General features: G+C 43.8%; 2 protein-coding genes across 2 annotated transcripts in view; both read left to right on the forward strand.

The window, feature by feature from the left end:
• The window catches only part of LOC137545709 (keratin, type II cytoskeletal 5-like), an 18,541-nt gene extending 7,435 nt beyond the window's left edge, over positions 1-11,106 (forward strand). Inside the window, exons 5-9 of the mRNA XM_068267243.1 lie at positions 402-566; positions 2,387-2,512; positions 4,567-4,787; positions 8,959-8,993; positions 9,081-11,106. Coding sequence (XP_068123344.1) covers positions 402-566; positions 2,387-2,512; positions 4,567-4,787; positions 8,959-8,993; positions 9,081-9,502 — 969 coding nt within the window. The 3' untranslated portion in view covers positions 9,503-11,106. The remainder of the gene's footprint in view (positions 1-401; positions 567-2,386; positions 2,513-4,566; positions 4,788-8,958; positions 8,994-9,080) is intronic.
• An 8,363-nt stretch (positions 11,107-19,469) lies between these two features.
• Positions 19,470-50,159, forward strand: LOC137544836 (keratin, type II cytoskeletal 7-like). The gene is made up of 10 exons (XM_068265928.1): positions 19,470-19,474; positions 21,518-22,088; positions 26,474-26,697; positions 32,411-32,471; positions 38,198-38,293; positions 39,069-39,233; positions 39,505-39,630; positions 41,535-41,755; positions 44,950-44,984; positions 48,939-50,159. Exons 1-10 carry the CDS (start codon positions 19,470-19,472, stop codon positions 49,157-49,159), a joined length of 1,725 nt encoding a protein of 574 aa, XP_068122029.1. The 3' UTR covers positions 49,160-50,159.
• Positions 50,160-72,089: the final 21,930 nt, after the last annotated feature.

A 72,089-nucleotide genomic window follows, 5' to 3' on the forward strand; every position in this document is an offset into this window, starting at 1 on the left:
ATGGTGACCTGCATTCCAGTATCCCTCCTAAATGTACTGTACACACGCGTGCCTGTGAGCGTCAATGTGTGCCTGTGAGCGTTGAGTGTGCCAGTAGTGGTACTTAGGAGAAAAAAATGAATAACAAAAAAGAAAATTCAGCAAAAAGTGAGAAAAAAATACTGAAAGTAAGGTGAGAAGAGTAATATTTATTCAAAGAAAACTCAATTCACAGTTCAGCGTATCAGGAGGACCAAGGTAAAGTACCTCAAATAAGATGTTTGACTGCGTCATTCCTCGTTCTTGTTATATATCAACGTTTATACAGTTGCATATTTGTCTCAACTGATGGATTTTTAACATGTAAAATTAATTTGGGTGATTAAACTAACATTTTATATTCTGTTTTGCTTAAATTGTAGGAAATGCGAGACCTTCAAGGCCAGCTGGAGGATACCTCCGTCATTCTGTCCATGGACAACAACCGAAGCCTAGATCTACATGGGCTTATTAATGAAGTTAAGGCTCAATACGATGAAATTGCCCAAAGATCCAAAGCAGAGGCTGAGAGTGCGTATGCCATGAAGGTAAACAGACAAAGAATCAGAGAAGCTGGTTTACTGTAACATGAATGTAAAGCTAGTCACAGATTTATTTACATTGCATGCATGCACAATACACACTGTGTATGAAGGATTGTAGAGGAAAGGCGGTGGTCTCATCACACCACCATAGCAGTAATATTATCTCTGAATTCTGCCCAAAGCTGTAGAGCGGGGACATCGAACTCCAGTCCTCTTTGGCACAGCTCAAAGCCGAGTGCCGAAACTGGGCGCCCCATAGCAGCAAAGCTATACTGCGCGGGGCGCGTATCGGTAATTCGGCTGTCAGACCCTAAATTACATCTCCCTCCGAGTTGTCACACCTCGGAGGGGGAATAGTCTTTAACGCCGCCTTGGAGTTTAGCGGAAGCGGTGAGAGCCGTGATTCGCTCTCACTGCGCCGAACTGAGCGGCGCCGAAATCATATGCACCCCAAATTAATTGATGGAACTGAATCAGGAAATGTGTTGTTCATCAAATAGAACACATTTCTGAATTTTCAGTTCATTCTAAACACTGGCATGGATATGGCCCTCGAAGATGAAGACCTGTGCTGTAGAGCATGCTATGGTACAATTGTCAGCGTTCTTATTTTGAGAACAATTGATGATTGTCTTGTCTTTGACAATCTGTGCTGTTTCACAAGGCCTAACTTATTAAGGTTCTTTGTGGTTGGAAATGCTGAAAAGCTCATGAGATCCCAAAAAACAGTGCTCGACTTATTTAAAAGTGATTGCTAATAAACGGCAAAAGTTTAGAACACTTGTCTAGATCATAGGAGGTAGTGTAATGGTGAAAACTCTCTTTGCAGTGATAGGGTCCTGGTTTGAACTCCCAGCCTGGAAACTATATTTGTGGATTTCATTGGTTTCACCTTAAAGCAGCAGGATCAGCCATACTATGCCAGGAAAACTGAACTGCCCTCAGCCAATCAGTGAGGAGCAGGAATGTGGGAGGGAAGATGACAAGCTTCCTTCTCATCAGCAATGTACCAAATAGAGCCAGTCTGACTGAGATAAGTTTTATTACAGCAGAAACATTTCTATATAGATTGGAGTGCTTGCAATGCAGGATGAGGTTCCAGGCTGCATACTGAACACAGTGCAGTGGGTACATGGAATTTGATTTTGTGGCTGACAATCCCTCTTTAGGAAACTGACCCTAGCCAATGGCAGGCATAGCAGATCATGACTGGGGTATGTGTACACTTATACATACACAGAGTGGCTTACAGAGTTTACTATAAGGCACCACCAACACGTATGCTTTGCTATGCTTGCATTCAGCAAAACACAGCGTGTGCTATATGCAAGGCCACAGAAGTGCGTAGACTGATGTTCTAACTTACGCATTGTTGTGATAGGATACAGGAATCTAACATGGGGTTATTATACATGAATGAGATCTGCACTTGTGCATTGCAAGCAGTGCACAAGTGGGGAAGGGGTCTAAGTGGCTTGGCTCTTCTTAGGTCTCCATGAGTCATTGGAATTGTGGTTAAGTGCCAACTGCTCACCACCAGGTATTACATGCATAAGCTTTTTTAGCTGCACAGTAACCATGCAGTTGTTAACTGCCAGTCAGCAGTTAGCAGTAAACATTTCTATGGATGTCCCTGTTTGATGGCTGTAAACAGCTACTAAGTGGCAGTCAACCCCAATTAGCTGAATGGCTGAACCTCTTGGCATCCACATAGTTGAGTTATCCATGTGAGCTAGCCCTTGGACAATCATTATTGTGTGCGTATTGTTGCTGAGGTGCAGGTGTGGTATATCTAAGCATATATTTGATGTGTTACTGTACAGCTCCAGCAGCTACAAGAAACTGCAGGCCAGCATGGCACAAGTCTGAAGAGCAGTAAGAACGAGATAGCCGAGCTGAACCGAATGATCCAGAGGCTGAGGTCTGAAATTGAGAATGTGAAGAAACAGGTGAGCCTGAATATAAAAATAAATAAATAAAAAATAACCGTGGTGAATGATGAATTTCATGCACATAAAACACAATTTAATCCAGTTCATTCAAATAATATTGTTATTATGAATCTAGTGACATGATCACAGTTCTCATGTTCTTTATTCAAATAATGGCATTTGTGTGTAGCTATTAAAGCGGTATAAAACCCTGACATAATATTCAATAAAAACATGTTTTCCTACTTTTTATATGCCATACGGTTAGCATATTTGCTTTTGTGCATTAGTATTATTATTACTTTAGCAATTACAAGTTCCCAAAGTACACTTTTATTGCTCTGAGAGCTGCCTTTGCATTTTATCCATAACTGCTTTATTCATCTTCTAATTTAAAGGGACTCCGAGCACCTCTCATGGGCATGCCTTTAGGACTCCGCCTAGTACTGCAAAGTACTTAAAGATGCATACCTTTCTGTAGCTTGCGCTCTCCTCTTTCATCTGATACATGAATCACCATTCTACACCAAATCGTTTTCGTTTGATTTTAATTTAAAAATCCCGGCTGCCATCTTGGTTATGTTATAACTTCCGGGTCACCCCTGTCTCTGTTAGAGAAGTGCAACACTGAATGAAGCAGGAAGAGGAAGTGACACGCATGGCCATTGCAAGAGGCTCCTCCAGAGGGGTCATAGCACAACTTTGTTAGAATTCGTCTGACTTAAAGGCATGCCCATGAGAGGTGCTCAGAGTCCCTTTAGGCAGAAATGCTTTCTGAGTGTCTTTCTGTGTTCAGGAGAGTCTGCACAGTCAGAGATTGTGTCACATTCCTCACTTGATACAATTAAGTAAACACAAGATAACATTATCTGCAGTTCGGATGCGTCCAGCTTTCCCGGCAGGGAACTTGTAAGTCCTGTGTTAAAGGGAACCAGAGAGGAACGAGGGGTAAAAAAAGGCAAAGCTTTTATACATACCTGGGGCTTCCTCCAGCCCCATAAGCCTGGATCGCTCCCACGCCGCCGTCCTCAGCTTCCTGGATCTGCCGGTACCGGGCCCGTCACTTCCGGCGGACGCGGCCAATTGTCCACATCACAGGGGCTCCCAGCATACATGTACGCATGCGGCTGCGCAGTAGGCAGCCACATGCGTATCTGTATGGAGAGAGCACCCTGTGATGCGGAGAATTGGCCGCGTCCGCCGGCCGACTGGCCGACTTGCGGCAATGACGGGACCCGGTGGCGGTGGATCCAGGCAGCAGAGGACGGCGGCGTGGGAGCGATCCAGGCGTATGGGGCTGGAGGAAGCCCCAGGTATGTATAGTTCATCCTCTCTGGTTCCCTTTAACCCTTTGAATGCTGTTCTAGTAAAAAAAACAATGGTGGTAGTATATAATATGCTGTAAATAATATTTTAGAGCAAACAAGAAATGCTGGGTTTCATTTCACTTTAACAGCCAGCTTTAGGATGGGCATGGGGCAGAGCTGCATACAACATTGGTTTCTGATGGGAGGTGCTAAGCTCTGGCTCACAAGCAACCATCCACTGCTCTCCAGATACTCAGTAGTAGTACCCATCATATTTTGCAATGTAAGAACAGCTTATCTATTACCACTGTAATTAACTCAGCAGACGTGAATACTGGTGTCATCAGCCGGGAGGAGTAGACCCGTTAATAGCTCGGCTGTGGAAACCAGGATGATTTTTTTTAAACTTTATAAAAAAAAGTCAACTAACAATGCTGACAACAACATATGTGCTTTTTCTATTTTGAGTTTTGTTTAGGCCCAGACTTTAAAGCTTGTAAAGACTACCACTCTTGTACAGTAAGCTTCCTAATTGGAGTAAAGGCCAAATGATGACTTGCCTTTGTGCTGCTGGTTTATCCAATCAGCATGACTAGATTTGTCTATATTTGCTGCAGGGCAGTGGAGAAAAGTAATGTACCTTCTTCCATTTGTCCATTTCCAAGCTATCTAAATCTAAAATATTTTCTTTCTTAGAGTTGTTCCTATGTGTATGTATACTTATGACATGCTGAAGATTTTAATGAAAGCTTTGGTTTAATCTAGTGTGCCAGTCTGCAGACTTCTATCAATGAGGCTGAAGAGAGAGGTGAACTTGCAATAAAAGATGCCCAGAAAAAGCTGGAGGACCTCAATGCCGCACTTAAGAAGGCCAAGGAAGACCTTGCCAAGCAGCTGCGTGAATACCAGGAGCTCATGAATGTCAAACTGGCCTTGGATATTGAGATAGCCACGTACAGAACAATGCTGGAAGGAGAGGAGTGCAGGTAATGGTCACAGACCTCCGTCAGTGTGCCGGAACTATGTATATCACCTCTTAGACTGGTGATGACAGGAGATTTGTTGATTCATGCTAATTAATAAAGCTAATGTTTTATTTTATTTAAGAAGGGAAAAAGATCAGAGGCGGTAAATTACAGACCTGCAAGCCTAACATCAGTTTTTGTGTAAACTGAAGGTATTCTAAGAGACGCTATACAACATTTCATAACACAGAATGGTCTCATTTCAGGTCACCAGCATGGGTTACTAAAGACAGGTCTTGTCTAACCAACATGCTCAGCTTTTATGAAGTGGTGAATGCACATTTAGATCTTGGGAAAGCTATAGATGTAGTGTACGTGAACTTTGCAAATGCTTTTGATGCTATTCCATGCAATAGACTGGTGCAGAAGCTGAGGATACAGGGACTAGGAGGAAATGTGTGTATGTGGATATAGAACTGGTTAAGGGACAGAAGGCAAAGAGTGAAAGAGGAAATGGGTCATATTCACATTGGGAACTTGTTAGCAGTAAGGTCCCACAAGGGTCAGAACTAGGTCCGATCCTTTTCAATCTATTCATTAATGATCTAGCTGATGGACTACAGAGTACTGTTGCCATATCTTCAGATGATAAAAAATTATGCAGAATTATAAACTCTAAGCAGGATAGTGACACTTTACAACAGGATCTCAACTATATGCTATGCTATATGGGCAGACAGATGGCAGATAACATTTAATGTAGATAACTGTAAGGTCATGCACCTTGGACGTGCCAATGGTAGAGCAACATATTATTTTTATTTACATAGCACCAACATCTTCTGTAGTGGTTTACATAGTACAAAACTAATAGTTGGGAGCATGTATACTATACATTTACAATGAAGACATCCAGCAATACAAATACAATTTCAAATATTGTTGATGTGTGGTTTAAGACATCACCAATACTGGTGCATGCTCATATGATAAATTACATCAGAATCAGCAGCACTAGGAGGAGGTCCCTGCCTTTGCAAGCTAACAGCTATCTAGAGAACACATAAGATAAATGGCTTACAGTTGGGAACATCACACTTGGAGACGGACTTGAGAATACTGGTTGATAACAAGCGAAACAACCGTATTCAATGCCAAGCAGCAGCAGCTAAAGCATATAAAATTCTGGGATGCATAAAGCAGGTAATAAAATCACAAAATGCTAGTATATTACTCTCCCTGTATACATCACTTGTAAGGCCACATCTGGAATATGGGATACAGTTTTGGGCACCACACTATAGAAATGACATTAACATACTAAAACAGGAACAAAGACAAAGATGGGTAACTAAATTAATCATTGGGGTGGAAGGTCTCATTTAACAAGAAAGGTTGGACAAACTGAGTTTATTTAGCGTGAAAAAACATGGAAAAGGGGTGAACTGATTAACATGTATAAATACATCAGAGTCTAATACAAAAGTTTGACAGATCAGTTTTTTGTCCCTAGGATTGTATGAAGGGTAAGGGGGCATAATCTGCATATGGAGGAAAACATTTTTGCCATCTGTTTAGAAAGGAGTTTTAAACTGTAGGAGTTGTTAAAATTTGCACTATTTTACCACAGTAGTTTAACAATTAACTTTTGCTGGTTCTTCCTCCATCTCCCTCACTCTAAACCCAACCCGCTGCTATGACATGAGTAGCATAGGGAAGGGACTACTGCTCTCTATATTAAAGCCACAACTTCCTACTGACTGCTAGCTTATGTCTGTTGCCTGTGTGATAGTTTTGGTAGTTTTGGCAGTGAGAGAGTGGTGGAATCTCCAGTATGTAAAGTATGCCTGCAGAAGAATGGCACATAAACCCCTGCATTGGGCTTGTCACCTTGACTAATGTCTCAGGATAAAATAATATGTGTGTGTTCTTTGCTCATGTTTAACTTTGACTTACGATATACAATACCAGTCCACACAAATGTGACAGTTTACCATTTTCCTCTCATGATTAAGTAAACTTAGGTTTGTAAAACAGATGATAACTTCGGTTGAATGAACACAAACTTCAACGCTACATACTGTATTTACACAAATAGTACACATGCTAGAGTGTTCTTGGCCAAGGTGGCCAGTCAGAGCTGTCTCTGCAGAGGACCTAGCATGAGTAAGGCCAGTCCAATGCGTCACTAAAAGCTGGATTGTCTCGGCCAAGCGCATTGTTCCCCTACTTACCAGTTCTGCTGGAAGCTGTTCCATTATATGGTCACTCCCCCCCCCCCCCCCCCTCAATAGCAACAAAGTGTGTCGCTAGGCTCCAGTCACTTGGTCTCACACTGTTGCCCAAGGGATTTAGTTCTAATCTCCGCAGGCAACAAAGTGTGTCGCTAGGCTCCAGTCACTTGGTCTCACACTGTTGCCCAAGGGATTTAGTTCTAATCTCTGCAGGCAACAAAGTGTGTCGCTAGGCTCCAGTCACTTTGTCTCAAACTGTTGCCCAAGGGATTTAGTTCAAATCTCTGCAGGCAACAATCACAGTGCCTGTGTGTACACCTTTACTCCACAAAACTCTTCACAGGCATAACTATGTAGATAAACATTTTACCCTCTTTAGTCTTATCAGTCTATTAAGATAAGATCTATAGGCACATTATAGCTTCTTCAATATGTCCCAGTATTCAAAGCAGGGCCGGATTTCTGGCAAGGCCACATAGGCCATGGCCTAGGGCACCAGAAATTTGGGGGCGGCTCAGTGAGGGGCAGTAAAGCTGTTCTATGCAGCCATCCCTATCTACAAGGACAGCTTTAACCTTTGAACTCTCTGTCCTGTACTTGTGTTGTCCCTGCGAGCCCTGTAAGCTCTATCCTGCAGGTATACTTCAGCCTAACTCTCATGGTGACTCAATGGGTCCATCATTAACGAGATGGCAAACATAAACGTTCTTAAGGAAAACATAACTTATAATCTATACGCGTATTGCTGAAATGGTTATTGTCTGTGACTTCCAATGATGGAAAGTAAGTAGAATTCTCGGGCACATAGAGATAACAACAATATAATAAGTATAGTTGGCCTTGGGCGGTAAAAAGTACAAAACCCGGCCCTGATTCAAAGAGTTTACTTTATAATGACTGGCATTAGCTTGGTAGGTATGGTGGTCTTTACTGAGGCCACAAAAATAAAGAAGAGCTGAACAATGTAATAAAAAAGTGCTTCATTTTTACAATAATTATGTATAAATTATTTAGTCAGTGTTTGCCCATTTTAAAATATTTCCTCTCCCTGACTTACATTCTGACCTTTATCACATGGTGACATTTTTACTGCTGGCAGGTGATGTCACTGAAAGTAGCTGCTGCTTGCTTTTTTGGCAGTTGGAAACAGTTGTAAACAGCTATTTCCCACAATGCAACCAGGTTCACAGACAGGCAACTGCCAGGACCATGGTCCTCACAGTTCCCTGTGGGAGGGATTTCATAACAATATCAGCCATGGACGTGACCGCGGCGGCAGCCCCAGGACCACCTAACACCTATTGGCGACAAGTCCTGGGGCAGTTTGCAGTAAATCGTGCACAGATTGCGCGTGCATCTCCTGCTCGGGGGGGGGGGGAGCTGGGGAGCTCCACCCCGCCTTCAGTCTCTGAGTGGCGATCGCCGCTCGGAAGACCGTTAGACGGCGAAACCGCTGTCTAATTACATGTAAGCGCTGCAATCAGCAGCAGCGCTGTACTGGGGACAGCCATGTGTACTGGGGACAGCCGTGTGACCCGGCTGTCCCCCTGGGACACCCGAAGGTAATCGGCTTTCATAGGTTGAAGCCTATGGCAGCCGATCACGCTGATTGGCTGGCAGGGGGGGGAGGGAGGGGGGAACAAATACATAATAAAAAAATCTATGAAATGTAAAAAAAAAAAGACAAACAAACAAAAATAAATAAATAAACAAACATCCGGGGGAGAAAATGGGGGGGGGGGGATCACTTGTGTGCTGTGTTGTGCGGTCCTGCAGCTTGGCCTTAAAGCTGCAGTGGCCAATTTTGAAAAAAATAGCCTGGTCTTTGGGGGGGGGGGGGGGGGGGTTACCACTGTGGTCCTCAAGTGGTTAAATGAAAAATAAGCATTTCTAATTAGCTGTGTTCTTGTTTTAAGTGCTATAAGTAACACATTTTTTTGTTTACTATCATGTTACAGAATGTCTGGGGAAATCACAAATCCTGTTAACATCTGTAAGTATACAAAACATTTTTTGTAAACATGTTATGAATTTGAAAGCAAGACAATACTGTTTATAATGCATGCAACTTTCTCTGCAGCTGTAGTGAGCGGCTCCACTTCGTACAATATTGGAGGAGGAGGAGGAGCTGGTGGTGGCGGATTTGGAGCAGGAGGAGGATTTGGAGCAGGAGGAGGAGGAGGAGGATTTGGAGCAGGAGGAGGAGGAGGAGGATTTGGAGGAGGAGCATCAGGAGGTGGATATGGATCAGGAGGTGGATATGGATCAGGAGGAGGTGGATATGGACAAGGAGGATACGGAGCTGGAGGTGGCGGATATGGAGGCGGAGCTGACTTTGGAGCTGGAGGAGGTGGTGGTGGATATAGCGGTGGATATTCAGTAGGAGGTGGAGGAGGTGGAGGAGACTTTGGTGCTGGTGGGAGCAGCTTTAGCTCAGGAAGCAGGCAAGGCATGACAATCATCTCCAAAACATCTTCCAGTTCATCCCGAACAGCATATTAAACACAGCTTTAGCCAAACATCTCGAAACATTTTCATTTCTCTGTCTATTAATCCAGCTACTTCACTCCTTTCACGTCTAACCAGCACCTTGAAGCCATAACACTTCGCAAAAATATATGGTAACTGCCACAATTAAACATGGTTTACACTTTTTTGGGAACTCAAAACAAAAATAAAACAGTTTATGTCTTGCTTGGCCTGTCCTGTCACTGAATAAAGTACTTTCATCGTGCTGCTCATTTAGTTAGCGTATTCCTCCTCTAACCACCATTATAGTCTAAACATTGATGAACTTTAACTCCATCGCCAGTCAAGCTGTAGGCAACTATAGTCTGCATGGGTCTATTTAGCCCAAGGGGGATGGAGGTTTAAGAAGTGACAAATATGTCGCCCTACTGCATGGTTTACTAAGAACTGCAGTCACTACTATGTGTCTGCAATACCTCCAGAATGCCCCCCCAGGTAAAAAAAATGGGCTTGTCAGTGTGGCTGATCACCAGCAGAAAATAACAGAGGTCCACACCACCTCCTCATTGAAATAATAGACTAAACTTAGAATGAGCAGACTTTGTGAGACAGAAAAAATAAAGTGATAAATCTACTGTTGTTTGCGATGGTCTGACAGCTTTTTTACTGCCGTGTTTGATACACTTGATGAAGAGTGTCTGAAGCCTGGCGAAGGTGTACCACCAGTTCATGTAAAAAAAACCTGTATTGAGAATTTTTGTAATGAATTCTACAATTATGGAGCAGTTTGTAGAGTGGAAAATAAGCATTACCCCCTCCTTATTTGAACAGTGCACTTCACATCCAAACTGTAACATCATAAGCTGTGTGTTATCCTGAGCAAATCTCTTCTTTAAAGCGGACCTGAACTCAGAGCTTCCTTTCTGCTCTAAAATATAAGCAACAGCATAATAACTTTAAAGAAAAACATTTATTTCTTACAGCTGATTCAAATCCTGAAACAAATCGGCAGTGTGTCGACTTCCTGCTTTAATGGAAGCAGACATAGGGTTAACAGCCCGTGCTTACAAATTAGATGTTCTGCCGAGGCAGCCATCTGACACAGCTGAAAGATCAAATTACACTTGTGATTAATCACATATGAGGGGGGATTAGACGGGCTAAACTCTCTAAATACATACAGGGTGCATTACTCTACGTTTTTCTTCTGTCCTGTGTAAGAGTTCAGGTTCACTTTAATAAATACTTGACTCTTTGCTGGATAGTAAAAGAAAGGAACAAAACGATCAGTATCTTTACACTGGAGATGGTCATTGAGATGCCAATAATCATGATTTGCATTCAGATTCCATGCAGCTTGTCTCAGCCTGGACATGGCCCAATCAGATTCAGCTAGCAGTGAATCTGATTGGCCCAGTTCCAAGCTGCATACAATTTGCATGAAATTTGCATGCAAGTATTAGTATATTATTGGCCTCCTCGGCTTTCCACGTTGTCTTGTGTCACTGATGCTTATATGTCACCGTACTGTTCTTTATAACGGATGCTCAGTTTGGAAAGCACTGTCAGGCTTTCTCAGCATTTTTTTTACTTTTGAACTACCTGTGCTGTTGTCTAATAAACTGCATATAAAACAACTCTGACGCAAGATCTTTTTCTTATTAATTATGTACATGAAAAGTGGGAGAATCAGAGCCGGATTTACCATAAGGCACTGTAGGCTCATGCCCACAGGTGCATGATGATGGAAAGGCGTGTCACTCCCCTCCCCTAGTGCCTTCCTCCCTCCTTCCCTATGCAGAACCCTGAGCTCAGTGTAAATAAGAGGTTACTCACCCAGCTCTCGCCATTCCATTGATGAGATCTTCCTTTAGGCGGGGGTACTTACCATGTTGCCATTAGTCTCCATAGACTTCCTTTGCTGGAAAATCCTGCCTAGCGTCAATTTAGCTACTTCAGCTGCATTGCGTCGCTCCGCAGGCAGTGTGAATAGTCTCATTGAGACTAATGGCCATTGCGATGGGTGAGCGGCATGGGGGCAGACCACAAAGCAGATTGACAGGATAAGTGTGAAAGGGGCCTTAAAGAGAAGCTATCTCAGGTCAGGTTCTATACTTACCTGGGGCTTTCTTAAGCAGTAGTAGCAGCAGTACTGTGCAAGAGCAGAAAGCTCCCAGCCGTGGGAGGTCGAAGGGGGACACGTGCCTGGCCAGTCGGTATTGCCGGTGACAGGAGCCACCCACGGAGGAAGCGAGGGACTGAGCGGCCACAAGGGGGTGTAAGGAAGCCCCAGGTAAGTATGGTACCTAAGATGGCTTTCATCTCAGGTACACTTTAACAATGTAACTCCTCCCCCACTATCCCTTATTTTAAAATAACATAACAAAAAAGTCTTGAAATTGGGCTTTAAAGTTTAGCACCCAGCAACTCTCACTATTTGCAAAGGAGGTCAAATATAGGGAATGCCTTGCCTCTTGCATGTTTATTGTCTCTGGCACTGCATAGGCCTAAACCAAAACAGGTGTGTATGATTTCAAAATTTTACATAAGTAACTGTCCATAAGTAATATGAAGTGACAGCTGGTTAAGTAAGATTAACACGATGATTACTTTTACTATTTAGCTACAATGCAGTATATGCACATTCCACTCACTAAACGACAGAGTATGGGGACATGCAAACACCACACCCCTACGTAGTCAATGAACATAGATATTAACTTGGAGTTGGCCCCCTCTTCACTGCAATAACAGCCTCCCATTTACAGGGAATACTGAGTGCAATGTTTTATTTTGAGTAAAAGGTATATTTTTTGCTTAACCACTTCGCCATCCATGGTTTTTTCCCTTTAAGATTCCTGAGAATTTTGGCATTTCAGCTGTCACAATTAATACAGTAATAACTTTTTTTTTTATTATTGATGCCATCAGTGATACACATGTAGTTTTTTTCAGGACAATCTAGGCTTTCTTTGGGTAATATTTGTTTTATTTAATTTTATAGACATTTTATAGGAAAAAAATAGGCGTAAGTGCAGAAAATACACATTTTTTTTCAAATTTCACCCTTCACAAATTTCACATGACAAGTGCCACAATTATAAAACATCTCAAAATACGTTACTTGTCTTTTCGCAGTTAAAATGATACCCTACATGCCATATTTGATCACTAGTTGGGAAGGTGGCATACCATTATCGCCAGCTTGTGCATTTGTAGTGATTGAATCCAATCGCTATGGCGCACAGTTTGGGAACCCCTGTGCTGTACAGATACATTACTAGACAACAGCACAGCAATGTATCTGTACAGTGTTGGGACCCGGAGTTCTGATTAAAGCGGAACTGTAAATAGATTAAAAACAAACTATTTTACTTACCTGGGGCTTCTGCAAGCCCCAAGCAGCCGTCCTGTCCCGCGCCGGTCATCTATGAACCCCTTGTAAAAACAAAACAGAGGACACCAAGAGCCCAATAGTGCAATATTGTCTGGTAAGCTCAATATATAATGTAAAGTCAAAGGTTCTTATACTCACAAAGGTGGGTTACCATCAGGTAACCACTTGACAGGCAGGTGGGGAGTATTAGTACCTGACCCCACTCAGGTATAAAAGACGCTCTCTGTAGATAGGAAAATGGGGAAAGAACCCCTCCACCAGGGGTGGACTTAATCGTGCTGTAATATGTACGAACAGAGGCGCCAAGTAGAGTAAAACAATGTTCTAAAAATGATAAAAAGAGGGAAGTCGAGGTGGAGTACAGGAGCATATAAAACTGGTTCAGGTCCATAAAGCAGAGGCGCTCACATGCTTTATGGACCTGAACCAGTTTTATATGCTCCTGTACTGCCTGATGAAGCGGGATTGTTGACCGCGAAACGCGTTGCGATTTTATGGAGCTGTGAATGAATTGTATATATTTTTTTACTCTGCATTTGAGTATATGTCCACTACCAGAGGGAGGTAAGTCCACCTCGACTTCCCTCTTTTTATCATTTTTAGAACATTGTTTTACTCTGCTTGGCGCCTCTGTTCGTACATATTACAGCACATCTATGAACCCCTGTTCTCCCATCGCCAGCTACTTTCGGTTTTGCCGCGGGTCCACTGTACCTGCGCGGCTCTGGCCACGAGTATCCTTTCTTCGCATTCCAGTCTGCAATAGCACAATTGTACATGGGAACGTGTAGAAAGGATACGCTTGGCAGGGCTGCGCTGGCCTTGACTTACAAGTCGAGGAATGGAGCGGCGACACCGGGAGCACGGAGGCTCGTGGAGGAGCGGCGCGGGACAGGACAGGACGGCTGCTGGGGGCTTGCAGAAGCCCCAGGTAAGTGAAACAGTTTTGAATCTATTTACAGTTCCACTTTAACTGTTGAGCATGCAAGTACACGAGCATGCACAGCGAGAGCATGCAGGTGCACGTGCATGTGCACTTGACGGCTATTTAACTGCAGGATGCAAATTTCACACCCTGGAATGCACAGGAGGGCCTATTAAGATGTGAAATTCACATCCTGAAATCTTAAGAGGTTAATGGTGCCCCCATTACATGTGTCTCTATTTTAAAGGTCTCTAAATATAATCCCCCTTCCCCCATTTATAGCACACATTGTATAATATTCCATGTATTGTTTCTCTGTATAAAGTGCCCCACCATCTCACTATATACAGTATTCCACTTGTTGTGCCACCATAAATAGTGCCCCATATCCTCCTATGTTGTGGCTACCATATAGAGCTCCTTTAATTGTCTCACATTATATTTCCTCATATATTGCTCCTCCTACACTACACTCCCCCCCCCCCCCCCCCCCCAATGCCTCCAACTGACAGAGTGCCTTCTCCATATTGAACTTCTTATAGGGATCCATTATAGTGTCTGCAATTTAGAATTAAACCTTTATAGTACTGCCCCCATTTATATCACCCTTATTTATTATACCCCATTATATTGTCTTCGAACATTGGTCCTTAACAAGAAGTTTTACACATATGCGAGAGCATTGAAGCTGTTCCTATATGGGATCCGGGCTAACCTCTGCGGATTGTTCATCGGCAAATGGTGCACAATGCCAGTGCCACACACTACTTATTAGAATTTAAGTATGATATGCTTGAATTCGAAGGCGTCAATCACTTTACATAACTGGTTTAGTAAAAGGACTTGCTCTGCAGAGTGTCTCTCTTTAAGGAGAATTTCTCTTAGAGAGAAATAGAGGCATTTCTGAAAGCACCATGTTCAGTAGAACATTGTGCTCTGACTCCACAAGGCCATAGAATTGATATCAAGCTTAATGTACAGACATCCAGGCCTTGTGGGGTAAACACAAGTGTGTTTTCATATTTCCTAAAGGTAAACAATAGCCAGGGAACAGAAAACAATGTTCTTCTAAGAATAAGGGAACAGGTCATTGGAAAATGGAATTTTCCAGTGCATGCGCAGTAAAGACTGTACTTGTCACGCTATCACGTGTTCTTACCAGCCAATAGCAGGCGATGAGTTATTGATCCATCCCTGCTGGGTGATGTCACATTTAACTCTTTAGAGGCTAGTATAAAATAACCAACATGGGCTCCATAGCCCACTTCCAGTTTCCACCTTCTAGCTTCAGACTTCACTTCTACTTTCACTTTACTTCTAGTCATCTACCTGTATGCTTTATATAGGCCTAAGTGCAACGTATCATAGATTTCGTAAGATAAAGCCTGTTTACCATTCACAAGGGATGGACCAGGAGCTGCAATGCTTAAGACAGACCGATTGCTTTGCTGAGGTAACGAAACATGCAACAAAGATAAGATTGCTGCTGTATATCTGTTTTCCGAATAAACACCTTAACCTTTGACGACGTCTAAGCAGTTCTATCTCCTGTGCTGTTGCTGTGATGAGTGTCACGCTATCACACGTTCTGTGATATGGTGTCGAACAAACGTGTAGCGTTGTTGCCCATAGCAACCAGCAAATATTTATTACGCTACTCATCATCTACTGGCTTCTCTACATGACTGTAGCTCCAGTCTCATCATAAGTAGCTGTAAACTCACCTGGTGCCTCTCTAACCCCTATAAAGACCTGAGCACATGATCACTGAGGACCACCTGCTTCTGGCATTGTACTTTTTCACTGATAAACCTGACTCATAATAAATAGCTTTGGGGAAAAATGTGGTAGGGTGACAGTTGAACAGGTGGTTGGTAGTAGCTCTTCGTACTTCCTTGCTAGTGCCTAGTGCCTGCAGAAGAGCATGCTGGTGATGTTGTGCCCTGAGAGACCCACTCCCTAATAGTATTGATATCAAGTGGCTGTATGGCCATAGTTTGTCTGCCAAATACCTGCTAAAGTTGTTGCTGCATTCTACAGACCTCTGACCTCTTTTGTTTTCTGGTGCAACTGCTGCTGGTCTACAGTACTGGACTCATTGGAACTATGACCCCTCCCCGATACGTTAGTTTGAGCAGCACCATGTTTTATGTTGGGTCTTCCTGTAGTTTTATTTTATTTCTTCTTAAAACGGTCACCAAAGTGTCTGGCCAATTTCCTTCCAACCTCATCATGGTGCAAATGCACATGTGGTGGGATGGTGCACGGGATGTTCAGAGAGAGGGTGCATGCATTCCTGCCCCACACAATGTTGAGCGAGGCACCAGCTAGTTACAATATTGTAACTAGCTGGTGCTTGGCGTTAGCAATTCCATTACAGTATATTGTCCGACACAATGCCCTTGTGTGAAAATATCATAAAGGTTGAGGCCCCTTTTACACTTGCAGGTTAAACCTGTGTTGTGTTACCCTATTTTATGTTTATGGAGACTTTCATACTTATTGCAGTCCCTTGCGGTGTGTCGGAAGTATCCGAGCCGATGCAAGGGCCACAACGTGTTACTGCAAACACCACGCTTAATGCACGCTGCTTGGGTTAATGGAAGTTTATGGGCAACACACGTGGTGTAGACGACGGAGCACAGTGTATTGCGGCGGGCATGCACAGACCGATGGGAATCCCGGTGGGGTACTTCTTGCCCAGCCGGGAGTATGTCACTGAACGTGAGCTGGGATGATGCATATGACTCTGGCGGCTCACTCCACCACACAGTCATATGTTTGTAATTTTTTTGCACTTGCGGTGGGATGGGGCAGGGGCACCACATCCCCACCTCAACACAAAAAATAGATATAAAACCGGAGTTAATGAATGTCACTCTGCATTACAGTTTTTTATGGCCAATATACATAAGCCGTGGTGTGCACCAGTAGTGACAACATCCCTGGCACTTCTCCTGGGACAGAAAAAAAAACAAAACATGAAAAAGGAGAGCAGCATTCAAGTCCTTGCACACTCTGGGCCCTGGATACCTGAAGGATTTGTTGCAACTGCATCATACCCCACATAATCTTAGATCAAGACCAAGAATTGAACTTTATCCCAATCAGTAGCTGATACCCCCTTTTACATGAGAAATCTATTCCTTTTCACAAACAGAGCATCAGGGGGCGCTGTATGACTGATATTGTGGTGAAACCCCTCCCACAAGAAACAAGAAAAGTTTGTACTCTTGGCAGTTTCCTGTCTGTGAACCTGGCTGCATTGTGGGACATGGCTGTTTACAGCTGTTTCAAAATGCCAAAAAAAACATGCAGCAGCTACATCACCTGCCAACAGTAAAAATGTTCACTGGAGTTCCTCTTTAAGGACCTAATAACTTGGTCACCCCCAGAGTCCACCTCAAAACCTTTGGTTAGGAGACAGAGCCTTCTGTCATGCTGCCCCTATACTTTGGAACTCCCTGCCACACCCAATCAGGACAGCTCCATCCCTGGAAGCATTGAAGTCTAAAATGAAAAGCCACCTGTTTCTCTGGCATTTACTAACACCTGACTATTTCCTCTGTAACACAGTCAAGCCTGCAACCCTCTATTGATCTGAGACATATTTATGCGCTTTGAGTCCTATGGGAAAAAAGCACTTTACAAGCGCTATTGTATTATTATAGTTTTAGGTTCCAATTCAGGCATAGTTGGGAGCTAAGCACTGGCAGAAGGCAACAGAATTTAGTATGTGAGCATACTGGGGAGCAGAAGACGGGCAGGTCAGACAGCATAGTCTACATATTATTTATTATTACTCTCTGTTTTTCCATAAAATGCAGAAACATCTTGAAGCAAAACATTTTACATAGTTAGCAAAACACTTTGCGTAGCTATCATATCACACCTTTGACTGGATTGTCTGCAATTATTTCAGTAACTTGCCCCAGAGTATAGCCTGTCATATTTTTGTATTAGTTATTACTTTAAAGGCTAAAATTGCTAAAAGGCTTATTCCCTTGTGCTGTGTGTGGGGAGAATAGAGCTCAGCTCAACTATTTAAGCGCTGATCTGGCTTCAGTAATGACCAGTTGCTTAAAGGGTTAGGCACCATGGGGGAGGGTTGAGGGTTAGGCATCACTAGAGAAAGGGTTACGGGTTTAGACATTGATAGAGGGAGGGTTAAGGGTTAGGCATTTATAGAGGGTTGGTTAAGGGTTAGGTATTTAGGGTTAGGTATTTGTGGACAGAGGTTTAAGGATTAGGCATCAGTAGAGGGAGGGTTAAGGGTTTAGACATCGATAGAGTGAGGGTTAAGGATTATGCATTGGTAGAGGGAGGGTTAAGGGTTGGGCATCAATAGTGGGTGGGTTAAAGGTTAGGTATCTGTGGACAGAGGTTTAAGGATTAGGCATCGGTAAAGGAAGGATTAAGGGTTTAGACATTGATAGATGGCGGGATTAGGGTTAGGCATCGATAGAGGGTGGGTTAATGGTTAGGTATCTGTAGACAGAGGTTTAAGGATTAGGCATCCATAGAGGGAGTGTTAAGGGTTAGGCATTGGTAGAGGGAACGTTAAGGGTTAGACATCAAAAAAGGGAGAGTTAAATTAGGTATCGGTAGAGGGAGGGTTAAGGGTTAGACATCGATAGAGGGAGGGTTAAGGCTTAGGCATTGGTCTTAGGGTTAGGCATCAGTAGAGGGAGGGTTATGTGTGAGAGTTGAGTTAGGTTAGATCATAGTAAAATATCGGTAAAGAAAGACAGGATTCTTTGCATAGTACAGTATATGTTGAAAAAGCACTTAGACAAATCATTTTTAGTCATTTATTTTCTAATAAAATAAATGCATAAAAGATGCCACAAAAATGACATGTATGTGGCATTGAACAGATTGATTTAGTAAAATAATAGGAATAAACGTTGAAATAGTAACTAGATAAAGCCTGAGCATCCTATGGAAATACTGTGTACTTTGATTATAAGTCCAAGAATGTTGGAGAAAGTCCTTTGTTAATAGTCCAAGATAAAAGCCCAGGTCCAGTTGGGCTAGCAACTCCATGATGGTATGGATTGGCATTGAAGGACTCTGACAGTCAGTGTGTGGAGAAATGTAACCCTTACTCCACTGGGAGTGGAGAGTGTAATGAGAGATGGGCAGATCTTTGTGAGAGAAGGTGGTAGACGGATGATTCTTGCTTGGACACCTCCAGGTGGTTTTCAGCGATCATCTAGCTAATTTTGATATGACTGGCATTTATAGAAAGGATGGAAATATAGTAGAAATTGATATTATTTATTTCTAGGTTAATTTGGGGTGGTTTTACACCTAGCCAGATCGCACCACAATGCCAAAAACTACATTCATACGATTCTGTGGCAGAGCGTGCCGACAGGGTCATATGCATTGTGCAGCCCCTCTGCATGTCCCCCCCCCCCCCGCGCACCTTTTGCATCCCCTCACCCAGTGACATTCTCCCAGATGCACAGGAAGTATGTCACTGGGATTCCCAGTTTCCCTTCGTATTTGCATCATTTCATGCATGCAAGCCACACTGCCACCACTAACAAATTTAAAATTTCAGCATCGTCATTGACTTCCATGCATTCTGCCACTGCTGCATCGCCGTGGAAGTCCTACAGTAATGCACTGTTGACTTTCCCGATCTGGAACTCCTGGCATGATGCAACGTGATGAGGTAAGTGTGCTAGGCTCCATAGACTTTCATTGCTGTTGTGTTAACCTGCATGCAGAAAGGGTAACACTTCAGGCTGATCCTCCTATTGACAGGACAGGGGGATGCTTGCTTTGACAGTTAATGGTTTATGACAGGGATCTGGTATCTGCTTCCCTGACTTCCTTATCAGTATTTGTGTGAAGTCCATATCAGAGAGGAGTCATTGGGCTTGATTCACAAAGGGGTGCTAACCTAGTTAGCACGCCTAAAGACTTTTGGCATGTATAGTAGGGTGCTAACTAGGTTAGCACCGTTTTTAAAATGAACTCGCGTGCAAAGTCCCGCGCACAAAACTTTGCGTCCGCACAGTGCGGTGCGCATAAAACGTCGCATCGCAGTGCGGCGAAAACAGCGATGTGCGCACAAGTTCATTTTTACACGCCTAAACTCCGTTTAGGCGTGAAGAGGGGCTTTTCACAAGCGTGCTAACAGTTAGCACCGATTTGTGAATCAAGCCCTTTATGTAGGGAAACCAGGCCTGCTAAAGAGAAGTCATGGATTTATGGCTACTTTTCTGGCAAACACTACATTTCCTGTAAAAAGCCCTGAATTGTCATACCTGACAGAAACTTTCCTTTTAATCAAAACTAAAACTTAAAAGGGAATTCCGGAGTATACTTTTGTGCTTGTACTTTCATGTAGAGTCAAAAAGGTCCGATCAATTAAGGGTTAATAAAGGTTAAGTCTAAAAGTGTGGTTAGTATTTAGTTTAGACTAGTACTAGGCAGATTTAGTTGGTTAGGTAAATGTTAATGTATTTATTGTATAGTTTGTATTTGAAGGGACTGGAGATTAGTAATGGGGTTGTACCTTGCTTATATATGCAATCGCCCTAATATCATTTTCTGTACAACTGGGAAGTCCTGCTTTATGCTATGCAAGTAAGGGCCTCACATTTCCAAGTTTTGAGCTAAGCCATGTCATTTACTCCGATAAGACCAGCTCTCCATCACTCAACAGGCTAATGTGAAAGCACCTATTAGCCACAGGAGTTTTGACACTCAGATGTTGATTGTTAAAGCGGGATTCATCTCTGACATAATATTCAATTCCTACACTTTATTGCCCATTTACAAATTACAAGTTCCCAAAGTACAGTTTATTTGCTATGAAAGCTGCCATTGCATTGTATTGCATAGCTGCTATGTTTACATATATATTATGTATCCAGTGATCATCTTTTAGCTTTCTCTGCTTCTACTATGTGTGCTCAGTTTCAGCACTGCCAGAATTGTATACTGATTGTAGCTGTGAAAAGGATGTAAACAAAATATAATGTTCTCACCTCTTTGCATGTGGCAAGAAGTGTTCTACTGAAGAAGAAAGGACTGTTCTGCTAACTTTTTTGTGTAACTATGTGTTACGTTTTATTTTGTATCACTATGTTCTATGCTGAACATAATGAGCAAAGAAAAAATGTTGAATTTCAAACCACTTTAAGACTAGGTTTAGTGCAGAATGGAGATGGTCTTATTGCAGAAAGAGTCATAGCTTAGGGCCAAGTGAGAAATGTGTGGCCTATGTACATAGCCTGCACCATGGGTTACCTGTGTGAATGAAAACTGATTTGGGGACAAGAGAGGCACCACAAAATATCTTCAGTCTGGCTGTCCTTTGAGCGTAGTCATGCTTTGCAGAAATATTTTACTATTTTCTTCAGCATGACCCGGGCACCTGTTTGCATGCCATTTGCGACTAGTGACTGCATAAAATATAGCAAGATCATTTGCCTCTTGAATAATTTTTTTTTTTTTTCAATTTCCATGAAAAAGAAGTTATACCACTATACTAAACCATCAACCTGTAAGCCTTCAAGCAGAACAACATATTTTCCTCTAAGTATTTTTAGCAGGTTGACAACAAGAGATTGCTCCAAGGCAAGATGGGGACAAAAATGTAAACTGATCAGCTTTAAAAAAACGGCCAAACCCATTATTTTGCAAAGATAAAAGCTAACAGGCAGTAAAGAGAATGCACTTGTTCATTTCTTGAACTTGTCTGCAGCTCACCACCACCTCTTACTCTTAAAACACCTGCTGCAACCATGAGAAGGAATGTCCAGACATCCTCCTCTGGAGGAAACTTCAGCTCATCCTCATTAGGAGGAAACCGAAGGGCCACCACCGGCTCAAACCCTCAGTATGGTTTTCGTACTGCGTCAGTTGGTGGATTTGGCACCAAAAGCCTTCTGAATGCAGGAGGAGGTAGCAGAACAATCTCCTCAGTAGGCGGTGCCAGGGTGTCTGGTTTTGGTGGTGGTTCTGCTGGTGGTTTTGGGGGTGGTTCTGCTGGGGGTTTTGGAGGTGGTTCTGCTGGTGGTTTTGGAGGTGGGTTTGGAGGTGGTTCTGGCAGTGGTTTTGGAGGTGGTTTTGGAGGTGGTCGTGGTGGTGGTGGCTTTGCTGGAGGTTTTGGGGGTGGGCCTGCTCCATCTGCAGGTATAGTAAATGTGACCGTTAACCAAAACCTCCTCACCCCCATGTCTGTGGACATTGATCCAAATATTTCTGTCGTCAAGAAAGAAGAAAGGGAACAGATCAAGACACTGAACAACAAGTTTGCCTCATTCATTGACAAGGTACACTGTTTATGTTTTAAATAACCACAATGTAATTTTAGACTTCATGTCTACCATACTTATTCAAAACTTTTTTTTTTAAATGCTTCTTGCCTAGCTGTCTATCTCTCGTGCTGATTCTTTGTTTTTAGAGATTTCTGCATTGATAACAAACTAGCAAAAAGTGCTAAGTAAGTGGTCCAGAGAACAATAAGGTGGAAGGTCAGTGGGACAGTCAGATTTCTAGAAGAACAATTTTGGTCACCCTGGTTTACTACTCTTTGAAATTGTTTCTCTCTCCGCTTGTATGTGATGTGTTTCTAGCTATCATGCTGATCCTATGATAGTCATATTTTATATCGCTGACTGCTAATAAGTGAGCAGATAAAGAGGTCTAGACTTCACTTGCATTTCTAATTTGTCTATTTTCAGACTTTCACCAAGTCAGTGATTAAAATGATTTGTACAGTCAAATGATGAGCATAACAGTAAAGACACACTACTGTTTCTAGATAAAAGTAAACAGTGGTTTCCTATACACATCTCTCATGAGTGGTTTATGCTAATAGACGGAATAAGGAAACGTACAAAATCTATAATGTTAAGCTAGGAGGAGACCGATGATGCCGTAAGCTGTAGTGTATTGCAGTGAAAGGAAAGAATACACTCAGACAGCTTTTTATGGAATGGTGCATTTTAACTTTGCTCTTTGTATTAGTTCATGAGACTGTTGTTTTATATAAAAGCACATGGGGTGTGGTCAGTTTTTGATTGCTGTGTTGTACAGTAGGAGAGTGAAGTACCTGCCTTTCTTATGGAAGACCACACCCCCATTTGGAGCAATGTTCTGAAGTGATTGGATAAAGCATCTGTTTTGTGACCTGCTGGAACTGATGGTGTGAATAGTTTCTGTTTTAAGTGAGCAATTCTGCACTTAGCACCACATTCAGCTGAAGGTTGTCTCTTTTTTGTAATTCTTCTTGGCCCACTTTATCAATGTTTTGTGGCTTTCTATAACCTAACTGCATTCCTCCCCAATTTTCCATATAGAGGTGTAGTTAGGCTTTGCCCCCTCTGGTCAAATTGGGCATGGCCATGCATCAGCATTTGGGTGGAGCCAAATGTACAAATGCTGTTTAGCTAGCCAAATGTGCCTCCCTTTAGATAGCCAGATGTGTCTTCCTTCCCATCATTTAGATAGCCAGATGTACCACCTATAGTTGGCCAGATGAGCCCCCCTTGTTCTGCTGCTGTTAACACTTCTGCACTCCTCTGAAGAGGGAGGGGGAGAATCAGGGGCACTTCAGGCAGCCAAAGCTGCCTCTCACTCATTTGGGGGTGCGGTGGCCATGTTCTTTGCTCCCCACAGTGCTGCACCAGGGATATGTCCCCCCCTGCCCATACCCATAGCTATGCCTCTGTATCCATATCTTCTGCCTCATGGTGTATTCCTCTTCTTACAATGATGATAGCCAAATAGTGTGAAACAGCTGCATGTATGTAAATAGCAGTGTATGATTCTGTTAGTTGAAAGGGTTGATGCATTTATATTAATGTGTGCCTAAAATAACTTAAAATGAGCCTCTGACTAATAATGTCATTTAATTGTATTTGCTTCTGCTGTAAAATTCAAGCTGATCATTGTCACTAAAATCATCAGCAGCCCCAGATCTCCAGTACTTTGGAAAAGCAATTATTATAAGCACAGAAAATCAATTTATAGCTGTAAAAAGAAGGTAATCGCTTCATAAGGGGCTAAAAAGTAATGCAAATATAATGCAGTATTGATCAGGGACCCAATCTAAGCCATTTTAAGCATACTCAAGTATAAGATCTATTTATACAAAAAAGTGGTGATTTGAAAAAAAAGTGTATTATTATTTATATAGTGCTGACATTTTCTACAGTGCCCTTTACACAGTATGTAGTCACGTCAATCTAATTCCTACCATAGTGATATGTCCATCATGGTCTATGGCTAATTTTGTTTTCTACGGGGGAAGCCAATTAACAATTAACTTATCTGTATGTTTCTGGGATGTGAGAAGAAACCGGAGTGCCCGGAGGAAACACGCACAGATGTGCAGATCATGCGCTGGTTGGAATTTGAACCAGGACTCAGCATTGCAAGGCGAGAGTGCTATGCATTACATCAGCATCCAACCTTTTTATTCTTCTCTGCTGAAATTAATAAAAAGTGGGAACACATTTTTCTGTTGTTGTACCCTTGTTATCAGCCTTTCAAAAATGGAGAAATGCAGTGCTGCAGTCACTGATCAGTCATCAGAAGCTCCATTCACTTGCATTAGAAAGTAGCAAACTGTTAGGCCCGGTTCACATTAGCGTTTTTCTGCGGAGCCGGCCATAAGGATCCGGCCATCAGAATCAGGAAAAACTGTCAGTTTTTACAGCCAGTGTGCTGTAAACTGTCAGTTTTCTATTTGTTACTATGTAGCTGCAAAACCTTCCGTGCCTGTTCCGCTGAGCAAAACGGTCCGGAAAATTGGGTCCTGCAACATTTTTTGCGTCCGCTCAGAGGAACGTACCACGGAACCGTACTTCCAGTTCCGTTGGCAAACGCTAATGTGAACTGGGCCTTGGGGCTGGAACTCACTAGAGCGATTTTGTGAGTGTTAAGGGAGTGGTGGCTGGATGGTGTAATGGTTAAGGGCTCTGCCTCTGACACGGGAGACCAGGGTTCGAATCTCGGCTCTGCCTGTTCAGTAAGCCAGCACCTATTCAGTAAGAGACCTTGGGCAAGTCCCCCTAACACTGCTACTGCCTATAGAGCGCGTCCTAGTGGCTGAAGCTCTGGCGCTTTGAGTCTGCCAGGAGAAAAGCGCAATGTAAATGTTCTGTGTTTGTTGTTTTGTTTGTATTCAAACTGCTAGCGATTTCCCTAAACGCTCAGCTAATGTTAATGGATGGGCCAAATTCCACTGGAGCGATTGCGATTACCAAAATCGCAAACGCAGGATTTTTAGTGTTTAGCAATTAACGTTACCATTTCTGCAATGTAAAGTATATAAACGCTGGCATAATCGCTCGTCAAAACCTATACAGAGCGATTTTGCTAGCTTTCTACATTACTGCACACTGTAATAAAATTGAAATTAATTGAAAGGACCGAATTAAAAACGCTAATCGCTAACCACTACACAACCGCTGGCAAATTAATTACACTTTTTAAAATCGCTACCTAAAACGCTCATGAAATTGCTTACAAACCGCTCATACAAAACGCTAGCGATAGCGTTTTGTAGTGGGTTCGCGGGTCTTAGTTCTGTCCTTGTGACTGCTAGGTCTTCCAGTGTGATGTAGTGCATGCTGAGTCAGCACACAGCTGCTAAAATGCTTACAGTGCATTGTTTACAGTCTGATGGAAGCCAAAGATTAAGGGGACCGAGAGTGAAAGATAAAGTCTCCTTTTTCACCTTAAATGCACATTCACTGAAGTGAGGTGTACAAGGCCGGGGCTTCCATAGAGTCAAAGGGAGCAATTGCCCTAGGGCCCCAGAGTCTGTAGGGGCCCCAAGGTGTGTTCCCTTCCAGCTATGGTGTCCCCATACATGCCTGGCCTGCATGGAACAAGGAAGAAAGGTGCTATGAGGAGAAGTCTGGAGTATAGAGTATGGTGCTGCCTCCTGTGTCCTGCCTGTATTGGGCATGACCATAATGTGTGTACGCTCAGGGTTTGTAAGGGAAAGGAAGAGGGGAATAATGGGGACCCCAACAATGCTTTTGGGGACATATGATGGACATTTAATGATTTTGTGTGACTGGGAGTGTGATGGAATAGGTCCTGGAAGTCGGCTCAGAGGCTGTGGGGGACGGGGGGAATTGCTAGGGGGGCCTACAAGTTACGTTTGCCCCCGGGCTGCATTGTAGCTAGAACCAGCCCTGGAAGTGCAGAAAAAAAAGCTAACATTGGGCCTGTTGCATGTAATTGCGGTAATATTGCTATGTACAGACACCGCATATTATCCTTACTATCGGTAGCTTACCTTAGCAACGGACACACTAGATGAGTACCACGGGTTGCTCTTATAGAGTAACTCACAATACACATTGTGGATAGTAAGGGTAATAATAGGTTAATAGGGTTTTATATCTGTGCACGGCAATATAAGCGCAATTACATGCATCAGTCCCATTGACTGGTGTCTTCACAAGAATTGCTTCATCAGTGTTGTTTGGCACTTTTAGCAGGACTGGTGCCAATTGGTGTTGAGTGGTGCTTGCGGCAGGAGCATGGCATCCCCACCGCAACACAAAAAGTAAGAGTAAAACCTGCCTTAAAGCAGGCAATGCTATATTGAACGTACCATCACTCTCTCCAGTTGTTATACCTAAAAAGATTTTTCAACTTTGACCCATATGGTATTTGTCTTTTTATCTGTTGACAGGTTAGGTTCCTTGAGCAGCAAAATAAAGTGCTTGAGACCAAATGGAGCCTGCTGCAGCAGCAAAAAGTTGGAGGAGCTGGTGGCTCAAAAAGTGACATCGAGCCACTTTTCAATGCCTACATTTCCAGCCTAAAGAAACATCTGGACACCCTTTCTAGTGACAGAGGTCGCCTGGAATCTGACCTGAACAATGAACAGAACCGCGTTGAGGAGTTTAAGCGCAGGTAAATACCATCCACCCGCTCAGGTGCTCTTCAGTGATACCCAAGGGGGGAATAAATGATGCACATACACATAAATAACAAGGGAAACATTCAGGTCTGGTTCATCCTGTGCTAGAGTGGCGGCCTACCTGTAGAGCACGGCTACACTGTACCACTTCTTAGGTCCGCTAGAGTGAATGTCTTCCATTATTCCATCTTTCCTCTAAAATAGGACCTCCCCCAAAAATAAGACCTAGCTTATATTTCAAGCATGCTTGAAATATAAGCCATCCCCCGAAAATGAGACCTAGCTGCACACAGAGCAAGGGCCGGTTTGCCGACAAAAGTTGGGGTAATACCTGTGCAACCCCCATTCCCCCCCATGATGCCAAGCCGCCGCCTCTGTGGCCGATTTACCTCCACTGCTCCTGGCCCCTCCTCCAGAAAGTCATATCCCCCTGTGGGCTGGGGCTAATGTTGTGAATGATTCAGCTCTTAGATCAGTAGTGAAGGCAGCTAAACATGAACAGTAACAGAGCCCATATACAGGAAGTGATCTCTGTTTACTTCCTGTATAGAGCGCTGTTACTGTACAACTTTAGCTCCCTTCACCGCTGATCTAGAGCTTAATTATGGACAGCATTAGCCGCATCCTGCAGAGAGATCCGACTTTCTGGAGGAGGGGGTCAAGAGCAGGGGAGGTAAATCAGCAGCAGCAACAGCAGGGTGGAGATGAGGGGGGGGGGGGTAATCTGCCTTCTTACACTGGCTATATACATGGGGATCATATACTTGGTATTAGGGGAATCTGGCTATACACTGGGGGGATATGGCTATGTACTAGGGGGAATATGGCTATATACTGGAGGATCTGGCAATATACTAAAGGCTACCCCAACAAAAATTAATATAAGACAGTGTTTTATTTTAGCGGAAACATGGTATAGGATGAATGGCAATGTGTCTGCTTTACAGAAAAATGGTGCAGTCTGATTTCACCTTAGCAACCTGCGCTTACATTGCAGTGCGATCGGACGATTGCATTGCACCGCAATGCTAAAAACAGGCTTTGTAGATACCTGCAGTAATGAGTTTTATTTTTTACCTGCGGTAATGAGTCTTTCATTCTTGCCAGCACGTCAAATCATAAGTGAGGCTCTCTAGCGTTCAATTCATGTGGCGGAAATACAAACTGCAAGGCAGTGTATTGAAAAAACACACTACGCGCATGCGCACCGCAGCACGAAACCCTGTGGTAAAAACGGTTAACGCAATGGAACGAGAATGCTCCAGTGTGAAAGGTCCCACAGGTCAGGTTTGTGTGTTGGGGACATACAATGGACAAACCTAGACACAATGGAAATGAACATGTATAAATGGGTCCATGCTTTGTTATGTCCATTGGTGCTCTAACATCCACTTTGGGAGATGGGCCAACAACAGACCACAGGGCCCATATGCAATTATTTTTTTCTCCTGAGTTATCTCCTAGTAAAAAATGTTAATTTCCTCTTTATAACAACCTTTCAGCATTTTATGAATGAAAAAGTACCCAAAATTGGTGAAAAAGTACTATCATTTTTTGCTTGCTGATGATTTAAAGGGCATTTTATGAAACAATGCAAAAATATCACCTAGGAGAAAAGTTTTGAAAAATTGGATTGCATATGGGCCCTGGTGTGAATGAGCCCTCATGCTGACACTATTTACTGGTTTACTTAACCTCTTTGCCGGTTATCCCGAGCTCAGGGTAACCTGCGCAGGAGGATTTCTCAGGCCCCGCTGGGCCGATTTGCATAATTTTTTTCCCTACATGCAGCTAGCACTTTGCTAGCTGCGTGTAGTACGCGATCGCCGCCGCTCGCCGCCGATTTGCCGCTACCCGCCACGCCGAAAAAATTTAGCGCATTGATCCATTTTTTTTAAATGCTGGGGTGGTTTTGAACTTTATTTACATGAGGTGTTGTGATTGGTGATTGATCAGTGCTGCGTAATATGTCAGCGCTGCGTAAAATGTTGGCGCTTTATAGATACAATTAGGGCCGGATTTGGACTTCCCAGTGCCCTAGGCCCGGTACCACCAACCGCCCCCCCCCCCCACACACACACACACACACTCAGGGTGCATACACACATCAGACCATAGTCTTTGGAAAATGAAGGATCACAGACCAATTTTACCCCCTTCCATGTAGTATGAGGGCCATACCTACACAGTCTATTCTATTGAGCTGAACTCCCCATCAGATAGAAATCTTTGCAAGATGCTGCACACAAAGATGCTGTACACATGCAACAGTTCAGTATCTGCAAAAGATCTGTTCCTGCAAAAGATCCGTTTCTGCAAAATGCATTCATAGTCTATGGTATCTGCAGATCCTCATACACACCTTGTTTAACAAACATTCATCTACAGATCAGATCCACCAGGATGGATCTTCAGATCTGAAGATGATTGTCTGATCTGCAGATAATTGTCTGTTAAACAAGGTGTGTATGAGGATCTGCAGATATCATAGACTATGAATGCATTTTGCAGGAACGGATCTTTTGCAGGAACAGATCTTTTGCAGATATTGATCTTTTGAACGTGTTCAGCATCTTGCAAAGATTTTTATCTGATGGGGAGTTCAGCTCCATAGAATAGACTGTGTAGGTATGGCTCTCATACTCCATGGAAGGGGGTAAAATTGGTCTGTGATCTTTCATTTTCCAAAGACTGTGGTCTGATGTGTGTATGAGCCTTTAGGAAAATGAAAGATCACAGACCAATTTTACCCCCTTCCATGTAGTATGAGAACCATACCTACACAGTCTATTCTATGGAGCTGAACTCCCCATCAGACAGAAATCTTTGCAAGATGCTGCACACAAAGATGCTGTACACATGCAACAGATCAGTATCTGCAAAAGATCTGTTCCTGCAAAAGATCCGTTTCTGCAAAATGCATTCATAGTCTATGATATCTGCAGATCCTCATACACACCTTGTTTAACAAACATTCATCTACAGATCAGATCCACCAGGATGGATCTTCAGATCTGCAGATGATTGTCTGATCTGCAGATAATTGTCTGTTAACCAGCCGGGCGGTATGGACGAGCTCAGCTCGTCCATCACCGCCGGAGGCTGCCGCTCAGGCCCTGCTGGGCCGATTTTTATCAAATAAAAAGCAGCACACGCAGCCGGCACTTTGCCAGCCGCGTGTGCTGCCTGATCGCCGCCGCTCTGCGGCAATCCGCCACGAGCAGCGGCGAAAGAGGGTCCCCCCAGCCGCCTGAGCCCTGCGCAGCCGGAACAAATAGTTCCGGCCAGCGCTAAGGGCTGGATCGGAGGCGGCTGATGTCAGGACGTCGGCTGACGTCCATGACGTCACTCTGCTCGTCGCCATGGCGATGAAGTAAACAAAACACGGAAGGCCGCTCATTGCGGCCTTCCGTGTCACTTTTGGCCGCCGGAGGCGATCAGAAGAACGCCTCCGGAGCGCCCTCTAGTGGGCTTTCATGCAGCCAACTTTCAGTTGGCTGCATGAAATAGTTTTTTTCTTAATTTAAAAAAAAACCCTCCCGCAGCCACCCTGGCGATCTTAATAGAACGCCAGGGTGGTTAAACAAGGTGTGTATGAGGATCTGCAGATATCATAGACTATGAATGCAATTTGCAGGAACGGATCTGTGGCAGGAACAGATCTTTTGCAGATACTGATCTTTTGTGTCTGTACAGCATCTGTGTGTGCAGAATCTTGCAAAGATTTTTTCTGATGGGGAGTTCAGCTCCATAGAAAAGACTGTGAAGGTATAGCTCTCATACTACATGAAGGGTGGTAAGATTGGACTGTGATCTTTCTTTTTCCAAAGACTATAGTCTGATATGTGTATGAGCCTTAACGATCACTTGTTTGCAGGATACCTATGAATGTTTTCTCTCTGAAAAATGATGAATGATTGTTTTTCCTGTTAGAGCAGTGAGTCCCTAATGCCTGGTACGCACCAGATAGATGGGTTGAATCGATTTTCTGATCACTTATACAAAGTCGATTAGAAAAATGATCAGAAATCAGATTAGACCTGTCAGAAATAATCAATTTGAACCCATCTATCTGATGGCAAATTGCATGGTGTGTACCAGGCATGAAGTAGCAGAGCGGCATTCATCTCCCTCTCTGCTCTTCTGTAATCACAGATCTGTTGCATTTATTTTATAGTATTTATTGTACTGATTCTTTCACAGGTGTTTTTTTACTGTTTGCCAACACGGTACAAATATATATTTTTTTTAATTTTTAGTGTATGTTATTACTTTTGGTATACAAAACAGAATGTAACAATACAAAAGTATACAACAGTACATTTGTAATTATAATTATAGAGAAGTTGTCTATCTCATACTAGACTACTGCTGCCTTTAAAATGAGCCAGCAAGGGGTTAAGATTTAGCTTAGAAGGGGCTGCCATAAATCTCTCTAAGGAAAAAAAACCCTTATCTGTTTAAGATTTACAATCCAGGGGGAGAGAGGAGAAGGAATGGCTCAAGTCATTAACAGAATCTGACCAGCAATACATTGTTTAGCCCAGCTTGAGTTGTAAAGTGGAAATAATTCTGTTAAAATGTTTACTTTTACTGGATCAGAAATTGTCTACATTGTGATCCATGTTTCTCTCACCCCTGGCAATAAACTGAAGCGTGTATGTTCAGTAGATAGCACTGTCTCATCGCACACCACAAAGTAAGGAAAATACACGGAGCTCTGGAATTCTGACTGTGTGTGTGCAGCAAAGCCGGGCGCTTTGGAGCAGGAGAAATGATTTATTTTGACATGCAGCCTCTTATCTCTCTCAGGTCCTGCCGCCCTTTTATCCTTCTGATTTTTTTCCGCCCTAGGCCGTGACCTTTGGGCCTTTGCAGAAATCCGGCCCTGGATACAATCAATAAAGAAATAAATAATAATAAATTGGTGGGTGATGATCAACTGGTTTCTGATTGTGTGTGTGTGTGTGTGTATTGCTTTGCACCGTGAACAAGAGCAATAGCTTGAAACAGAGGGCTGTTGTGTGTGTGTGTGTTGTGTGTGTGTGTGTGTGCATTGCTTTGCACTGTGAACAAGAGCAATAGCTTGAAACATAGGGCTGTGAACCCGCTATACAGCCTATAATGATCTGTACTTTACACTAGTTTTAAAAGCTATATTTACAATAAAGGAGTTTTTGTGGAATCTGTGTTGGGCTTATTGTGGTCCCAGTGTTTAAGTCCTATTGGTACATGAGTGAAGTTACTGGCCCGCTACCTTGACCATGTGCCATTTGAGTGCTGTACATTCTCACGTGGAAGTCTGCTGATAATATAGCCTGTGTATGGGGGCTCTCAATCCACTCTGAACTCGTGGCATCAGCGAGAGATTTGGATGTGGGATCACCTCATCCAAGCCCTGGTCGTCTCCATTGTTTTCTCTCAGTCCCACTCCACCATGTACCGAGCTTCCTCTTTCCACCCCTTCCATAGAAACATGTTGCTAGCCTGCAGGCTGGTGATGCTTCTTTACGACCTCAGCCCTGAACTGCTGCCGAGTAATCGATCCTTGCCGGGCAACATTCATCAAACATGTCTACGAAGCTAACGATCCACCTGTGACTGATTCCTGAGCCACTAATTACAGCTCACTGACGGTTGCCAAGTGGCAAACAGCATTGTATTCCATTCTAGCTCCACTGGACTAAATAAATCATTTCTTTACAGGTATGAGAATGAAATTAACCTGAGAACAGCTGCTGAGAATGACTTTGTGATTCTTAAGAAGGTTAGTATCAACACTGATTCTATAAGTCTGTGTTATATTTATCCAGGGCAACAATTAACCACTTGCCGACCGTCCCCAGCCGATGGGCGGCGGCAAAGACTGGGCCTAAATGACCGCAATACGCCCATCGGCGGAGGCGGCGGCAGGTGTGGTTATGCGGCGATCGCGTCATTCGTGACGCGATTAGTCGCCGGCGACTGGCTCCGCCCCCTCGCGCTGTAACCCGCCGGCCGCTCGGAAGCGCCGGCGGGTTACTAGCACCCGGATCGCCGCTGACACAATGTATAATAGGCTTTGTAATGTATACAAAGCCTATTATACAGGCTGCCTCCTGCCCTGGTGGTCCCAGTGTCCGAGGGACCACCAGGGCAGGCTGCAGACACCCTAGTCTGCACCCAAGCACACTGATTCCCCCCCCCTGCCCCCTGATCACCTACAGCACCCCTCAGACCCCCCTGCCCACCCCCCAGACCACTGTTAGCACCCAATCACCCCCCTAATCACCCATCAATCACTCCCTGTCACTTTCTGTCAACGCTATTTTTTTAACCCTAAACTGCCCCCTGCTCCCTCCTGATCACCCCCCACCCCTCAGATTCTCTCCAGACCCCCCCCCCAGACCCCCCCTGTGTACTGTATGCCTCTATCCCCTGTAATAACCCACTGATCACCTGTCAATCACCAGTCAATCACCTATCAATCACCCCCGGTTACTGCCACTCATCAATCAGCCCCTAACCTGCCCCTTGCGGGCAATCTGATCACCCACCCACACCAATAGATCGCCCGCAGATCTGACGTCAGATCACCTCCCAAGTGCAGTGTTTACATCTGTTCTCTACCCTAAACACCCACTAATTACCCATCAATCACCCCCTATCACCACCTGTCACTGTTACCCATCAGATTAGACCCTAATCTGCCCCTTGCGGGCACCCAATCACCCGCCCACACGCTCAGATTGCCCTCAGACCCCCCCTTATCAATTCGCCAGTGCATTATTTACATCTGTTCTTCCCTGTAATAACCCACTGATCACCTGTTAATCACCTGTCAATCACCTATCAATCACCCATCAATCACCCCCTGTCACTGCCACCCATCAATCACCCCCTGTCACTGCCACCCATCAATCACCCCCTGTCACTGCCACCCATCAATCAGCCCCTAACCTGCCCCTTGCGGGCAATCTGATCACCCACCCACACCAATAGATCACCCGCAGATCCGACATCAGATCACCTCCCAAGTGCAGTGTTTACATTTGTTCTTTCCTCTAAACACCCACCAATTACCCATCAATCACCCCCTATCACCACCTGTCACTGTTACCCATCAGAATAGACCCTAATCTGCCCCTTGCGGGCACCCAATCGCCCACCCCACATGCTCAGATTGCCCTCAGACCCCCCTTATCAATTTACCAGTGCATTATTTACATCTGTTCTTCCCTGTAATAACCCACTGATCACCTGTCAATCACATGTCAATCACCCATCAATCACCCCCTGTCACTGCCACCCATCAATCAGCCCCTAACCTGCCCCTTGCGGGCAATCTGATCACCCACCCACACCATCAGATTGCCCCAGACCTACCCTCAGATCACCTCCAAAGTGCAATATTTACATCTGTTCTTCCCTGTAATAACCCACGGATCACCTGTCAATCACATGTCAATCACCCATCAATCACCCCCTGTCACTGCCACCCTTCAATCAGCCCCTAACCTGCCCCTTGCGGGCAATCTGATCACCCACCCACACCATCAGATTGCCCCAGACCTACCCTCAGATCACCTCCAAAGTGCATTGTTTACATCTGTTCTGCCATCTAATCACCCACTGATCACCCATCAATCAGCCCCTGTCACTGATACCCATCATATTAGACCCCTATCTGCCCCTAGGGCACCCAATCAGAACGGCCATTAGACCCCAGCCCTGATCACCTCGCCAGTCCATTGCTTGCATCTATTTCCCCCCTCTAATCACACCTTGAGACACCCATCAATCACCTCCTGTCACCACCTGTCACCCCCTAGCACACCTACCCATCAGATCAGGCCCTAATTTGCCCCGTGTGGGCTCTTGATCACTCGGCCAAACCCTCAGACCCCCCTCAGACCCCCTTCCGATCACCTCCCCAGTGCATTGATTGCATCTATTTTCCCCTCTAACCACCCCCTGAGACACCCATCAATCACCTCCTGTCACCCGCCTAGCACTCCTATCCATCAGATCAGGCCCAATACAACCTGTCATGTAAGAGGCCACCCTGCTTATGACCAGTTCCACAAAATTTGCCCCCTCATAGACCACCTGTCATCAAAATTTTCAGATGCTTATACCCTTGAACAGTCATTTTGAGAAATTTGGTTTCCAGACTACTCACGGTTTTGGGCCCGTAAAATGCCAGGGCAGTATAGGAACCCCACAAGTGACCCCATTTTAGAAAAAAGACACCCCAAGGTATTCTTTTAGGTGTATGACGAGTTCATAGAAGATTTTATTTTTTGTAAACAGTTAGCGGAAATAGATTTTTATTGTTTTTTTCACAAAGTGTCATTTTTCACTAACTTGTGACAAAAAATAAAATCTTCTATGAACTCTCCATACACCGAACGGAATACCTTGGGGTGTCTTCTTTCTAAAATGGAGTCACTTGTGAGGTTCCTATACTTCCCTGGCATTTTAGGGGCCCTAAACCGTGAGGAGTAGTCTAGAAAACAAATGCCTCAAAATGACCTGTGAATAGGACGTTGGGCCCCTTAGCGCACCTAGGCTGCAAAAAAGTGTCACACATGTGGTATCGCCGTACTCAGGAGAAGTAGTATAATGTGTTTTGTGGTGTATTTTTACACATACCCATGCTGGGTGGGAAAAATATCTCTGTAAATGGACAATTGTGTTTAAAAAAAATCAAAAATGTGTCATTTACAGAGACATTTCTCCCACCCAGCATGGTTATATGTAAAAATACACCCCAAAACACATTATACTACTTCTCCTGAGTACGGCGATACCACATGTGTGACACTTTTTTGCACCCTAACTGCGCTAAGGGGCCCAAAGTCCAATGAGTACCTTTAGGATTTCAAGGGTCATTTTGCGGCATTTGGTTTCCAGACTACTCCTCATGGTTTAAGGCCCCTAAAATGCCAGGGCAGTATAGGAACCCCACAAGTGACCCCATTTTAGAAAGAAGACACCCCAAGGTATTCTGTTAGGTGTATGATGAGTTCATAGAAGATTTTATTTTTTGTCACAAGTTAGCGAAAATTGATTTGTATTGGTTTTTTTTTCACAAAGTGTCATTTTCCGCTAACTTGTGACAAAAAAAAATCTTCTATGAACTCACCATACTCCTAACAGAATACCTTGGGGTGTCTTCTTTCTAAAATGGGGTAACTTGTAGGGTTCCTATACTGCCCTGGCATTTTAGAGGCCCTAAACCGTGAGGAGTAGTCTAGAATCCAAATGCCTCAAAATGACCTGTGAATAGGACGTTAGGCCCCTTAGCGCACCTAGGTTGCAAAAAAGTGTCACACATGTGGTATCGTCATACTCAGAAGAAGTAGTATAATGTGTTTCTCTACCCCCCCCCCCCCCCCCGTCATACTCAGAAGAAGTAGTATAATGTGTTTCTCTACCCCCCCCCATTTTGCTGACAGTAAGAAGAGGGATAATTGGAGAAACGTGGGGGCATTGCTGTGTTAAAGCCGCAACGCAGCATTACAAAACGCAACAAGAAAGTGTTAACGCACATTAATGCTGCATTACCATTGCATACAGTAGATACAGTGGAGCATATAGGCAGTGTTGGGCTTTCGAGTAATTTGCTACTCGAATTTGGAATTCAAATGAAGTCTAATGACTTCACGTGTGACCACAGGCAGCAGGGAGTTAACTTACCCAGAAGTCTTCAGGGTCATCTACGTTCCATTACGCATCATAGGCATAATGAAAGCTGCGTTCCATGACTCACTACCGTGCTTCCTCTTTCAAGCCGGAAGGAGAAGGCACAGTAGTGAGTTATGGAACTATGATGTATAATGGAACGCAGACATCCCCGAAGACTTCTGGGTAAGTTAACTCCCGCTGCCTGTGGTCACACGTGAAGTCATTAGACTTCATTTGAAATCCTGAATTTGAGTAGTAAACTACTCGAAAGCCTAACACTGCACGCAGGCAATAAAAAGTATGTTTCCATGTATTTGTTAACATCTGCGTTTAGAGGTAACGCACTGCGGCAGTGCATTACCATAACACAACATTTACAACGCACCTTTTACGTTGTACCGTGAACATCACATACGATTAACATTGCAGAGCGGTAACCTGCATTTAAACACTTTATTAACGTAGGATAATAACTTCCCACTGTGAACGTAGCCTAAAATGACATTAAGTCAAAATAAAATGGCCCTTAAAAAACAGAGCAGTTTTCACATTTCACGTTACTCCCGTTCATTCACCAATAACTTTATTGCTACTTATCACAGCTAAATAATCTATGCTTTGTTTTATTTTTTTGTGATAAATTAAGCTTTCTTTGGGTGGTACATTTTGCTAAGAATGATTTCATTTTAGGCTACCATAAATAAAACCCACACATTTTATTTGCCCATTTGTCCTAGCTATTACAACATTTAAATTATTTAGAAATAAGGGAGTATTTTTCGGTTTTTGTACCCTTTCAATAATTACAAGCCCTTCTTTGTTGAAATAAAATTATGGGGAGCAGAGAAAAAGTTGTTAATAATTAATAGTGATTTATTTATTTATTTATTTTAATGTATTTACTGTGAATTTTAAATTTTTGGCCACTAGATGCCCCCACACTATGCTGTGTATTGAACAGTTCACAGAAAGTAACCTGTAAGTGTGTACTTACACTTTTGTCATTTTGTAATTGACCACAGGTATCTCATTGACACCAGTGATCATTCAAAATGGGCACTTTGATTGGCTTCGCGAACAAATGTTCTCATTCACCAATCACTGCTCTGCCACAGGGAGGGAGGGGCTTGTTTATCTACTTCCTTGTTTGGTACGTGGAGTCCAAAGGGGCTTAGATACACAATACAGCGGTGGTAAAGTGGTTAAAGTGTCCAGTTCAAAAAAAGGTAATGGAGGCAAATTAAAAACTACAGTGATAACAAGTATACATTTAATTTAAGAAAAATTATTTTCCACAACATAATTTTAGCAAATGGAAAAAAAAAAACATAAAACTTTGAGTATCTTCTGGCTTGATGAAACCTTTAAAGGACAATTGCAGCAAGAGGTATGTGGAGGCTGCCATATTTATTTCCTTTTAAACAATACTAGTTGCCTGTCAGCCCTGCTGGTCTATTTTGCTGCAGTGGTGTTTGAATCACACCATAAACAAGCATGCCGCTAATCTTGTCAGATCTGACAATAATGTCAGAAACACCTGATCTGCCGCATGCTGGTTCAAGGTCTATGGCTAAAAGTATTAGAGGCAGAGGATCAGCAGGACAGCTAGGCACGTGGTATTGCTTAATAGTAAATAAATATGGCAGCCTCCATATCCCTCTTACTTCAGTTGTTCTTTAAAAGTATTTCATTGCTAACGTGTGAAATCTTCTCATGGGAAAAATTCTGGAAAACTGAACTGAATAAATGCCAAAGTCTTTGAGTTGTAAGCTAAGTCTTTATTTCATTATAATCAGTTTATATATTTATTCCATTTTCTTTTAGGATGTTGATGCTGCTTACCTTAATAAGGAGGAGCTTGACACCAAAGTCAATTTACTGAGGGATGAGATTGACTTCCTAAGAAGCCTTTATGAACTGGTAATGGTTAAATAATGAGCCAACTTTAAAATTTCTGTAGGAGAATTTCTTTTAAGTCTGGTTCCTTTCTATTGTCCAAGTATTTCAAACTAGTGTTGTTACTTATACAAATAAACCAGTCGAACAGCTAATCAAATACAGCCTGATGTCCTGAAAAGTAAATAGAAGGCTTGAATAAATACTGCTGAGTTCATTTTAGAGCTGAAAAGTTAATGGAACCATCACTTCTGTTTGTTTTTCAGTAGAATTAATCATATTTTACATCAGACTGTCATGCCTGCTATTTAGAATGCAGTCTTTAAAATACACTATTTAAAATGATAATAAGACATTCTGTTCTATGTTATCATCAGTACTTGTCTAGGTCGCTGTACATACATATGAATATATTGCCTTGTCACTTAACTGTCCCTCAAATGGGCTCACAATGTAATGGCTATGTAGGAATTATTTATTGTACTGTATGTATCCTAGTCTAGGGCCAATTTTAGGGGGAAGGCAAATAACTTATATGTATGTTTTGGGATGTTGGAGGAAACCCATGCAGAATTGGGGAGAACATACAAACTCAGTGCAGACAGTGCCCTGGCTGAGATTTAAATCACTAATGCACCATGCAAACACGGGGAGAACATACAAACTCTGGGCAGATAGTGCTGTTGCTGGGATTTGAACCACTACACCAACACCACCGTGCTTTTTTTTTGTTTTGTTTTGATTGTCTCTTGCTCCTTACAAATTTCCTGAAATCACTGTTTGTGTACTTATATTATAGGAACTTGGTGAACTTAAACAACAAGCATCTGACACCGCAGTCATCCTGTCAATGGACAACAACAGATCCTTGAACTTAGATGACATCATTGCTGAAGTCAAAGCTCAGTATGAGGAACTTGCCAACAGGAGTAGGGCTGAGGCAGAGGACGCTTACAAGAACAAGGTGTGTACAGCATTGTTATCTGGGCACAATCCATCCAGGAATTTACCTAGGGGAGGTGTCACAGATCATTGTGCCTGAAGCATTAAATTGGTTTAGAGTAGCCCTAATTGTAATGATATGCTATTTCCAAAGTAAGATATTATGCCGTTTTAGAAAATATGAAAAAATAGTATAAATTAAAACATGTACCCCTGTCTCCAGCACTTATATAGCAATTCTTACAATTTGTTTTCGCGTTACTTTAATTTGTGGTATTTTGGATTCTTAACAGTACGAAAATCTGCAGAACCTCGCAGGGCAACAAACTGACGAACTTAAAAACCAGAAGGCGGAAATTGCCCAGCTTAACAGAGCCATCCAAAAACTCAGAGCTGAAATTGAGAATGTTAAGAAGCAGGTAAAAAAAATATTATTCCTAAAGCCACTTCTCCGATAAATGAACTGGTTCTTACTAAATTTGTTTTCCTTTTTCTGCATAAGAAGTGGTTATTTACAGAAACACTTGCAAATATGGTGCGAGATCTCCATGGTCCCAGCATGTAACAAGAACACACTGGTGCTGTTTTACAAGTAATAAGAACACACTGATGCTGTTTTACGAGTAATAAGAACACACTGATGCTCTTTTATGAGTAATAAGAACACACTGATGCTCTTTTACGAGTAATAAGAACACACTGATGCTCTTTTAAGAGTAATAAGAACACACTGAGGCTATTTTAGGAGCTGAGCACTTGCTATAGCCATTTGACAGTTTGATGTTCAGGAAAAAAAAAAATTATATATATATATATATAAAAACATCATTATTATCACAAATTAAAGTGGATCCGAGGTGAAATGTGGGGTCATTACTAATGGCTTCCCCATATATATTCAAGTACACCTGCAACAACCTCCCCCCCGCCCCCCCAGTCCCTGATAAGCTCCTCCGACAAGCACTGCACAGGCGCAGCAATATTTAACTTCTGGGCTCCAGCACAGGCACAGTAGCGGCTTTCCGATGGGCTCTTGCGGAAAGAGCCGAACTCACTCGAGTCCGCTCTACTGGGCAAACACAAGTCGTCTGCGCAGTAGAGCGGACCTGATTGGACTCGGGTATTTCCACCTGAGCCCAATGGAAAAGCCGCTACTGTGCCTGTGCCGGAATGCAGAAGGTAAATATTTACCTCCTCGGTGTTTGGGGGCTTCCAGCACTGGATTGTCAGGATGGAGAAGGATGGGAAAGCCTAATTAGGATCCAGAGGCTTCCCCCACCTCAGGTAAGTACTCCACAGGGGCTTTTTTTATTAGAAGTTTCCTTTAAATAGTCAGTTTACCCATCTAACAAAAATAATCCCCTCTAAGGTAATATAGCCTCTCCCCTCATCTCTCCTACCACCGCGGTGCTCCTGGTTCTAACATTGCAAGTGCACCTGTGCACAAAAACCTTTGAAAAATTGTAAATTTTTTTTGCATTTTTACAGTTGAGTTTGCATTATAAGTTTTGAATTTTTTGGTTGCATTTCGCGTTTGCATTTTTAAGATGATGGTAACCCGAGACAGGCAAAAATGGTGCAGGAAATTTGGGAGTGTAATGTGAATTATGACTATAGCGGCCCTCAGACAGTAATTTGGACGCCGTCAATAGACGAAGCCTCAATTACTATAAAAAAAAGTCCAAGTGGTCTGGATGGGGAACAGTAATTAACACCACTAGGAGTTTTGCAGGTGCAGGGTGAGCCTTTTTTTTGCTTTTTCCTGCGCCCAAATTTCCTGGCGCCTTAATGGGACTCCGAGCAGTGCAGAAACTATGGAAAGATGCATACCATTTTGAAGCTCTCTTTCTCCTTTTTCCAACGATATATAAACCGCCACCCTACACCTTTTAGTTTTCACTATTTTCGCGATCAAAATCGCGGCTGCCACGATTTCGATCACGAAAATAGCGAAAACTAAAAGGCATAGGGCGGCGGTTTATATATCGTTGGAAAGAGGAGAAAGAGAGCTTCAAAATGGCATGCATCTTTCCATAGTTTCTGCATTGCTCGGAGTCCCTTTAATTACATGAATGCAAATTTGATACAAGAACCCATTAAACAGAAATTTGAGAACTGTGACGGTAAAACAGATTACTGTAATAGATTTAAACAAATGTGAGTTTATTTGTAAGAATTGAAAAGAATGAAAGCAAAAAAAAGAAAAAAATGAAATCCAATGAAAATGTTCCTGGACATGGGATAGCCAGCAACAACTCTATGTGTGTACTAATATCTGAATGAGTCACAAGGTAATAATTCTCTTTATTTGTCACATTATCAGATTGCTGCTCTTGAGATAGCTGTTACCCAGGCTGAGGAAAAAGGAGAACTTGCTTTATTGGATGCTCGCCAGAAGATGGCAGAATTGGATGCTGCACTGCAGAGGCTGAAGCAGGAAATGGCTCGCCAGCTGAGAGAATACCAGGAACTGATGAATGTCAAACTGTCTCTAGACATTGAGATCGCCACCTACAGGAAACTGCTGGAAGGAGAAGAGGACAGGCAAGTGATATAAGAATCTCTAGTTTGTTAGATTCTCCTAATGTTATATTTTAGTGTACGTAACTGGTCAACAGTCTTTATGGTTAACTAAAAGAAAAAACTGCTAAAAAACATCCTCCTAGCTTCTCAGTAATGGCTTATTAGAATGCCAACTGTTTTAATGAATTTGGAAGAGGTATTAATATTAGGTTACCATAGGGGAAATGTAAAACCTTTTACTTTGAGGAAAATTTTACCCAGTCTTCTATGATGATGTATGTAGAAAGGTACAGAGCGGCACACTTGTCCTTGTAATCCTCTGGGTGCATGACCTAGGGTGCTAAGCAACACCCAAACGTAATCCAAGTAGTAGAGGTAGTCGGTCAGCACACCAGCTTCTCAATAAGCGTAGTTTATTTCCAAATCACATGTCAACACTCTGGTTAACAATTGTTTCGGGGCCACTCAGGGTCCCCTTCTTCAGAACAGTGCACTGTTGCTATGGGGCCTGGCCACTGGGGGGGGGGGTGGGCATACCAGGAGCAGGCAATTTCTCTCTTTTTTTTAAATAAAAGTATTACATTTAATATACTATTACCCCGCTCTGGCAGCTAGCATCCCATTTCCCCCTCCAACCCACTATATGGCTAAATATCTGCAGCAGCAGGTAGGTGAGGGGGGACTATTTTCTCACGAATCTGCTGCTGGTGCATGCATGCCATGGAGGAGGAACTGGTGTACATCTGAAGAGTGGTGCTGCTGTGCTGAGGACGGAGGAATTTGACTGTGATGTCATATGAAGGCGCCCACCCAGTCCAACCTCCACCGCTCATCAGAGAAGAGAAGTGCTGCTCCTTTGGTTGTTTGGCTGTATATTCCGGTCCAATGTCTTCTCATCAGTAAATGTGAAGGGAGGGGGTCTGCTGCTGCTTCTGCACGTCCTTCTTTTAAATCATGCACAACAGCCAAGCATTGTGTTAAACGGCTGCTGCACACCCTCTGTTCCACACTGCAGAGAACTTTTCAACTATCAGCACTAATGTTTGTATTTAAAAAAAATGCTCCCTCTGATTGGCAGTAAAATTGCGGCAAAATTGCAGTGATCGCAATCTTTTTAAATATGAAATCGCAGCAAAAATTCCTTTTTTTAAAAAAGATCGCGATCAATGCAATTTTGCTGCGATTTTAGCGCAATTTTAATGCCAATCAGTGGGAGCATTGTTTTTAAATGCAAACGCAGTACTGATGATCAAAAAGAACTCTGCAGTATAGCACATTTAGGGCCTTTTTCCATTGCTATGCATGATCGCAAGCACAACCACGCAGCATTGCAATTGGGCAAGTAGGAGTGAAGTGTGATTGCAACAAGAATTATGCAAACCGGCCATTGTGTCTGGGTAAAAAATTATGCACGTTCTAGTCATCAGTAAAACTGCTGCAATCCACTTTTTGAAGCGGATCGCAGCTAGTGGAAAAGGGCCCTTCAAAAAGCGGACGGCAGTTGTTTTGCCGATCGCAAAAGCACCGCAATTTGCATGTACATGGCAGTGCTAAGTTTCCACTTGTGTATGTCATTTTCACAAACTGTAATCACCGACTTAAATGATTCTTGCTGCAATCGTGCTCTGTTCTCAATGTCAATGGCGCAAACTTGCCAAGTGGAGACTGATGCTTGCACGATCGCAATGCAGTTGCAAACACTCTTAGTAGAGGAAAAGGGTCCATAATAATTGAACTGCTTGCCTTGCCTAGAGTGTGCATCCTGTATGGCCATCTTATGATTACGGTAAACACACAATAAATGTACCAATGAAATTGTTGCTCTAGATGGTAGAATTCTACACCCAGTGGTTTGTCGCTTCTTTAACTTCCATTTACCCATGACTGTCGCACTGTTACTTAAAAGGAGGAAGGTTGTATTGTACTTTCACCCTTGGAAGTCTCACCATACTATCAGGGAGAAGGCTGTAGAGGTGCAGGGGGACCACCAGGCAGAAAGATAGTGTGTGTGTGTGTGTGGGGGGGGGGGGCTATCGCTACCATTTATTGGTGTGTGTGTGGGGGGTATAATTTTTGGGGGGGGCCCCAACCAAAACTTGATTTCTAGCTATGCCCCTGACAGGATGTTGCATCTTGAAACTGCCAGGCTCTGACACCACACAACAATCCTTTCCCCAGTCTTTCAACTGATATATTTCCTGTGGAATATGGAAGGAGCAGGGCCAGATTTCTGGAAAGGCCACAAAGGCCCAGGTCTTGGGCAGTGGCTGCAGAAGGGGGCGGTTGTGCATGGAAAAGGGCTCCCTGCTTAACGAAGAAGAGTCTGGAAATGGAAAAGGGGGACTGCAAATGAGCCACAAGACAACAAGAAGAGCTGAGGAGGTGCACCACACATGAGCTCAGAGTCCAGCAACTTAACTTCAAAACTGCAGCATGCCATGAAAACCTGTAGTCAGGGAAATACAACTGTAAATTCTGCATGTAACTCCACTTATTAGATTTGGGGTTATGTAGTCACTGAACCATATTTAACTTAGCGTGTACAGGTAGTGCTTTACTGGGATTTGCACAAATTACATGACTTGTTACTAGGGATGTTCAATGTGATGCAAATAGATCTGATTTGATGCAGAATTATGCACATTTCTAATGCAAATGTATGCATCTTGAAAGTGGGAATTTGGTCCATGTTCAAGCTGCGTACATTTGTATTAGAAATTTGCATAAAATCTGCATTAACACAGAACTATTTGCACCTTATTGACCATCTCAACGTGTTACATAGTTTCTGTAATTTGCGTTCGATTTGCAGCAATGATGCTGCCTGTTACACAAGCAATGTAGGTGTTGCATATATAAAGGCAAATTGATCAACATGTTATGTTATTTGCCAAAAGCCCAATAAAGTTATTGTGCACTACCAACACACATAAAGTTTAATAGGATTTAGTGAATAAACCCAATAGAATCATATATGGTATTAGGTAGAATCGTCCTCCTTTTTAATTGCTAAAACATATAGAAGGGGATATAAAGTGATTCCAGTTTGTCTGATCTTTCTTTGAAAATGCAAAAGCAAAACAATATTTTGATACTGGCTGCTTGAAAACAGCCTCCAAATACAAAGTGCAAATGAATCACTTGTGTAATATTTAAATTAGTTCCATAATTAAATATGCTTTATTAAATTCTTTTTTTGTCTTCTTTTCCAACAGGATTTCAGGGGAAATCACTAACCAAGTGAATGTCTGTAAGTACTCCCCAAAAAAACCCTTGTGAAGTATTGTCCAGTAGCTTTGGTCAGGAATAATAATCATAGTAATTAATTTTACCCAATATTTACCCAGTTTCAAAGGAATTATCTCGTCTTGAGATAGTGCACTGCTTTGACCTCAGCCAGCAGAGCTTGTTGTGGTGTAAATCCTTGAAATGCTTTTATGTGCTAGCACAGAATATAGAAACTGAAAGCAGAAGCCCTCTGTTATTGTCTCACACTGCCCCCTAGTGACAAGTGGCCATAAATACACATTACAGCAGTACTAATTAGTAGAAAGGAAATGTAACAAATAATAAATGTAAAAAAATGTGCTAAAATAAATTGGCCTGGAGCACTTGCAAGCCCCTAAATAAATCAACTGCTAAAGGGTTAATGGAACACAAAACACCTTTAAGCCCTGATTCAATTCTCCTTTCTCCCTGAAAATATGTTGTCCAAACTGTATGTAAATGTGACTGTTCTTAATGACTTAATGCATATTGTTTGTGAGTGCAAGGTGTTAATATTGATTATTTAGCCACTCCCCCAAACCTCCATTTGCCCATTTAATATCTCTGTGTATGTTAGTGAGAATCCAAATGTTAGCCATTGCAGCCATGCCGTTAGTTGTGGCTCTTCTGTACCTATTCTATTACAGCCCACTTGTAATACATTGGTGTGTCAGTTTATTTGCTCCTTTGTTAAATTAGTAGATGCATGAAAGTTATTTACTCCTTTAAGTAAAGGTTAAAGTGTACGCAAGGCGAAGCAGCTATGAGTAAAAAAGAAGAAGGAACCCTCTGGATTGGTGTGTCTGTTCACTTGCTCCCTTGTTAAATTAGTAGATGCACGAAATGTATTTACTCCTAAGGTGACAGCCCCAGGACCTCCTAAGGCTGAATGGCGTCAAGTCCTGGGGTGGGGTTTTGCAGGGGATCGGGTGCGCCGCTGCGCGCGCATCCCCCCCCTTTGAATGACAGAGTCTTCAGTCTCCCAGCAGCGATCACCACTAGGAGACAGTTAGATGGTGAAACCACCATCTATTTACATTGTACAGCGCTGCAATCTAAGGCAGTGCTGTACTGGGGCTGTCCCCTGGGGAGGCTCGGAGAGCAATCGGCCTATGATGCCTATGAGAGCTGATCGCTGTGATTGGCTGGCGGGGGAGGGAGGGGATTAATAAAAATAAACATAAATATAGCAAAATGTATTTAAAATAAATAAATAAACATAGGAGCTGAGATCAGAGCTCACCAACATATAGCTCTGTTGGTGGGCAGAAGGGGGGGGGGGGGAATTCATTTGTGTGCTCGCCGGTTGTGTGGCTCTGTAGCGAGCCATTAAAGCTGCAGAGCACATATTTGTAAAAAATAGCCTGGTCACTAGGGCGGTGTAAGCATGTGATCCTTAAGTGGTTAAGTAAAGGTTAAAGTGTACCCAAGGTGAAGCTATGAGTAAAAAAGAAGAAGGAAGCCTCTGGATCCTGCAGAGGCTTCCCACGTCCTCCTGGCCCCCACCGTGCTTCTCTTCATGCACAAGTGTGGCTGTACTGCGTTTGCACAAGCACAGTCGTGCACTGCTCATGCGCCGCTCATGAAGGGGGGGGGTCTCAGGCAGCGGCGGTAAGAGCGAGGAGGACAGGGGAAACCTCTGGAGGATTCCTTCTTCTTAGGCAAGTATCTTAGCTTCTCCTTGGGTTCCCTTTAATATCTTCAGGTATGCCCCCAATAATGACGGATGCTCCCAAGATTGATGCCAAAATGTCTGCTTGCATGTTGAGTGGTGTTGGTTAGAACAGGGACCAGATCCAAGGAGAAAACCTTGACGTTTGATGAATCGGCTTGATGCATAATACTGCAGTGCTTTGTTAACTAACGCCCTTCATTCCCAAATCCTTAAGGCCCTTTGCACAGTTGCACACTGTGTTGCACTGCATTGCCCTTCCCCGCCACATCCCCACTGCACGGGCCATGCAAGTCTATGGAGACTTTTACAGTCACATGATGGGTTGTGCCGGACGTATCAAAATTAATACAAACTCTGCAGCACATTAGCACATAATCTGTGGCAACCATGCAGATTATGCAGTAATGCAAGTCAATGGGCGACGCAGTCAGGGCTTGTTCACATCAAAAATGTTTTCACTTTTTTTAAGGGTTAGCGATTTATAAAATCACTTTCTAAGTGTTTCTACAATGTTGCTCTATGTGAGTGTTCTCATATGAGCAATGAGCTTTCTTTCCAATAGCGGCTCCTGCACCATTTCCTGAGCGTTTGCACTTTAATACAAAGTATATGGAAATTGCAAAGTGCTTGAAAAAGCGCTTTGAAAAGCGATTTGCACAGCACTTTTGAAGAATAAATACATTGTATTTACATATTCAGTTCCAGGTCAAAGAGTTCCCTTCCTGAGTGTCAACAGGAAGAAAAAAAAAATCGCTGGACAAAAGCACTTAGAAAAGTGGTTAACAAAGCACAAATTGCTCTGAAAGAGAAGGGAAAATTGCTTTCAAAAGCGCTCTCAAAAGTGCTTAGTGCTTACATTTGCGCTAGCGATTTATAATGTGAACTAGGCCTAAGTGTGCACGACTAGAGTGGGCTGCACTGACGGGAATCCCAATGATGTATTTCCTGCCCAGCAGGAAGTATGTCACTAGAAAGGGGGGCGACGCTATACATATGACCCTGTTGCTGCACCATGGTGCATGGTCATGTTAAAGCTGATTTATGCGGTGTGATGCAGTGCTTGTTTTCATATCTGTGTGTTTGCATATAGTTTGTGTGTGCAAGAGGTCATTATTGATATTTGCTTGATTTAGTGGCATGAACATGGATATCGACTGTCGCTTGGCTGAATTGATCTGCCTGATGTATTGCTGATCGAGCAGCGATCATGGATCAGTGGCTGCTGAACACTTGCTGGATTATCGGCTGAGGCTGTGTGCATGGGGTTTTATACACTAACAGCTCTTACATAGTCCAATACCAACCTACCTATACGCCAGCTGCTGTTCGCTAGGCGGAAGGAAGTGCGGCATGATCATACTCCTTAGTGGGCACTGCGTCATGCTTGACACAGGTTCACATTAAGCCATTCCAACATGGAACATAAGGAGAAGATCTGTTACTGTACGAAACACCTCACATTCTTAATGAATTCAATGAATAGACTAAAAGAAACTTGGAAAAGTTTTATGTTTTGGGGGGTAACATTCATTGAGCTACTAGAACACTTGTTACTCCATATGGAAATGAACAGAGGGATAAAAGGATAAAAAAAAAAAAACAGGGGAGGCAGTGGTGGACTTACCCTCTCCAAACAGACACAAAAAACAGGTTGATATTATATCAAAAAGCAAATTTATTAGGTCCAGAGGCGCTAGGCTGAGACATAGACACTGGTTGCTGTATGCTCCACCCCCTATTGCCTGATGAAGCAGGGCCACCCCTGCGAAACGGGTTGCGATGACCCTTTGGAGTGTATATATGAATACATTTGCTTGTTGATATAATATCAACCTGTTTTTGTGTCTGCTAGGAGGGGGTAAGTCCACCACTGCCTCCCCCATTTTTTTTTAAATTTAGCTATTTTTTTACTTTTGGCGCCTCTGTTCATTTCCATATTGTTGGAGTCCACTCATGGTGGAAGGGTGTTAACCGCTAGTTTCCAGATCTACAGAGAGCGACTTCTTAATCCTGAGTGGGGACAGGTCTAGTCTCCCCACCTGCATTTACAGGGGTTGCCTTAGTGGTAACCTATGTTTGTGAGTATTACTTTACATACTTGCCTCTCATCACCCACATCAATCTAGTACATACTGCACTATATTGGGCTCTCAGTGTTCTCTCTCGTTTTCTCGTTGCTTGTTACTCCATATACTGTACCTAATAGATGAATACTACATTTTTTTATTATTAACTGGTCATGTACTTTATTTTCTCTTTCAGCTGTTGTAAGCGGGGTTAGCTCTTCAGCTGGTGGTGGCGGTGGATACGGCTCTGGTTCCGGCTCTGGTTTTGGTTCCAGCTCTGGTTTTGGTTCCAGCTCTGGTTTTGGCTCCAGCTCTGGTTTTTCCTCTAGTGCTAGCTCTGGAGGAGCAAAAAGACGACCAGCGGTGAAGATCATCTCAACAACTGAAAGCCTTAAAAGTTCCTCAGCCAACTATTAAAACACTAGAGGGAAACGCCTTTTCATCTCAGCATATCTGAGCAAAAGACACACCCCCACTACACCTTCAGCCACACCTAAATGACACACCCAGTCAGGCACAACATGAAGAATATATGAGCAAAAGACGCATTTTCAAACCACACCAGTCCTTTCTCATTAATATTCCAACATTGTAGCACTTGAAGAGATTAGTAAGGCAATAATGCAGCCACTTTTGGATAGCAAAATATACATGTCACATGTATGCGAGGCCATAGATGAGGATATTAAAAGAGGAAAAAGGGACAGAGATTTGTTTTTTAAAAAAGGGGGCTGTCCCTCCATAAGATATGCAACTTATAAGAAGAATATTATTACAGATCCTTCTGTATTTTGTCAGAGCTTCTCCAAATCTTCTGCCCCATCCTAATTTTGTGAGAAGAGGTGTTCTGGGTTTGACAATTACTGTTTTTGTTAAAGCAGACCTGTAACTGTATTCAACTAAGTAAATATCTATCGCAGCTAAAGGCACACGTTTTTACCTCAATTTCAGATTTTCTCCTCATTTTATGGTGAAAAAGCAAAAAACACTGCCTGGTCCTATGACCATGTCATTCAGCCACTGACAGACTCTGCTACACAGATGCATGCTGGGATATGTAGAAAGGATAATTATCCAGTTTCTGCTTTTGTTAAGCAGGGATTGCTTTATTACTTAACACTAATCATTAACAAATGAATTGTTAATTTGATGAATTGTGGCTGAATGGCATAATAGGATCCTTAGTAAGAATGATATATGCACTAAAGCAAAACTGTGAAGGAGACCCTTACGTGTAGTCAGCTAACATGGGTGTACCCACTATGACTGTGCCCTGTTGATTGATAAGTAGTGTGAATTTTAGATATAAATCTGTTTTAAAATGCTCCATACTGAATTGTGCTAAACTGGGATGTTCATGTTCACTGACTTTTCTTTCATAAAACTCTGAAAATAAACCACGTGCAAATTTTCTGAATTTGTTGTGTCATCTGTATAGAACTGCTAATATCGTGGGGTATCCATTAACCACTTCAGCCTTCAGTGTCGTTTCACCTTATGCAACCGAACAACTTTCACCTCCCATTCATTCGCCAATAACTTTATCACTACTTATCACAATGAATTGATCTATATCTTGTTTTTCCCCCACCAATTAGGCTTTCTTTGGGTGGTACATTTTGCTAAGAATTATTTTTTTCTAAATGCATTTTAACGGGAATATTAAGAAAAAAATTGAAAATTCATTATTTCTCAGTTTTCAGCCATTATAGCTTTCAAATAATACATGCTACCATAATTAAAATCCACTTATTTTATTTGCCTATTTGTCCCGGGTTATTACACCATTTAAGTTATGTCCCTATAACAATGTATGGCGTCAATATTTTATTTGGGAAAAAAGGTGCATTTTTTCAATTTGCATCCATCACTATTTACAAGCTTATAATTTTAAAAAAATATAGTAATATACTCTCTTGACATGCATATTTAAAAAGTTCAGACCCTTAGGTAACTATTTATGTTTTCTTTTTTTTAATTGTAATTTTTTTTTTTTAAATTAAACATTTTATTTGGTTTTTTTTGGAGTGGGGAGGTAAACAGATGATTACATTTAATTGATGGTGTATATTTAATTATATTTGTATGTAGATGTAGTTTTACTATTTGGTCACTTTTTTGTTTTTCATCCTGTAAGCGAGCGCTCTTGCTTACAGGAACTGAAGGGATGACGTGAAACTTAGAAAAATTGCGGCTTTTCAGAGAAGCCGTCGGTTTTTCATAGGGAGACAGATCAAAGAATGGGAACTGTGTTCCTATTCATTGATCTCCGGGGCAGCGGAAGGTTGCGGGAGCGCAACTGGCTCAGCTGCAGCAGGGCAAGCTATCTGGACGGATATATCCGTCCAGATAGACCAAAGTGGTTAAAATTTTGTACCACAGAAGATAGAAGTTTCTAGAATAAGGAAAGACCATGTATTGAAATGCACAAGTCGTAGAACACAGTTTTGTCCTGATGAACTCAAAGCACCAGAGCTGCAACCACTACGGCACTCTCTATAGGCAGTAGCAATGTTAGGGAGTCTTACCCAAGGTCTCCTCACTGAACAGGTGCAAGCTTACTGAAGAGAAAGAGCTGAGATTTGAGCACTGGTCTCATATGTCAGAGGTAGAGCCCTTAAGCAGTACACTATCCAGCCACAAGCATTCTCTAAGTTATCTTTATTGTCACCTTGTCACCACTAGCGTATTGGGAGCGTCAAAACCTGAAGCTTCCAAAATGTGCCTGGTATTTCTCTCACATTAGCCTAGGCCTAGTTGTGAATTTTGGCATGTGCTATACTGAAGTGGAGGGAAAAAAAGTCTCATCCTAAATTGTCTGGCAGAAGTTTGAAAGACTTGAGGGCTCAACATGCACTGCATTCTAATGCACTTCATGCTTTCTCTCTGGGGCTCTTATTCGATTAAATATTTATCCTAAGTTTTCTCCCTGGTTATATTTTCACACCTTACCAATAACATGCCTTTTAAGCAACCAGCAAGCAAAAAAATATTTAAAATAATTTTGACATTACTTTTTCATCTACTTTTCTGAACATTTTCAACTGCAGAATGCTGAAAACAAGGGAAAACGTAAATTGCCTGGGAACATTAGGAATCTTGCATTGTTTGGTGTTGTATCAATTTCAACTCTATATGGTGCAAACACACAGGTGAACACTATTCCACAGTGGAAAGCTATAGCTACTCTGTACAGCGCCATGGAATATGTTGGCACAAATCAATATTAATAATGAGTTTCAGAGACTTAGAGGGAATCTGAAGTGAAAATAAACTTATGATATAATGATTTGTATTTGTACTCACAGGCGTTGTAAGGGGGTTGCAGTAAGTGCGGACGGCACTCGGGTGTCAGCAGGGAAGGGAGCCCAAACGGTGGCTCTGCCACACGGACCCCAGCTGTGATTCTATATCATGCTCTCTGTGTGTGCCATTAAGCCTATTTATTACTGAAATGAGGCTGTGGTCTGAAAGTGAGCACTGTACTATAGACTTTTCAAAGGAGTACAATATGGAATGCACATATAGAAGAGACACACAACTGCTACATAACACTTTTCAGATTAAAACCCCATGATTTTGAGTTTCCTAGACATTTGTGGCAGCTCAGAATAACTCAGTTGTCATTCTTTCACTGGGGTGAGTTGTAAAAATGTTCACAGAATGCAATGTGAAAAGGAAAATTACTGGGTCTCCACCTGGATTTTATGCACAAATTCTGGAATTTATTATACCATTGTACAAAAATACACACAACGTTTCGGCCTGTAGCCTTTATCAAGTGTGCAATGTGTCATTGCACTAAAGGGACCCTCTTTTCATATATAGATGCCCCAAGACATCTCTAGAGCTGCTTCTGCGATCCTTCTCTAAAGCCAATAAATAAACTTGCCGTCTCTTAATCATATTCATAACTTCAAAACCCAGCTCTTCGAAATTGCCTACCTACCTCCCTCTCATGCCTGGACCTTCATTTCTGAGTAACCACAGTGTCACTACCCTTATCTATTGTATCCTTTGATTCTCCACCACTTAGACTGTAAACTGAATTACGCAGAGTCCGCTTCTCCTATGTCATCATTATATATTTAAATGAGCCACATGCCTCTTTTAGTATCACTGATACAGTTCTGGATAATAAGTCAACATTTGATCAAAAGAGCATAATTCCATAATAATATAATAATAATGGACTAGGTTATTTGAAAACTGAACTGAGCCTACAAAATAAATGCTTGCTTTGTGCATGTCTGGTGAGTACTTTATTAAAAAGCACAAATAATAAAATAGTAGAACCCATTAACAAGGTGCAGGAGTGTAACTCTGTATATAATGCCCCCACCAGCAGAACTTTGGTAGGGCTCCCATATACTCAAACCTCCTCTCTCCTGTGGAGACCCCCATGGCCTGGGGTCCACCTATAAGGGGTCATATAAAAACTGAACTAAAGTCTGCCCAAAATGAACCTCCCATTACAGTGCAGCTACTGTGACTCTCCCCATCTATAACATGTGTGGCCCCAACAACAACACCTGTTTGGGGGAAGACTGACATCAGTTTGAGGAAGTTTGACTCTGTATGACTGTGAAAGGAAGATTAAGAAATTGGTGTCCAATGATGGCCAGAGACCATTGTGTGGCTGTAGGGGTTACTACCTAGAAGGTACTTCTCTTGTTTGGTGCTGTAGAACAAGTAGTAGTAGTAGTAGTAGTAGTAGTAGTAGTAGTAGTAGTAGTAGTAGTAGTAGTGGTAGTAGTAGTAGTAGTAGTAGTAGTAGTAGCAGCAGCAGCAGCAGCTCACTTACCTTTATCTACACTGTTACTATTTGCTAGTCTGTCCTAATGACACAGGTTTCCCAGGAAGTGCTGGTCATGCTCACACTGATCTTTCCAGGGAGTATGTTTATTACAACAAATATCCTGTGTTATAGAGCGCTGTATGCATCTGAGGCCCATTTTACATTTACTGCATTGCGTTGCTTCCACCTAATGCACCTCATCACTACTAGTGACTGATTAGCAGAAAGTACGCCTATGTGTAATTACGCATCGTAATCATAATGAGAAATTTTGGGGAAAAGCGTAATTCATTTCGTAGTTAAATGTACGTCTTCGTAAATACGCATGAATTTTACGCGTCATGTTGTGCCGACTTTGGCGGTAAATAGCAAAGCCCCCCCATACACGCTGCTGCTACCAAAATTGCTAAATATATTAAAGAGAATAATGGATACATGTCCAAAAAATAATTTTTCAAAAAGACAATGTAGTTTTTGAGAAAATCGATTTTAAAAATGCAAAAAAAAAAATGGTTTTTAAATTCAGAAAAATGACAGCTTAAAAAGCATTTTTCTTTGTAGATTGTCTCCAAAATACAAGATCTTTTTGAACAATTCTTTTTTTTTTTTTTAGCTTGCACCCACCACTATTCTTCCTTAACATATGTTGCAATTTTGGTAACAATAGCATACATGGGGGCTTTGATAGTCATCTCCAAAGTCGGCACAAAATTATGCATAATTTACATGTAAATTCATGCGTAATTACAAATCATAATACAAAGTCAAGTATAGGAGTAATTGCGAACCTTTACGCATAATTTTGCGTAATCATCACCACTCATCATAATGACCATTAAAGTCAGTAGAACATGACACACTTTCTGTGATGCAATAAAAGTGCTCTAGCTGACGCAGTAACTGCAGTGCATGATCTTGCACCGCGCACAGCACCAGAAGCAAAGAAAGCCAATGGTAATGTGCAAATGTTGGAAACAGGGGCCACACAGCCAGCAGGACACAGGGTCCACCCAGCATGAGCCACACAGCCAGGGGGACACAGAGGCCACACAGCCAGGGGAACACAGAAGCCACACAGCCAGGGGAAACAGGGGCCACACAGCCAGCAGGACACAGGGGCCACCCAGCATGAGCCACAAAGCCAGGGGGACACAGAGGCCACACAGCCAGGGGAACACAGAAGCCACACAGCCAGGGGAAACAGGGGCCACACAGCCAGCAGGACACAGGGGCCAGCCAGCATGAGCCACACAGCCAGGGGGACACAGAGGCCACACAGCCAGGGGAACACAGAAGCCACACAGCCAGGGGAAACAGGGGCCACACAGCCAGCAGGACACAGGGTCCACCCAGCATGAGCCACACAGCCAGGGGGACACAGAGGCCACACAGCCAGGGGAACACAGAAGCCACACAGCCAGGGGAAAAAGGGCCACACAGCCAGCAGGACACAGGGGCCACCCAGCATGAGCCACAAAGCCAGGGGGACACAGAGGCCACACAGCCAGGGGAACACAAAAGCCACACAGCCAGGGGAAACAGGGGCCACACAGCCAGCAGGACACAGGGGCCACCCAGCATGAGCCACAAAGCCAGGGGGACACAGAGGCCACACAGCCAGGGGAACACAGAAGCCACACAGCCAGGGGGACACAGAGGCCACACAGCCAGGGGAAATGGGCCACACAGCAGAAGCCACACGGCCAGGGGACACAGAGGCAACACAGCCAGAGGGACACAGAGGCAACACAGCCAGGGGGACACAGAAGCCACACAGCCAGGGGAAACAGGGGCCACACAGCCAGCAGGACACAGGGTCCACCCAGCATGAGCCACACAGCCAGGGGGACACAGAGGCCACACAGCCAGGGGAACACAGAAGCCACACAGCCAGGGGAAACAGGGGCCACACAGCCAGCAGGACACAGGGTCCACCCAGCATGAGCCACACAGCCAGGGGGACACAGAGGCCACACAGCCAGGGGGACACAGTAGCCACACAGCCAGGGGAAACAGAAGCCACACAGCCAGGGGAAACAGGGGCCACACAGCCAGCAGGACACAGGGGCCACCCAGCATGAGCCACACAGCCAGGGGGACACAGAGGCCACACAGCCAGGGGAACACAGAAGCCACACAGCCAGGGGGACACAGAAGCCACACAGCCAGGGGGAAACAGTAGCCACACAGCCAGCGGAAACAGGGGCCACACAGCCAGCAGGACACAGGGGCCACCCAGCATGAGCCACAAAGCCAGGGGGACACAGAGGCCACACAGCCAGGGGAACACAGAAGCCACACAGCCAGGGGAAACAGGGGCCACACAGCCAGCAGGACACAGGGGCCACCCAGCATGAGCCACACAGCCAGGGGGACACAGAGGCCACACAGCCAGGGGAAACGGGCCACACAGCAGAAGCCACACGGCCAGGGGACACAGAGGCAACACAGCCAGGGGGACACAGAAGCCACACAGCCAGGGGAAACAGGGGCCACACAGCCAGCAGGACACAGGGTCCACCCAGCATGAGCCACACAGCCAGGGGGACACAGAGGCCACACAGCCAGGGGAACACAGAAGCCACACAGCCAGGGGAAACAAGGGCCACACAGCCAGCAGGACACAGGGTCCACCCAGCATGAGCCACACAGCCAGGGGGACACAGAAGCCAGACAGCCAGGGGGACACAGAGGCCACACAGCCAGGGGAAACGGGCCACACAGCAGAAGCCACACGGCCAGGGGACACAGAGGCAACACAGCCAGGGGGACACAGAGGCCACACAGCTAGGGGAAACAGAAGCCACACAGCCAGGGGAAACAGGGGCCACACAGCCAGCAGGACACAGGGTCCACCCAGCATGAGCCACACAGCCAGGTGGACACAGAGGCCACACAGCCAGGGGAACACAGAAGCCACACAGCCAGGGGAAACAAGGGCCACACAGCCAGCAGGACACAGGGTCCACCCAGCATGAGCCACACAGCCAGGGGGACACAGAGGCCACACAGCCAGGGGGAAACAGAAGCCACACAGCCAGGGGAAACAGAAGCCACACAGCCAGGGGAAACAGGGGCCACACAGCCAGCAGGACACAGGGGCCACCCAGCATGAGCCACACAGCCAGGGGGACACAGAGGCCACACAGCCAGGGGAACACAGAAGCCACACAGCCAGGGGGACACAGAAGCCACACAGCCAGGGGAAACAGAAGCCACACAGCCAGGGGAAACAGGGGCCACACAGCCAGCAGGACACAGGGGCCACCCAGCATGAGCCACACAGCCAGGGGAACACAGAAGCCACACAGCCAGGGGGACACAGAAGCCACACAGCCAGGGGACACAGAGACCACACAGCCAGGGGAAAAAGGGGCCACACAGCAGAAGCCACACAGCCAGGGGGACACAGAGGCCACACAGCCAGGGGGACACAGAAGCCACACAGCCAGGGGGACACAGAGGCCACACAGCCAGGGGGACACAGAAGCCACACAGCAGGGGCCACACAGCCAGGGGAAACGGGCCACACAGCCAGGGGGACACAGAAGCCACACAGCCAGGGGGACACAGAGGCAACACAGCCAGGGGGACACAGAAGCCACACAGCCAGGGGAAACAGGGGCCACACAGCCAGCAGGACACAGGGGCCACCCAGCATGAGCCACACAGCCAGGGGAACACAGAAGCCACACAGCCAGGGGAACACAGAAGCCACACAGCCAGGGGGACACAGAAGCCACACAGCCAGGGGACACAGAGGCCACACAGCCAGGGGAAAAAGGGGCCACACAGCAGAAGCCACACAGTCCTAAACACTGATAGAACTACAGGAAACATTGTGAATGCAGAAGACACACATACTGCTGTCAGTGTCTCTGCTCTACCTGAACTATTGACACCCCCCCACCCCCCGGAAGTATTGCTACTGAAGGAAAGCCAGAGGTGATATGCCAGGTCTGGCGATGGCAGAAGACAAATGAAAAGCCTCTCATCTGATTACTCTAGGACAGTCCACCAACAGCCTGAAGACTCAGAGATCATTCAGAAGCAGACAGTTTGTATGCAGGGCATTGTATGGGATACACACGCACACATACAAACACATTTGCATAGTATACAGACACACACACGTGCACACACAAACACATGCACAGAGTACATACACACACATGCACACCAAGCTTTTTATCTGTGTATGCAGATAGTGGAACGCAGATAGTGGAAGATGGAGCTTGCAAGATTGCAAGCGCAAATCACCTGCATTTGCTAGTGGAAAAGGGTCCTAAAGGGAACCTAAACTGAAAAGGATGGATTTTTCCTTTTAAAATAATACCAGTTGCCTGACTCTCCTGCTGATCCTGTGTCTCTAATACTTTTAGCCACAGCCCCTGAACAAGCATGCAGATCAGGTGCTCTGACTGAGGTCAGACGGGAATAGCTGCATGCTTGTTTCAGGTGTGTGATTCAGCCACTACTGCAGCCAAAGAGATCAGCAGGACTGCCAGGCAACTGGTATGGTTTAAAAGGAAACATCCATATGCATCTCAGTTTAGGTTCCCTTTAAGTTTGAGTGACGCAGCAGCTGCTGCAGCACCACTGATGATGATATCAGCAGCGAGCAATCATGCTGTCTGAGGTGATGCTGCAGCATTGCTGCTGCTGAATCTTAGCCTCAGTCAGAGACAGAGAGACGCAGACCCAGAGACGGTACACTACAACTTTTTTTTACTTACCCGAAGCTTCCTCCAGTCCCTCGCCGTCATCCTATTGCCTTCCGTTTGTCCACAATCAGCTCCGGTAACTGGCTTGTGTGTGCGTGGTGGGGGGCATGGTGGTGGGGGTTGAATAAGGATTGGCGGTATGTGGTAGGGGGGGGCGGCACAGAGGGGTGGGCGGCACAGAGGGGTGGGGGTGCAACAGGTTTTCTTGCCTGGAGTGACAAAATGGCTAGAAACGCCCCTGCGTATCATCATAATCATCATAATCATCCTCCCCAGCTTCGCTTGCCTCAGACACCTCCAAAACTGCACCAACAGCAGGTACTTCATCATCCTCCTCCTCACAGTTTACGTCCATAGTGTCGCCTAATTCAGACATATGAGGTGGTGTAACTTGATTAGCGCCTTCATCTTGCGGTAACAATGATGGCTGTGAATCAGTTAATTCCCCACCAAATAACTCCTGCGAAGTGTCAAATGCAGCGGATGTGGTGCTTGTAGTAGCGCTGGTGGCTGCGGAAGATGAGGTGTTCTGTGTTAAATAGTCAACCACGTCCTGACAATCTTGGGAGTTGATGGGACGTGCCTTCTTCTGAGCACTATACTTTGGGCCAGGGCTGCACAAAATCATGTCAGCATGACCTTGAACAGACCTGCAGGGTGGCCTGCCTCTGTGTCTGCCTCTGCCTCTGCCTGTTGTTTTGTCCATATCGGGGGCGGGTGGGGGTGGGGTGAAGTGAAAGGTATGCACTGACTTGACTAATACAATGTGCAGTCACACACACGGGTATTACAAATGTGCAGCTGTCACACACACAGGTAGTCACTGAATGTGCTGGGCCTGGCAGTGGCACAGTAGGAATTACCAAGGAGCCAAGGTTCAGCAGCTGCGACTGACAGGGCTGTATATGCAACACAAGTGTCTGTGGGACACACACACACACAAAAAAATAGATCACAAGAACAACATTAGCTCTCAAGAGTCTAACTAAGCTTTCCCTATGTCAGCAGGTTCTCTCCCTTCTCAAATTACTGCAGCCACTCAAGTGAGTGAAAAGGCTGACGCTGCCTGCATTTTATAAGGAGGGGGGGGCTCCAGGAGGGAGTGTAGCTTGATTGGCTACCCTGTGTCTGCTGACTGTGATATAGAAAGGTCAAAGTTGACCCTAATGATGTAATATAGGGGGCGGGTCAAACTCGCATATAGTTCAAGGTTCACCGCGAACCACCGAAGATCGCGCAAATAAGTTCACGGTCTAACCATTCGGGCCATCTCTACCGTTAAGGGGGACACCTTTCTATCTATATAGGGGCACCTTACTGCCTATATTGGGAATACTGATTGATGCTACTTAATTTATGTATCTGGGGACATATTAAATATTCTGGTATTTAGGGAACCCAGAGAGTTTCCCAGATAATTCATTTGTGTGGCCAGTGAGGGCTCTGTGGGAGAAGGGAGCACTAATTGGATGCTGGATGCTGTTAGTTAGAGGGTTCTGATGTGTGGGTGCAATATCAATGTTTGCCATGGGTGCTATTTTACCTAGATATGCCTCTGAAGTTAGTCAATAAAACCAGCCCATTCAAACCAGTGCTCACTAGTCAGGGTGTTGGACAGGATGAGGGGGCGGTTGTTGACAGCAGGCCTTGGGAGCTGGAAAGTATGTGACCCTGCTTACAGCAATTTTAGTTACTTGAGTGATAACTAATCAAACAAAATGACACAATATTGTTTGGGGCAACTAACCGAAAAAAATTGCAGGCAATCCAGTGAAAGGCAGATATGTTAACTATGTAACATGTTTTGCTAGTGATGCAAAGAGTTTCGCTTTGAAAAATGTCTGCATTTTTTCTGAAGAATGAAAAGTAATAAATATTATGAAAAGTAATGCTGGCTAGCCTGCCCTACCTTCTGCTCTCCAGTATATGTTGCCTCCTTCCACTGCTTAGCTCCAAACTATCCCTGCTTTGGAACCAAATCCTGATCTCCTTCTCTCTGTCTTTTGACCCTTTTTAGCTTATCTGCTAAAAATGGTGTTTGTCAGTTATGCAAAAATTCATCCTCTCTCAATACTGCCTTATTTGCTTTAAAATTTAACATAAACATAAAAGAGGATAGTAATGAAATAAAGGACAGTTATGACAGTGGCAGACACATCAATTGTGGGCCCCTAACAGGCAGCTAAAAGTGGGTGTGGCCATAACTAAATTGGGTGTGGTTACACATTGCATATATTTACCAATACAGTCTATGGCAACCTTCTCTGAGGCCCAGAAATATTTCTTGATGCATCCATGTAACATCTGCATTATACAGGCTACTGAACAAAAGCAAAACTTAACCCCAATCCTGCATCAAGACAGAGCATGACATGACAGGCTCTGTCTTTTATACTTGAATGCACACCTGAGGTGAGAGGGATATGGAGGCTGACATATTTATTTCTGTTTAAACAATGCACATTGCCCGGCTTTTCTGCTGATTCTCTGCCTCTAATACATTTAGCCATAGACCCTGAACAAGCATGCAAATCAGGTGTTTCTGACTGAAGTGTGAAGCTGACTGCAGCAAATGCAAATGAATCTAGGCAAAGATGGTGCAGTCTGCAATCTTGACTACCTGGCTGGAACCTAGTACAGAGGGTGAGTGAGCTAGGAGGCAGGAGGTGCACTGGGAAGACAAGGCAGTGGATTGTAAACAGGGGGTGGCTCCAAGATTTTTTTTTTTTGCAGGTGCTATGCAAGTGCTAGATCCACCGCAGGGGTAGGCGACATGCAGCGTGCTACGCGTGCAGCAGTATAAAAAATTGGCTTGTCCGTGCACTGTAGCTACCCGCCCAAGCCAATCAAACATTTGAACAGCATAATTCATAGTCACTGTTAATATGAGAAGTTTACACTAATTTAGTGCTAGTTTTCTGTACAGAACAATATACTGTATACCTATATACTGTAGGTCTGTTGTATGATAAACTGAAAAGTTAACCTGCTGTTAAAGTTAATTTGTGTGTAGAGTAACAGTCTGCAGCATCAGCTATAATAGCCAGCTAAGCACAGGACATTACATGGTTAATCTGAGTATTCCAGTCACCTTTCAGAAACACACCTGAATTCAATTACATAACATTCAGAAATACCCTAATTAGAAAAGTATTAAAATGTAACTTTTAATCGGAGTTACATTAAAAAGAACCAAATTTGCTGACCATTCTAGTAAAAAGTGATAACGATGAGACTGGAGGTATAAGTCAGAGGTCAAAAGACCATCCTCCAAGTTCACACTGAATTCAATACCCTACACCAACTCAACATGTTTCATTTCCTCAATTGGAAACTTCGTCAGGAGTATATATTAGTGAAAAGGTGACTACGTGCTTAACAAGATAAATACATTAATAAATCACATATTTACAAAGGTTAGCAACATGAACTAGCAGAGTAACGGCCACTAAAAGCAGCCTGCTAGCAAATAGACGTCCAAATGCTCCTTTTATACTGTGATCCCAGACCCAGAGGATTCTGGGTAGGGCGGTTCATGTAACCGCAGCCCTACTTGGTGCTTTAGTCCCATTCTATTGGATGAAACAAATGTCCATCACAATGACTGGCCAATCACATATGACCACCATTGGCCGTAATACATTCAAAAAGAACAGGTTAGCTACCTATATGGGGGCGAACAAACCGCTCATCAGAGGCTCCAAAGGGTCTACATACATTGGCTGTAAGCCCCCGTGTCTCCGTTTTCAGAAAACTCGGAGAAAACATTGATTCCGTAAATCCCTCGTTGTGATTGGTGGATACATTCATCTAAGGAGGCGGGTGTAAATGCGGCAGAGTAGTTGATGGACGCGCCTGCCAACCAATGGGCAGGACCGTTCCTCCTCAAAGAACGCCTGTCGCTTTGGCCGCTATGCTTCCGGGATGAATATAATGCGTGACGTACAAGTCTCGCGTAAGGTAGCCCGGGAGCGCCCCTTATCGCTATGGCAACGTCCGTATGCAGCGGGGGGCGTGATGAATAAATTAGACGGCTGCACATCATTGGTGCCCGCATGCTGGCCGCCCCAGTTGCCCTGGAGACGCATGGATGTGTTAAAATGTAAACATCCATGCGCTTTATTAGCGGTAATCTCCCCAGATACATTAAAGGGCTGCACAGCCTCAAGTACACATGCTAGTTGCCTTAGAAAAGGGTAAGTATGTTAAAATAAAAACGACCATACATTTTGATAGCGGCAGGATGCCGCCTCCTAACCCTCAGAATTCAGGGAAGGTCAGAGGGACATATGTGAACTATGGACCACCAAAACATCCATATAAGGGTTAGTATGGAAAAAGGGAGATTTAACAGATGGCAGTACTGTAATATATACTCCATATGTAAATAAATGAGAACCCTTATTGATGGAGACACTCGCAACAATATATCAGGATTAGAACAAAGGATCACAGTAGGTTATAATGAACAGCAGACTATTGGGAATGCATCAGAATACTCAGACACTTGTAGTACTGAAGAACATACAGACATACTGAATTGGGGTCTGAACTTGGTTAGATGAAGGGGGCAAACGTAAAGCCCTCATTAAGACCTTGAGGGCTCAGGGTCCCCAATCTATATATCCACTTAGCTTCCTGTTGTCTCAATTTTTGATCCAAGTTTCCCCCTCTGGGACCCATTCTCCATTTTTGTATCACCCAGAATTGGAGACACCTTGGATCACTCTCATGTTTTTCCTGCCAATGTCTGGAAACAGAGGTGTTACGTTTATGGGAGATATCTCCCAGATGTTCCAGAATCCTCTCTTTCACAGGCCTCGTCGATTGGGGACCCTGAGCCCTCAAGGTCTTAATGAGGGCTTTACGTTTGCCCCCTTCATCTAACCAAGTTCAGACCCCAATTCAGTATGTCTGTATGTTCTTCAGTACTACAAGTGTCTGAGTATTCTGATGCATTCCCAATAGTCTGCTGTTCATTATAACCTTCTGTGATCCTTTGTTCTAATCCTGATATATTGTTGCGAGTGTCTCCATCAATAAGGGTTCTCATTTATTTACATATGGAGTATATATTACAGTACTGCCATCTGTTAAATCTCCCTTTTTCCATACTAACCCTTATATGGATGTTTTGGTGGTCCATAGTTCACATATGTCCCTCTGACCTTCCCTGAATTCTGAGGGTTAGGAGGCGGCATCCTGCCGCTATCAAAATGTATGGTCGTTTTTATTTTAACATACTTACCCTTTTCTAAGGCAACTAGCATGTGTACTTGAGGCTGTGCAGCCCTTTAATGTATCTGGGGAGATTACCGCTAATAAAGCGCATGGATGTTTACATTTTAACACATCCATGCGTCTCCAGGGCAACTGGGGCGGCCAGCATGCGGGCACCAATGATGTGCAGCCATCTAATTTATTCATCACGCCCCCCGCTGCATACGGACGTTGCCATAGCGATAAGGGGCGCTCCCGGGCTACCTTACGCGAGACTTGTACGTCACGCATTATATTCATCCCGGAAGCATAGCGGCCAAAGCGACAGGCGTTCTTTGAGGAGGAACGGTCCTGCCCATTGGTTGGCAGGCGCGTCCATCAACTACTCTGCCGCATTTACACCCGCCTCCTTAGATGAATGTATCCACCAATCACAACGAGGGATTTACGGAATCAATGTTTTCTCCGAGTTTTCTGAAAACGGAGACACGGGGGCTTACAGCCAATGTATGTAGACCCTTTGGAGCCTCTGATGAGCGGTTTGTTCGCCCCCATATAGGTAGCTAACCTGTTCTTTTTGAATGTATTACGGCCAATGGTGGTCATATGTTATTGGCCAGTCATTGTGATGGACATTTGTTTCATCCAATAGAATGGGACTAAAGCACCAAGTAGGGGTGCGGTTACATGAACCGCCCTACCCAGAATCCTCTGGGTCTGGGATCACAGTATAAAAGGAGCATTTGGACGTCTATTTGCTAGCAGGCTGCTTTTAGTGGCCGTTACTCTGCTAGTTCATGTTGCTAACCTTTGTAAATATGTGATTTATTAATGTATTTATCTTGTTAAGCACGTAGTCACCTTTTCACTAATATATACTCCTGACGAAGTTTCCAATTGAGGAAATGAAACATGTTGAGTTGGTGTAGGGTATTGAATACAGTGTGAACTTGGAGGATGGTCTTTTGACCTCTGACTTATACCTCCAGTCTCATCGTTATCACTTTTTACTAGAATGGTCAGCAAATTTGGTTCTTTTTAATGTAACTCCGATTAAAAGTTAAATTTTAATACTTTTCTAATTAGGGTATTTCTGAATGTTATTCCAGTCACCTGACAGTCTAGTCCAATCAGAACCCAGCCTCACTCTGAGATCTTCTAGAATCTAGCCAGGTATGCCAGCAGCCATCATAGAGATAGAATCTTCAGAGCTTATGAGAGAGACAGAGCAGAGAAATTGCCCTTAAAGAAAATCTGTAATGAAAAAACCTCCCCTGGGGGGTACTAACCTCGGGTGGGGGAAGCCTCCGGATCCGGAAGGTTGGTGGTTCAAACCCACCCAGGAACAACCTTTTGTGTTCAACAGTTGTCCGAAGAGAACCGCAGATAGCCATTTAGCAGCAACTACGTACAGAGTCTCTGTGGCACAATTGGTTAGCGCATTTGGCTGTTAACCGAAAGGTTGGTGGTTTAAGCCCACCCAGGGATGGCCTTGCCTTTTATGTTCAACAGTTGTCCAAAGAGAACCCCAGATAGCCATTTAGCAGCAACTACATACACAGTCTCTGTGGCACAATTGCTTGGAAGAACAAAGAAATCGAGAGCCCAATATGGTGTAGTATTGTTAAGTTGGTTGTGGTTTAAAGCAAAAAATCTTAGATATACTCACAAACATGGGTTACCCATAGGCAACCACTTCAAGTGCAGGAGGGGAGTATTAGAACCTGACCTCACTCAGGTTTTTAAGATGTCGCTCTCTGTAGATAGGAAACGGGGTAGCACCCTCCACCGAGGGTGGAATCAAGATTTCAGCAAGGCTTGGTGTACAGAGGCGCCAAAGTAGAATAAAAACGTTTAAAAACCGTCTAAAAGAGGGTGATGTTCAGGTGGACTTACCTCCCTCAAAAATATAAAACTCAATTGAGTCACAATATATCAATACAAATTTTTTTTATTTAACTCCACTTAGTGCAATGCGTTTCGCAGGTGTGGTCCTGCTTCATCAGGCAAACAGGAGTATAACTCAATGGGTCTAAATGCAGAAGTGAGCGCCTCAGCACAGAGGCGCTCACTTCTGCATTTAGACCTATTGAGTTTTACTCCTGTTTGCCTGATGAAGCAGGACCACACCTGCGAAACGCGTTGCACTAAGTGGAGTTAAATAAAAAAAATTGTATTGATATATTGTGACTCAATTGAGTTTTATATGTTTTAGGGAGGTAAGTCCACCTGAACATCCCCCTCTTTTATTCTACTTTGGCGCCTCTGTACACCAAGCCTTGCTGAAATCTGTGGCACAATTGGTTAGCGCATTTGGCTGTTAACTGAAAGGTTGGTGGTTCAAGCCCACCCAGGGATGGCCTTGCCTTTTGTGTTCAACAGTTGTCCGAAGAGAACCCCAGATAGCCATTTAGCAGCAACTACATGCACAGTCTCTGTGGCACAATTGGTTAGCGCATTTGGCTGTTAATCGAAAGGTTGGTGGTTCAAGCCCACCCAGGGATGGCCTTGCGTTTTGTGAAGGGAACTAATGTACCCTTCTTAAACTTGAAGATTGTATACAAATGTAAGCAGACTGCAGAGTGGCGCAGCAGAAGTGTGCTGGGCCCATGACCCAGAGGTTGATGGATTGAAACCATCCTCTGCTAGGCATGATTTCATTTTTGCACCTCGCTTTATCACATGGGCAAAACGGTTTCCATAGCCTTGTAAGAGAAAGTGTAATAAAGGCCCTGCCATAACATAGATATTACGGTAGCTAAGACTACTCCTGGGCCTTTCTTGTAGTTGATGAGATGAGTGAAATGGCTGGCTTCAGCCTGTAATGTTAGTTGACCTAGGTTCGATTCCCAGCCAATGGTGGTATAGTGGTGAGCATAGCTGCCTTCCAAGCAGTTGACCTGGGTTCGATTCCTGGCCAATGCATGTGAACTTGCTTTTGACAGCCTACAAATCCCTGGAAGACAAAACCAGAGAGAGAGGAAGGGAGGAGGGTGGAAGAATTACACTCCCTGATTGATGTATACACATGCAGTAGTTTAGGCCTGCAATTTAGCATTTAATGTGATTTCTGCCCTTAAAACACTGCTTTGCGTAAAAACTAAAAAAAAATCTGTGACTTTTGACGTCTATGCCAGTCAACCATGCCCCCCTCCAGGTGTTAGATGCTTTGAAACATCTTTTCCATCACTTTTCTGGCCAGCATAATTTTTTTTACATTTTCAAGTTCGCCTCCCAATTAAAGTCTATGACGGTTCGCTAACGTTCGCAAGTTTGCGAATGTTTGCGGAGGTTTGCGAACCGGGTTCGTGAACCTAAAATCGGAGGTTCGGGCCATCTCTACTGAGAAGTCCCTTCTATAATTGAGCACTGTTAAAATCTTGCTGGAAAATTGTGGGAGAACAGTATGGTGAGTTTAAAGTACGTTGAAAACTCTATAGTATGTATATAATTGTGATTGGGGGAGTTTGAAACTAGTGTGGAGTGTGTTGAAGGAATTTATATTATGATTTTCATAAAGGTCATTGATAAAGTTAATATTACTTGAGTGCCATTTGGAAAAATCGAGATTAGGGGAAAATTGTTGCAAGGTGTCGATTTGTATCAAAGGGGTATGAGAGGTCTTCAGGTCTGGAGGGTGTTTGAGAAAGTATTCCCATGCCTTCAGTGTGGCTTGTATGGAGAGATACGGAGAGGATTGAAGAGGGGCCCCAAGGGCTATGCCCAGTAACATTTGTCTGAGAGTGAGAGGGGACTTTAGTAGAGTTTTTTCTAAAGAGACCCAGGGTTTAAGGGATGAGGGAGACCACCAATGTCTGATCATGTCTAGGTTTGCAGCATAGTAGTAGGATATAATATACGGGAGGCCTAGATCACCTTTTTTTTTGGGGGGGGGGGAGTTTCATTACTTCAAAAGGGAATTCTAATCTATTTACCTTGCCATATATAGTGGTTAATACATCTTTTAAGATCTAAAAGGAAGGATTTACGTAGTGGAATTTGTGATTTTCTAAAAATATATAATATTTTAGGAAGGAGAAACATTTTAATGCAGCTATGCAGCCAGACCATGAAAGACAAAGTTTGGACATCTCAGAGGATTCTTTTTTAATAGAAGTTAAGAGCGGGATGTAGTTATTTCTAAAAAGATCAGCTGGGTTTTTTGTTAATTTAATTCCTACATATGTTACCTCTGAGGGAGCCCAAGAAAATTTAAAACTGTTTGTTATCTTAGCTTTAACAAGGGAAGATAGGTGGAACCCCATTATGGAGGACTTATGCTGATTCAATTTATAGCAAGAGGCTTCTGAGAGTGGAAATCTTTAAGCAAAAAGTGTAGGGAGTTTTCTGGGTTGGTTAACCTTAAAGCTACATCGTCCACAAACATACTAATCAAGTGGTGAGTGTAACGAAAATTCCACGACGCCGGATGGACTGCGGAAAATGGTCGCATCCATTCCGGCAGGCGGACCTTCCAATACGGAATGTGGAAATTTGTCCGCATCCGCCGCACAAGATCCTCCGGGCGCACCGCGCCAAACTCACCGGCGAGCTGCTCATCAGGGCTCTGCCATCTTGCCTCTAGGGGGTGCGCGCGCACGACAGGCACGCCTTTATACCCCTAGAAAGCGTGTCAGCTGACCTGGAGGTCAGCTGACGTTTTTAGCCTGCTCTGATTGGTTGCTGCTTGGGGTTGGGACTTCTCTCCCAGGCAGTATTTAAGGAAGTGCTTTTCAGTCACACTTCGTCTGTGTTTGCGATACCCTGTGTCAGCACTCAGACCTAGTCAGTTCCCATGTGATAATCTGGCAGGACCCCGGCTCTTGTCACACCTAGCTAGTCTTGCATTTGATATTGCGTTATATATTGGTTTATCGCCAATATATACGCATATTGAACCGTATTGATTTATTGTGTATGACTCTTTGCCTGTCTTGACTATTCTCCCGTTTCCTGATTCTGTACTTCACCAGCCCGTACCGTTATTGACTATTGGCTTGGTTTCTGACTATTCTCTTGTCTCACGTTTCTGTACTGTTGCCGCCTTATCTGTTGCCGAACCTCTATTTGTCTGACCTTTCTCCCTTCAGTGGAACGTCTCCCACTGTAGGGTCTCTATCTGAGGCTTGCCTCAGTCTCTGAGACGCCCACCCCTAGCAGACCGTTACTGCTAGAGGCCGAGACTCCTCCACTGCTTCCCTTGGAGGATCTCACACACGGGGTTCCCATTCAGAGGTAACCACACCTCTGAGGAATTACTGTGTGGTGGACATTTCCACAAACTTGTGAATTTACACTGTATTGTATCTTGCTACATTTGTTTCGTGTGTCTACTACCTTTTGATCAGCCCGTATTATTGGCAATTCCGCAGATTGCTATATAATCGGGCCAATCCTTGTATTATTAGTGATTCTGCGGATCCCTAATAATCAAGGCTCGGAGTGTGACACTGATCTTTGACAGATCATTACAGTGAGTGTCACCAATCTTAATACCGGAGATATGAGGGTTTGTGCTAATTTTTTGGGCAATTGTTTCCATTAGCAGAACAAAAATTATATGGGACAGGGGGCAGCCCTGCCTGGTACCGTTCGATATTGAGAAGGGTTTAGATACAAAACCTGCGGCGTTAACCCTGGCTGAAGGAGATGTGTATAAAGCCATAATGGCATTCATTATATGACCAGTGAATCCAAATTTATATAATGTGGCTTCCAGGAAACGCCAGTGGACTCTGTCGAATGCCTTCTCCGCATCTAATGTGAGCATCACAGAAGGCATCCGACAAAGATCCACAAATTTAATTATATCCAGCATTCGTCTTGTTCCATCTGAGGCCTGTCTTCCCTTTGTAAATCCTACTTGGTCATATAATAATAGAAAAGGGGTGCATAACATTAAACGTCTAGCAATAAGTTTGGCATACAGTTTTGTGTCAGAATTTAAGAGATATAGTGGCCTAAAGTTGGCAGGGCTAGTCTGGTCTTTTCCAGGTTTTGGGATTACCGTGATTATTGCTTCCAAGTATTCTTGAGGTATATGCGTACCCATTGCAAAGGCATTGAAGAGAGTAGTAAGATATGGAGCTAACTGTTGAGCATAGGTTAAAAGATATTCATTACTAAAGCCATCAGGGCCAGGGGCTTTATTGCGTTTCAGGGTTTTAATCACAGATGATACTTCTGTTATGGTGAAAGGATTGTTTAGCATTTTTAATTGATCAGGGGATAGTTGTGGGAGGTTGATATCACAAAGAAAGTTAGTTATAATTTCATCTGTAGGCTGAGGAGTGTTAGAATAATCATTGAGATTGTATAGCTTTGCATAGTACTCACTAAAGAGTAGAGATGGGCCGAACCTCCGATTTTAGGTTCGCGAACCCTGTTCGCGAACCTTCGCGGAAGGTTCGGTTCGCAGAAAAGTTTGCGAACCGCAATAGTCTTCAATGGGGATGCGAACTTACAAAAATAGAAAAAAATATGCTGGCCACAAAAGTGATGGAAAAGATGTTTCAAGGGGTCTAACACCTGGAGGGGGGCATGGCGGAGTGGGATACATGCCCAAAGTCCTGGGGAAAAATCTGGATGTGACGCAAAGCAGCGTTTTAAGGGCAGAAATCACATTGAATGCTAAATTGCAGGCCTAAAGTGCTTTAAAACATCTTGCATGTGTATACATCAATCAGGGAGTGTAATTAGAGTTCTGCTTCACACTGACACCCCAAACTCACTGTGTAACGCACCGCAAACAACTGTTTGCGTAGTGACGGCCGTGCTGGACTGGTGCACACCGTGGGGAGAGTGTAGGACGTGGCGGTTTTCAAGCCCATATGGTCGCCGGGCTGTGGTAGCTCTATGATAGAACAACAGTGACTGTCCAGCTGATCAAATTTGGTCTGACCACAATGAAGAAACGACCTTATTATCTTTTGTGTCCCACCCCCACCCGAGACACTCAAATAGCCGGCGGTCATTGCTTCATTGTGATACGCAAGGTAATGATCACGAAGGGGGATTGGCACATGTACATGCCTTTTGTTTTTTGTTGCAGCTGCCCGCAGTGCAGCCAGAAAAATTAGGCAGGCATGTACACGCACCAGAAAAATTAGTCAGGTGAGTTCACTCAACACAAAGGTAGTTGTATGCAGTGAGGTGGGTTCACTCAACACAACAGGTAGTTAGATGCAGTGAGGTGGGTCCACTGAACAGTAGCGGTAGTTATATGCAGTGAGGTGGGTTCACTCAACACAACAGGTAGTTAGATGCAGTGAGGTGGGTTCACTCAACAGTAAAGGTAGTTATATGCAGTGAGGTGGGTTCACTCAACACAACAGGTAGTTAGATGCAGTGAGCTGGGTTCACTCAACACAACAGGTAGTTAGATGCAGTGAGGTGGGTTCACTGAACAGTAAAGCTAGTTATATGCAGTGAGGTGGGTTCACTCAACACAATAGCTAGGTATATGCAGTGAGGTGGGTTCACTAAACACAACAGGTAGTTAGATGCAGTGAGCTGGGTTCACTCAACACAAAGCTAGGTATATGCAGTGATGAGGTGGGTTAAGTAAACACAACAGGTACTGGGTATATGCAGTACTGGGTAGTACAATGTGCAGCTCCCTGTCACACACACAGGTAGTCACTGAATGTGCTGGGCTGCTGGCAGTGGCACACACACTATGAATTAGCAAGGCTGTGCATGCAACAAAAGTGTCAGTTTGACACACAGAAAAAAATAAAGTACAGGATGAGCTCTGAAAAGAGCTGTTGAGGGGTGCTATAAAAGTAATAATAATCAGCCAGGAGCAAGCTAATCAGCCAAGAACCTAACTAATCTGTCCCTAGGAGAACAATGTGCAGCAGCTGTCCCTAGTCTGTCTCTAGCAGGTACACGAGTGAGTGTAATGGCCGGCAAGCCTGCCTTATATAAGGGGAGGTGGGGCTGGGGCTCCAGGGCTTAGTGTAGCCTGAATGGCTACAATGTGCCTGCTGACTGTGATGCAGAGGATCAAAGTTGACCCTCATAGTGCATTATGGGGCGAATCAAACTTCCGCAAAAGTTCGCCTGGTCCAGGCGAACGCGAACCCCCAAAGTTCGCCTGGAACCGTTCGCCGGCGAACCGTTCGGCCTAAAGAGATCTGCTATATGTTTAGGGTTTGTGATTTTACGTTTAGAAATAGGGTCCGTCATAGTATGAATTCTAGTTTTGGCCTGTTTTTGATGAAGCATTCTAGCTAAGTACCTACCAGCTTTGTTATGCTGTGAATAGGATTGCAGATTTGCTTTTTGGAGTAAATGATCGTATTGTTGGGTCAGGTGGGTACGTAACATTTCCCTTAGTTGAAATAAAGATTTAATTAGTTCCTGAGTAGGGGTTCGTTTGTGTAATTTTTCTTTGCTACGTATATTAGCAAGCAGTTCTTCATAGATCTTAGTTTTTTCTTTTTTGAGGAAAGTGCCTCTGCGTATGAGTAATCCTCTAATAAAAGCCTTATGGGTGGAGCATATTGTAGCCATGCCAATTTCAGGCATAGGTTTATTTCAAAAAATTTTACTAGGGTCTTTGGAAGTAGAGTCATTCGCCGAAACACAAGCATTAAAATCT

The sequence above is a fragment of the Hyperolius riggenbachi genome, chromosome 2 (genome assembly GCF_040937935.1).
Source record: "Hyperolius riggenbachi isolate aHypRig1 chromosome 2, aHypRig1.pri, whole genome shotgun sequence".
Classification (NCBI taxonomy): Eukaryota; Metazoa; Chordata; class Amphibia; order Anura; family Hyperoliidae; genus Hyperolius; species Hyperolius riggenbachi.

Bases quoted from the DNA above. Each gene is read 5' to 3' on its own strand.
- LOC137544836 (XM_068265928.1), top strand. The intron at 39,234-39,504 runs GTGTGTACAGCA...GATTCTTAACAG, and splicing joins AGGACGCTTACAAGAACAAG to TACGAAAATCTGCAGAACCT. The intron at 39,631-41,534 runs GTAAAAAAAATA...TCACATTATCAG, and splicing joins TTGAGAATGTTAAGAAGCAG to ATTGCTGCTCTTGAGATAGC.